This window comes from Lepidochelys olivacea, assembly GCF_965140295.1.
Source record: "Lepidochelys olivacea isolate rLepOli2 genome assembly, chromosome: 5".
Taxonomy (NCBI): Eukaryota; Metazoa; Chordata; order Testudines; family Cheloniidae; genus Lepidochelys; species Lepidochelys olivacea.
This window is the reverse complement of record NC_140415.1, coordinates 44,525,430-44,597,518: the sequence shown is the minus strand read 5'-3', so window position 1 is coordinate 44,597,518 and position 72,089 is coordinate 44,525,430. Positions and strand designations below refer to the sequence as shown.

General features: G+C 41.5%; 1 protein-coding gene across 1 annotated transcript; it reads right to left on the bottom strand.

The window, feature by feature from the left end:
* Window positions 1-13,153: 13,153 nt before the first annotated feature.
* SLC30A5 (solute carrier family 30 member 5) lies at window positions 13,154-40,514 on the bottom strand. The gene is made up of 16 exons (XM_084629230.1): window positions 40,236-40,514; window positions 39,901-40,023; window positions 37,833-37,899; window positions 36,208-36,293; window positions 34,853-34,940; window positions 33,889-33,976; window positions 31,037-31,113; window positions 29,816-29,986; window positions 28,814-29,102; window positions 28,212-28,420; window positions 25,481-25,638; window positions 24,536-24,665; window positions 20,708-20,939; window positions 17,635-17,861; window positions 15,933-16,061; window positions 13,154-13,582 (listed from the first exon to the last, which is right to left on the bottom strand). Exons 1-16 carry the CDS (start codon window positions 40,307-40,309, stop codon window positions 13,412-13,414), a joined length of 2,319 nt encoding a protein of 772 aa, XP_084485356.1. The 5' UTR covers window positions 40,310-40,514; the 3' UTR covers window positions 13,154-13,411.
* Between the last annotated feature and the right edge of the window lie 31,575 nt (window positions 40,515-72,089).

Sequence of the window (72,089 nt, the reverse complement as noted above, 5' to 3'; positions counted from 1 at the left end):
AATACAATCCTGTCCTGATAATGCCTATCACCTCCAGAGAAAGGGAAGTACCTAGAAGATGTAAAAGGAAACTTAGTTTGATAGCATCCTGTCTGGCAAGAACTCACTTATCAATAGCTGGTATGTGAAATCCTCATTTCTGTGTTGTTCTATCACTGTAGTCCCCTTTTCCCTATTGTTTGTCTGTATAATCTGTCTGGTTCTGTGATCATTTCTGTCTGCTGTATAATTAATTTTGCTGGGTGTAAACTAATTAAGGTGGTGGGATATAATTGGTTGGCTAATCATGTTACAATATGTTAGGATGGGTTAGTTAAATTTCAGTAAAATGATTGGTTAAGGTATAGCTAAGCAGAACTCAAGTTTTACTATATAGTCTGCAGTCAATCAGGAAGTAAGAGGGGAATGGGAACAGGGAAATTGGAATCATGTTTTGCTAAGGGGAAAATGGGAACAGGGACACAGGTAAGGCTCTGTGGTATCAGAGCTGGGAAGGGGACACTAAGGAAGGAAATTGGAATCATGCTTGCTGGAAGTTCACCCCAATAAACATTGAATTGCTTTGGACTTTGGGTATTGCTGCTCTCTGTTCATGTGAGAAGGACCAGGGAAGTAAGTGGGTGAAGGGAAAAGCCCCTAACAAGTGCTTCCACCAGCTTAAGGGGGGCAGTGGTGGGAGGGGGCTGAGAGCCTGGCTACCACGAGGCTTTCAGCTCCCTGCCGGGAGCTGGGATGCCTCCCTGGGCTCTTGGCTCACTGTTCCCCACCAGGAGCCTGGGCAGCAACCCGGCTCAGAGCAGGGAGCTGGGAGCCTGGGCAGCAGCCCAGTGAGGAGCCAGGGGCAGCAGTCCTTGCAGTGTGCCAAGGAGTAACGTCACAGATCACTGCAGTGCTGGGGGAGTCTGGCTGTGGAGTGGGAACATGGTGGGTGGCCTAAAGGAAACTGCAGTTGGGAAATGGAGGGTGGGTTGGGTGGAGAAGGAAGTGTGGGAAAACTAGAGCAGCTCTGGAGCTTTGATGTAAATAGAGGGAGTCAGTTGGATCAGGAGCTTTGGAGTAAGAGTGAAGCAACAGCGATGAAGGAGAGATGAGCCCGATGAGAGAGAGAGAGAAGATGCCATGGGCTGCAGATAGCTGAGTCAGGATTGGTAAAGGTGCTGGAAGGCTGACTGAGCAGCAGCCCCCAGAAGTAGTCTAAGAAGGGGCAGAGGGCTGGATGGGCTATGGAGTCTGCTTGTTTTGCTTCCACACTACTATGGCCTTTAACCTATGGACAACTCTACCTCCGAGGGAGCCTGTCAATGAGCTGTGGAACTGCCTACCATCAGCAGCATCCCTTGCACTTTCCCCCTATTCCAGTGCAGGGGAAAGCAAACCGATAGCTTGATGATATGCTACCCCAATACATGTAATACTGTAATGCATCACTGTTTTCAGTTTATCTTGCTCTTTAGCAGTTGGACTGTTTGCCACTGTTATATTATGTACATCTGTTGCTGTTTCACCCTTCAGAGTAACAGCCGTGTTAGTCTGTATTCGCAAAAAGAAAAGGAGTACTTGTGGCACCTTAGAGACTAACCAATTTATTAGAGCATAAGCTTTCGTGAGCTACAGCTCACTTCCTCAGATGCATATCGTGGAAACTGCAGCAGGCTTTATATATACACAGAGAATATGAAACAATACCTCCTCCCACCCCACTGTCCTGCTGGTAATAGCTTATCTAAAGTCACTTTGGATGGGCTATCACCAGCAGGAGAGTGAATTTGTGTGGGGGGGTGGAGGGTGAGAAAACCTGGATTTGTGCTGGAAATGGCCCACCTGATGATCACTTTAGATAAGCTATTACCAGCAGGACAGTGGGGTGGGAGTAGGTATTGTTTCATATTCTCTGTGTATATATAAAGCCTGCTGCAGTTTCCACGATATGCATCTGAGGAAGTGAGCTGTAGCTCACGAAAGCTTATGCTCTAATAAATTGGTTAGTCTCTAAGGTGCCACAAGTACTCCTTTTCTTTTTGTTTCACCCTTGTTTGTTTTGCCCACGTTTCAGCTTTGTAAGGGCAGCTGGACTGTGCCTAAATACGTTTACCTTCAATAAAGCTTTGGAGGATGTGTGTGTCTGGAGTTAAAATAGGTAAACACAACAAATAGAAAATGACAAGTTCACCATATTTATTTCATACAAGTCTAGTGCATGTCACACTCCTGCAGCAACGTGTGATCAGTTTCATGAATCAGCCCAGTGTACTCACCCCACAGGTCAAGAACCCAGCTGCACAAGGTATCTTACTGCCTTTGCTGTAGTGGACCCTAGACAGGCATCAAGAGGTGCACTAGTGGCTGGCTGTAAGCAGTCTCCAAACCATTGGTGTCTTCCATCCATTTTGCCCCAGAATATTCTCTCTTCTCCTCACTGATTGTGAAGCACTCAACATGCCCCAAAATGGAAATATTTTGATCCAGCTATGCTGCTGCATTGTCGCATCTCTGCAGGCTCCTTTACAGGTTGGGCTCTCTGGCCCGACTATATCTGCCATAACACACCAAAGCCAGTGATTCCCCTAATGCACCATCAACCCTCTTCAGGAAGGGAGACTATGATGCGTCATGGGAGATGTAGTCTGACAACAGAGCCTATCATATAGAGGAGAGCGGAAGCATGATATACCCCAACTACTGTTCTTTGGAGACTCTATGGCAGCATTTCTAAATTGAATTTTTTCAGTTTAAAATTTTTCCTCAAATAAGTTGTGGAAAAATTGGCAAATTATCATGATTTTTGTGAAAAAAAATATCCTATTTTCTGATCAGCTCTAATAATTAACTTGAGATTCCCCAACAGCAGGTTAGAGCACAGTGAATACAAAGTCTTACAGAAGTTGCCTCAGAGGTAAGGAGATGGTGAATCTCTGACTTTCACTTACTCCCAAAGGGAAGCTCTCCTGTGGAAGTCCCGCCCAACCACCGACAGGACAAAGTTTGCATCTAGAGCCATCTGCAGGTTTTTGCAGAATAGTATTAAAGAGAGGAAAAATCCTGGAGGGTAATTGATCATCATTGTGGCTCACAGAACTGAGAAGGAACCCACTGCTTGCATTGGCACAGGCTACCACAAAACATGTAAAGATAACATACTTTTACAGAAGAGGGGCATCTCCCCACCCCATTTTGTGTTCTAGGGATATGGACAAGAAGAAATATGTGTTATTGTCTTAATTTCCACATGCTACAACCAATTTTAGAACAAAAAGCAATGTGCATTGTGAGTTGTTATGGATTTCCATGAAAAGCTGTTAGTATTTTCAGAAGAAAGTCTCTATGTCCAGGTCAGTAAGATGGTATCAGACACCTACTAAAACTGCACATTTTTACACTTTACAACAGGACAGGTTTCTTTGAAGCTAGTAAGATTTAAGTGTACATTACAAGCCATAGTAAAGCTCACGATCTAACATAGCATAGTGCTGTAGTATTGACTAATATGAGCAGTAGCAGTCTGAGTTCATCTTCTGCACCACGAGCACGTCGCAAAAGGTAAAACTGAACCTTCTATAAAATTTTTAATCTGCCCATTTATACATCCCATGAGATGAAAATAAAATTCCAGAAGGCAAGATGCAGTGCATGATAAACATTCAAAAAATACAAACGAGATAGCTGCAGTTTCAGAGATTAAACTGATTTAGAACATACAATAAAACACTCTCTACCTGTACACAAATCAAATTACTAGAACAGGAACTTGTGTGAGAGCTGAAAAACTGTCTCACAGTCCAATTCTGCTCGATTGTGCAGTGAAACCTGAACCCTTTGCTTAAAAATATGGTTATAGCCTGAAAAGGGTTTCTATGGAAGTGGCAGAATGTCTCTCTCTGACTCTATCCACATGGACAAACAAAGTGTGGTTTCCAATTGTTGGCCTAAAACAATTGAGGAGCCCTCTTAATGCTTATTAAGATGCAGGGTAATATGTTTGAAAGTATGAAAGGTTGTAGGCTAGAGTAAGCCTAGGCTACACCACCACCACAGAACATGCTTTTAAATGTGCTAGCCTGGGTCTTAGGCCTTATCTAGGCTACAATTTAAGGTGTGATGTTAGCATGTCTAGACAAGACCTTAATATGCATTAAGAGGTCTTTTCAATTGCTGAGAACTTGAAGTATCACACCTTTTTGCCTATCAGGACATGCCATTGGCTTCCTACTCAGGTTGGTCAGTTTACAGCCACCTCAACTACCAATACTGCAACTCAAACTTGACCATGATGTGTGAAGGTGGTCCCAAACATTGTTTGAAAGACTTGTTCAACAGTTTGTCAACACATTATTCTCCTCCTCTGATAATCAGGTTTAAGTTGCCTGATAGCTGTGATCACATAAGTCTACTAGTTCCGTAGTTGGCCAGAGCCCGCCCAGAAAAAAAATGGACAATAAAAAACTCAAAGCAGAAAAAAAATCCCCTTTGCATGTTGAATTTGCAGTAGCATCTGCAAGTTAGTGGTTTTCTTTCTAGCTCACACAACCATCAATAAAATAAACACAATCAGAACATTAGCAATTCTGTTGATGTAGTCAGATGATCATCCTGATCACACTTCCAGGGCTGTATTGGTTCTGTAGCGCTTACAGAAGTAAAAACTTATTTAAGTTGCAAACAACTGAATCCACACATGTAAGATTTGTTGAGTAAGGAAGATGCCATTTTTACAGACGGTTTTTCTGGCCACAGCTACATTTAAAAAAAAAAAAAAATCAGGCCAGTTGCTGTAGAAATTATTCTAATTCAGCACTATTGGAAGAGAAGAGAATGGCATGGAACTTCCTTGTTTAACACAGACATACTGGAAATTAATACAGAAGGCAAGAAAAATTCTTATCACAAAATAAGTTGGTTTGCTGAATGATATTTTAAATATTATTGTTCAGTTTGATATGATACAGTAGTTACTATGTCATTGTATGCTAAATTCCACAAACACTAGTTCACGTCTTTCATAATTAAGATCAAAATATAAGAATTCAGGTACCTTCTCCAAACTGTATAAACAGGACAAGCTTTCTGGTGGCACCTTAAAGACTAAGGGTATGTCTACACTACGGAATAAGGTCGAATTTATAGATGTCGGTTTTTTAGAAATCGGTTTTATATATTCGAGTGTGTGTGTCCCCACAGAAAATGCTCTAAGTGCATTAAGTGCATTAACTCGGCGGAGCGCTTCCACAGTACCGAGGCTAGAGTCGACTTCCGGAGCGTTGCACTGTGGGTAGCTATCCCACAGTTCCCGCAGTCTCCGCTGCCCATTGGAATTCTGGGTTGAGATCCCAATGCCTGATGGGGCTAAAACATTGTCGCGGGTGGTTCTGGGTACATATCGTCAGGCCCCCGTTCCCTCCCTCCCTCCGTGAAAGCAAGGGCAGACAATCGTTTCGCGCCTTTTTTCCTGAGTTACCTGTGCAGACGCCATACCACGGCAAGCATGGAGCCCGCTCAGGTAACCGTCACCCTATGTCTCCTGGGTGCTGGCAGACGCGGTACGGCATTGCTACACAGTAGCAGCAACCCCTTGCCTTGTGGTAGCAGACGGTACAGTACGACTGGTAGCCGTCATCGTCATGTCCGAGGTGCTCCTGGCCACGTCAGCTGGGAGCGCCTGGGCAGACATGGGTGCAGGGACTAAATTTGGAGTGACTTGACCAGGTCATTCTCTTTAGTCCTGCAGTCAGTCCTATTGAACCGTCTTATGGTGAGCGGGCAGGCGATACGGACTGCTAGCAGTCATACTGTACCATCTTCTGCCGAGCAGCCATGAGATGTGGATGGCATGCAGTCCTTCTGCACCGTCTGCTGCCAGCCAAAGATGTAAAAGATAGATGGAGTGGATCAAAACAAGAAATAGACCAGATTTGTTTTGTACTCATTTGCTTACCCCCCTCCCCGTCTAGGGGACTCATTCTTCTAGGTCACACTGCAGTCACTCACAGAGAAGGTGCAGCGAGGTAAATCTAGCCATGTATCAATCAGAGGCCAGGCTAACCTTCTTGTTCCAATAAGAACGATAACTTAGGTGCACCATTTCTTATTGGAACCCTCCGTGAAGTCCTGCCTGAAAAACTCCTTGATGTAGAGACACCCCCTTTGTTGATTTTAGCTCCCTGAAGCCAACCCTGTAAGCCGTGTCCTCAGTCACCCCTCCCTCCGTCAGAGCAACGGCAAACAATCGGGCATCTGAGAGTGCTGTCCAGAGCAGTCACAATGGAGCACTCTGATGGGGCTAAAACATTGTCGCGGTTGGTTCTGGGTACGTATCGTCAGGCCCCCGTTCCCTCCCTCCCTCCGTGAAAGCAAGGGCAGACAATCATTTCGCGCCTTTTTTCGTGAGTTACCTGTGCAGACGCCATACCACGGCAAGCATGGAGCCCGCTCAGGTAACCGTCACCCTATGTCTCCTGGGTGCTGGCAGACGCGGTACGGCTTTGCTACACAGAAGCAGCAACCCATTGCCTTCTGGCAGCAGACGGTGCAATACGACTGGTAGTCGTCCTCGTCGTGTCCGAGGTGCTCCTGGCCACGTCGGCTGGGAGCGCCTGGGCAGACATGGGCGCAGGGACTAAATTTGGAGTGACTTGACCAGGTCATTCTCTTTAGTCCTGCAGTCAGTCCTATTGAACCGTCTTATGGTGAGCGGGCAGGCGATACGGACTGCTAGCAGTCATACTGTACCATCTTCTGCCAGGCAGGCAAGAGATGAGGATGGCTAGCAGTCGTCCTGTACCATCTTCTGCTGAGCAGCCATGAGATGTGGATGGCATGCAGTCCTTCTGCACCGTCTGCTGCCGGCCAAAGATGTAAAAGATAGATGGAGTGGGTCAAAACAAGAAATAGACCAGATTTGTTTTGTACTCATTTGCCTCCTCCCCTGTCTAGGGGACTCATTCCTCTTGGTCACACTGCAGTCACTCACAGAGAAGGTGCAGCGAGGTAAATCTAGCCATGTATCAATCAGAGGCCAGGCTAACCTCCTTGTTCCAATAAGAACGATAACTTAGGTGCACCATTTCTTATTGGAACCCTCCGTGAAGTCCTGCCTGAAATACTCCTTGATGTAAAGACACCCCCTTTGTTGATTTTAGCTCCCTGAAGCCAACCCTGTAAGCCGTGTCGTCAGTCGCCCCTCCCTCCGTCAGAGCAACGGCAGACAATCGTTCCGCGCCTTTTTTCTGTGCGGACGCCATACCAAGGCAAGCATGGAGGCCGCTCAGCTCACTTCGGCAATTAGGAGCACATTAACCACCACACGCATTATCCAGCAGTATATGCAGCACCAGAACCTGGCAAAGCGATACCGGGCGAGGAGGCGACGTCAGCGCGGTCCCGTGAGTGATCAGGACATGGACACAGATTTCTCTGAAAGCATGGGCCCTGCCAATGCATGCATCATGGTGCTAATGGGGCAGGTTCATGCTGTGGAACGCCGATTCTGGGCTCGGGAAACAAGCACAGACTGGTGGGACCGCATAGTGTTGCAGGTCTGGGACGATTCCCAGTGGCTGCGAAACTTTCGCATGCGTAAGGGCACTTTCATGGAACTTTGTGACTTGCTTTCCCCTGCCCTGAGGCGCATGAATACCAAGATGAGAGCAGCCCTCACAGTTGAGAAGCGAGTGGCGATAGCCCTGTGGAAGCTTGCAAAGCCAGACAGCTACCGGTCAGTTGGGAATCAATTTGGAGTGGGCAAATCTACTGTGGGGGCTGCTGTGATGCAAGTAGCCCACGCAATCAAAGATCTGCTGATATCAAGGGTAGTGACCCTGGGAAATGTGCAGGTCATAGTGGATGGCTTTGCTGCAATGGGATTCCCTAACTGTGGTGGGGCCATAGACGGAACCCATATCCCTATCTTGGCACCGGAGCACCAAGCCGCCGAGTACATAAACCACAAGGGGTACTTTTCGACAGTGCTGCAAGCTCTGGTGGATCACAAGGGACGTTTCACCAACATCAACGTGGGATGGCCGGGAAAGGTGCATGATGCTCGCATCTTCAGGAACTCTGGTCTGTTTCAAAAGCTGCAGGAAGGGACTTTATTCCCAGACCAGAAAATAACTGTTGGGGATGTTGAAATGCCTATATGTATCCTTGGGGACGTAGCCTACCCCTTAATGCCATGGCTCATGAAGCCGTACACAGGCAGCCTGGACAGTAGTCAGGAGCTGTTCAACTACAGGCTGAGCAAGTGCAGAATGGTGGTAGAATGTGCATTTGGACGTTTAAAGGCGCGCTGGCGCAGTTTACTGACTCGCTTAGACCTCAGCGAAACCAATATTCCCACTGTTATTACTGCTTGCTGTGTGCTCCACAATATCTGTGAGAGTAAGGGGGAGACGTTTATGGCGGGGTGGGAGGTTGAGGCAAATCGCCTGGCTGCTGGTTACGCGCAGCCAGACACCAGGGCGGTTAGAAGAGCACAGGAGGGCGCGGTACGCATCAGAGCAGCTTTGAAAACCAGTTTCATGACTGGCCAGGCTACGGTGTGAAAGTTCTGTTTGTTTCTCCTTGATGAAACCCCCCGCCCCTTGGTTCACTCTACTTCCTTGTAAGCTAACCACCCGCTCCTCCTCCCTTCAATCACCGCTTGCAGAGGCAATAAAGTCATTGTTGCTTCACATTCATGCATTCTTTATTCATTCATCACACAAATAGGGGGATGACTACCAAGGTAGCCTAGGAGGGGTGGTGGAGGAGGGAAGGAAAATGCCACACAGCACTTTAAGCATAGCACTTTAAAAGTTTACAACTTTAAAATTTATTGAATGACAGCCTTCTTTTTTTTGGGCAATCCTCTGTGGTGGAGTGGCTGGTTGGCCGGAGGCCCCCCCACCGCGTTCTTGGGCGTCTGGGTGTGGAGGCTATGGAACTTGGGGAGGAGGGCGGTTGGTTACAGAGGGGCTGCAGTGGCAGTCTGTGCTCCAGCTGCCTTTGCTGCAGCTCAACCATACACTAGAGTATACTGGTTTGGTCCTGCAGCAGCCTCAGCATTGAATCCTGCCTCCTCTCATCACGCTGCCGCCACATTTGAGCTTCAGCCCTGTCTTCAGCCCGCCACTTACTCTCTTCAGCCCGCCACCTCTCCTCCCGGTCATTTTGTGCTTTCCTGCACTCTGACATTATTTGCCTCCACGCATTCGTCTGTGCTCTGTCAGTGTGGGAGGACAGCATGAGCTCGGAGAACATTTCATCGCGAGTGCGTTTTTTTTTTTTTTCTTTCTAAGCTTCACTAGCCTCTGGGAAGGAGAAGATCCTGTGATCATTGAAACACATGCAGCTGGTGGAGAAAAAAAAAGGGACAGCGGTATTTAAAAAGACACATTTTATAAAACAGTCGCTACACTCTTTCAGGGTAAACCTTGCTGTTAACATTACATACATAGCACATGTGCTTTCGTTACAAGGTCGCATTTTGCCTCCTCCCACCGCGTGACTACCCCCTCAACCTTCCCCCCTCCCTGTGGCTAACAGCGGGGAACATTTCTGTTTAGCCACAGGCAAACAGCCCAGCAGGAATGGGCTCCTCTGAGTGTCCCCTGAAGAAAAGCACTCTATTTCAACCAGGTGACCATGAATTATATCTCACTCTCCTGAGGATAACACAGAGAGATAAAGAACGGATGTTGTTTGAATGCCAGCAAACATACACTGCAATGCTTTGTTCTACAATGATTCCCGAGTATGTGTTACTGGCCTGGAGTGGTAAAGTGTCCTACCATGAAAGACGCAATAAGGCTGCCCTCCCCAGAAACCTTTTGCAAAGGCTTTAGGACTACATCTAGGAGAACCGCAAATGCCAGGGCAAAGTAATCCTTTCACATGCTTGCTTTTAAACCATGTATAGTATTTTAAAAAGGTACACTCACCAGAGGTCCCTTCTCCGCCTGCTGGGTCCAGGAGGCAGCCTTGGGTGTGTTCGGGGGGTACTCGCTCCAGGTCTAGGGTGAGAAACAGTTCCTGGCTGTCGGGAAAACCGGTTTCTCCGCTTGCTTGCTGTGAGCTATCTACAACCTCCTCCTCCTCCTCATCTTCTTCGTCCCCAAAACCTGCTTCCGTATTGCCTCCATCTCCATTGAAGGAGTCAAACAACACGGCTGGGGTAGTGGTGGCTGAACCCCCTAAAATGGCATGCAGCTCATCATAGAAGCGGCATGTTTGGGGCTCTGACCCAGAGCGGCTGTTCGCCTCTCTGGTTTTCTGGTAGGCTTGCCTCAGCTCCTTCAGTTTCACGCGGCACTGCTTCGGGTCCCTGTTATGGCCTCTGTCCTTCATGCCCTGGGAGATTTTGACAAAGGTTTTGGCATTTCGAAAACTGGAACGGAGTTCTGATAGCACGGATTCCTCTCCCCAAACAGCGATCAGATCCCGTACCTCCCGTTCAGTCCATGCTGGAGCTCTTTTGCGATTCTGGGACTCCATCATGGTCACCTGTGCTGATGAGCTCTGCATGGTCACCTGCAGCTTGCCACGCTGGCCAAACAGGAAATGAGATTCAAAAGTTCGCGGTTCTTTTCCTGTCTACCTGGCCAGTGCATCTGAGTTGAGAGTGCTGTCCAGAGTGGTCATAATGGAGCATTCTGGGATAGCTCCCGGAGGCCAATACCATCGAATTGTGTCCACAGTACCCCAAATTCGAGCCGGCAACGTCGATTTAAGCGCTAATCCACTTGTCAGGGGTGGAGTAAGGAAATCGATTTTAAGAGCCCTTTAAGTCGAAATAAAGGGCTTCATTGCGTGGACCGGTGCAGGTTTACATCGATTTAACGCTGCTAAATTCGACCTAAAGTCCTAGTGTAGACCAGGGCTAACAGATTTAATTGGGCATAAGATTTCGTGAGTAAAACGTCACTTCTTCAGATGCATGGAGTGAAAATTACAGATGCAGGCATTATATGATGACACATGAAGGGAAGGGAGTTACCTCACAAGTGGAAAACCAGTGTTGGCAGGGCCAATTCCATCAGGGTGGATGTAGTCCACTCCAATAATAGATGAGGCGGTGTCAATTCCAGGAGAGGCAAAGCTGCTTTTGTAATGAGCCAGCCACTCCCAGTCCCTATTCAAGCCCAAATTAATGGTGTTAAATTTGCAAATGAATTTTAGTTCTGTTGTTTCTTTGAAATCTTTTTTTGTCCAAGTATAGCTACTTTTAAATCTTCTATAGAATGACCAGGAAGATTGAAGTGTTCTCCTACTGGCTTTTGTATGTTACCATTCCTGATGTCCGATTTGTGTCCTCACTTACAGACAGCCCCCCAAGCTGAAGCAAATACTCACCAGCAACTACACACCACACCACAGACACACTAACCCAGGAACCAATCCCTGTAGCAAACCTCGTTGCCTACTCTGTCCCCATATCTACTCTAGTGATACTATCAGAGGACCCAACCACATCAGCCACGCCATCAGAGGCTCATTCACCTGCATGTCTACCAATGTTATATATGCCATCATGTGCCAGCAATGCCCGTCTGCCATGTACATTGGCCAAACCAGACAGTCCCTACAGAAAAGAATAAATGGACACACATTGGACATCAGGAATGTTTCTGTGGATATAGACTAACATGGGTACCCCCTGATACAGAACAAGCTTTGTGTCACAATAAAAATATTGAGCAAATATGTGGACTAAATGATGAAAGAACTACTCAGTTACATTAAGTTAACCATTGCATTATGTGATTGCTGATTTTGAAGGACACATGTAAGTGTTTTTAATAAAGGAAAAGGAAAAGCATGGCACAGGGAAATAAATTAATAACTTTAAGGAAGTCTGTCTCCAACACACACAGTAAGAAACAGATGCCCTCTTAACTACTGTGGATTATTTTATTACCAGGCTTCTGCTAAGAGAACAGTGAGTAAGGCTTTTCTTCTGTTATGTATATATTGGCTAAAGTAAATATTTTTCACTTAAATTTACACATTTTGCCTTATCTTGCAAAGCCCCCGACTGTTAATATGGATTACAGGGACATTTTCCTTAGTACTGTGCTGCACAATGGTAAATCCGTTATGACAAGAGACATAATATACTACATCTAGTCTATGGGTAAGTTTTTTGAACTAGATGACAGATTTAGGGTAGGCTCCATTACCTAGCCACAATAGAAAGCCATGCTTTTTTGTCTAGACATGTTACGTTTTAAGTTGATGGAAAGATACTGTTCAGCTGCTCCTGAACAACATTGTGAGCTTCTTCACACCTAATCCAAAGAGTCTTCATGATAAACAAGGCACTGAAGAGTTCATTACCAGCTCATTCAGCTGCTCCTCCTCCCGCCTTTTCAATTGACTATGAAATGGCTCTTTGCACAATGCTGAGATATTCCACAATTTTCTATTCAATGCCACAGAACTTACATATATCAATTGCATGAAATTCCATAATTAGTTACCCTGCTAAGGAGAAAGGAATCTAGGCATCTAAAAATGACTGGATTATACCGTTTTAACAGGAAGAGAATGGCTAGAGAAGAGAGCTGGTTAAGATGTTCAGGGATGAAACTTCAAACAATAATATTTCACTTGCAATTATTATAAAAAAGTACAAAATGTTTATTTTACAAAGTGGTTCAAATTGATTTTTCAGCCTCCCCAGTAAACACCACCACAAAATAGTGCAAGGGCAAAACTTGCAATTCTGTTCTTCCCTACATCCACACTGCTAGCATGAGTACTGGTTGTGTGGTTTTTTTTTTTTTTTTTTTTTTTTTCCCACAAAAAAAGTTCTCTTGATATAAATGTAAAATGATAGCATCTATTTGCCTTGGTGTAGTAAAATTATGGTTAGAAATCAGTTTTATACAGAGTGAATAAATATAAAACTGTATATTCCTTTTTTTATCTAATGAACTCTGCAAAAAGCCTTTACTTCATATGCAATTTAAGTTTTATTCTTCATAATAAATATGTAAAAACACACACTCACACTCTTCAAAATCATTTTGAAGGAAATAAAAGTATTTTTGGAGGCAATTTTGTTTCTCTTGCAAAGTGTTTTCCTTTCCCCTTAATTTTGACATGAACATGATTCTTGATTTGACATTTCATACTTTAGGGAAGGTATGGAATATATTTGTGCTCATCCACACACATGTAGCAAGATTTCTGTTTAATAAACATCAAGTACAGTATTTCAGATTTACATTATTTCCACATATACAGCAAATGTTCTAGTCCATCTTATTTCCTTTATAAAAAGCACCCTGATCCAGTCTTAACACATTACGCTTTTTTAAAAAATTCAAATATATACTATATTTGTTTCTGTACATTTATGTGCAAGTTCTCCTGACAAAATAATACAAATATTGAATACTACAGCTTATATTCCAGTGGCGAATGTATCTTCACATCACATGATGTAAGTGCCATCTTTGTAGTATTTCATGGATTCCATTTGTTGTGTCATAGAAATGACTTCATGGAATCCTGTACTGAGGCCAGACATATGTTGAAAATAGGCTTCTTTCTCCACCTGGACAGTTAAATTGTTCACTCCAACATCTTTCAGAACTGCTGTTACCTGAGCATAACAGAAATTCAATATTAAATCTCTGTAATTTGTGATTATACTCAGACACTAGAACGGTAGTTACAAACACGAGCAAAAGGTCACTTCAATTTCTAGATACAACATTTATTATGGCCCTGAGAAGAGCCAGTCAGAAAATTAAAATGACTTAATTTTTAGCTAGAATTTCTGGGGAGAAAAAGTCAAGCACTCAAAAGTTAGGAATCGCACAAGCAACCTTAATGCTTAATTGAGGGGGCTGGATTATGATATATCCTAATATGACTCCATATTTATTCCCTCAGGAATTCTGCATCATTCAGTGCAAGAATGGACATTATGTTTTATCCTCACAGTTCAATGTGTGTCCTCAAGCCTTATTTATTGCACCCTATTCAAATCCTGCTCTGAATAAAGAATTATTAATTTCCTCACAGGTTTTATTATGGTACCCATCGCTATGGTATCCGAGTGTTTCACAAACAAACAAACTATCTTTATAACACCCCTATTTTACAGATGGGGATCTCAGGCACAGAGATTAAGGTAAAAAGTATCCAATAATTTTGGGTGCCCAATTTAAGATGCCTAGGATCGGATTTTTTTTCAGGGTACTTAGCATTGTATAGGACTTTATATGCACCCATTGACTTCCATTGCACCGTGAGTGCTCAGGACTTCTGCAAATCAGACCCCAGGGTCTCAATGCAAGTGGCACCCAGAAAATGAGGAACACACAATTAATAGTGACTATGAAAGTTTGGTTTAAATCAGTGGTTTTCAACCTTTTTTCATTTGTGGACCCCTAACAAAATTTCAAATGGCGGTTTGGACCCCTTTGGAAATCTAAGCCATAGCATGTGGACCTCAAGCCCCAGCCTCAAACCCCAGCTCCTGTTCACTTTCAGTCTTGCTCCCATGTCCTTCCCACACACCATTTTTTTCCTGGCTCCCAGTTTCCTTGCACGGTTTATCCAGTCAAAAGCCCCACACCCAAGATCACTCCCAGTCCTCCTCCCGGCCCTCTAATCTACTTCCATTATCCACACTTGTCCCTCCTGAATTAGGCTGCTCCCTCTTCCATGCTGCCTGGGTGCCAGAAAAGGAAGCATCAAGAACACCCCTGCTCTCAATTCCTAAGCCTAGTGCAACAGCAACTCCTGGCAGCTACGGGCACGAGTTGCAGGGAAAGTACAGGGAAGGGGATGGAGCATGCTCAGGACAGACAGAATCTTTGGAGAATTTACTTGCCAAATTAAGAAGTCTCTACTTAGCATGTATGAACTAGATTTTATTTCCCAAAGGCTTATGAACTGGGTATTTTTTCATAGCAACAATAAGCAGCATATCCCTGATAAAAGACCACCTCTCTACCAAATCTAAAGCCCTTGCTTTAAACCTGGAAGTGCTAAAACTTCAATAAAACAGATGTAAGATGTTTTGTTTTTAAAACAAGGGCAAACCACGGTAAATCATTTTTGCTGAAACTTAATTTTTATTGAAGTTGGAGGAAAACATCTAGCCTGGAAAGTTTCAGCCCTAATCGTTAAAGTTTGGTAAAGTGACTAAAAACAGGGTCTTTATAATGAGAAGTGTCTGACAACCTCAACTATAGGCAGAGCTGGTAGCAATGCCTAGAACATAAAGAGGGCCTGAAAAGGTTCTCTCATTTTTTAAAAAACATTATTAATTCAGGTCTCATCTAACTTGGAACAGTTTACAATGAGAAGAGAACCAGTGAAACTATTTACAAGAGTAAAAAACTGAGTTGTTGAAGTAAGGGATTTTTATTCAGACTGTTTAAAACCTTTGTTAGTACTTATTTAACTGGACTGATTAATGAACATTTTGGAGAGAATGTCGTAAAAAACACATCACTCTTGCCTCTTCATTTAAGGTGAGAGTTCCTAAAATACATCTCTGATCCCCAGGAAGTCCTCCAGCAAAACAAAGGAAAAATAGGCTTAACGCTTCTGATATTTTTAAGATTAAAAACAAGCAGAAACCCCCCCCCCTTTTTTTTTTGAGGAATTCATTTAGGCTTTTGTTATACCATGAAAAAAAATACAAAACTAGTCCCCCCCCCCCCCAAATCCTTTTGCAGGTCACCTTTAAAGCAAGACAAAAGAAACTGGCTGATCTGTTTTCAAATGTCAAAAGCCTCCAAACTTTTTATAGGATAACAGCAGGAGGAGGAGCAGAGCAATACTGACAAGGCCTGTCCTGGAACATCAGCTACTAGCTAGAGAAATCATTAAAACAGCAGCTTCAAACTTAAGCCTATGATTGAAATATTCAGGGTTAATCTACAGGGGGTAAAATATGAAGAGCCAAAAGATTTCTGAAAGTGTTATACAGTTACCTGCTGTATAATTCTCTGTTCCATGACATCTGACATCACCTGTACATGTATAGTACCTGCCACAACACTAGCAGAGTGACACCAAAAATGAGGATCTCTGTAGGATATTAAACCATCTATTTTCTGGATCTGTAAAAAATTGCATTAACAGTAAGAATTACTTTTGCACTATTCTACTTTATGCCTTCCTGCATACTTAAATAGCTACCAATGGCAATTATTTCATGCAGTAGATACTATTATACAGCAAAATAAACTGCCATCATTTAATATTATATATAGAAATTTTGTTATATAGAGAAATCTGTGGAATTGGGATAGTTTCCATCATTGCCAAAAATAGAAGGCAAAATGAAAAATTAGAGGGTAGGGGCTAAAAAGGAGGGACAAAGACACTGGAGTCCCCAACTGGTGGCCAGACTATAGTAGCATCAAAGGAGAGACTGGCTTTGGGCACCCAAGCATTTCTAAGGACCGATCCCCATGATAACCAAGATAAACAGGTACTTCAATATTCTAGTTGGACTTAATATGTAACCTTATTAAGTTATTTATTGTAATATTTCTTTATGAAGTTTCATACTGGTTATTTTTTTTTCTCCCCACTCCTAGCATTTTGATTATTTTCTGGTTTTGTTTCTTGTTTTTATTTATCCCACCTCAAGGTCACTCACACTTCAATTCCCTCTTCTGCATCTCCCTTTCACTAAATCATGTAAGTCCACAATCCTCACCTTCCTCCCTCTTCTTCCTCTCCATGGATCTCCCTCACCCAATTTAATTCCATCCTCTCATTCCCTGGTGGCTAGAATCTATTATCCCCGTTCCCTGGTGATAGGCAGTGTTGAATACCCTTGTTGCTGGAGTCCCCCTTCTACTCTTGTTGCTGGAGTCCTGAAAGTTCCCACACCAGTTTCCCGATTTACAAAGCTCTCCATGTACTTCAGGACTATGCCCATGGGGGTTCTGAGCAGGGCACTCAGAAGAGTCAACACTGGGAGCAACAGTTAGTGGATAAGAGTTAATAATGGGAGTAGAGTGCTGCCACAGACTACAGGCCTTGACTGATTTAGTAGGAGTAGAAAGCAGTCTAGACTGAAGGGGAAGAAAAAAAAATCAGCAATAGAGACTGCAAATGGGAAGAAGAGAACTAGCTTCAGTTTTGCAGCCCCATTTGCTACAAGCCAACCTGTCCCACAGTAGACTGGAAAACTGTCAAAACTGCAACTGCATGCCCAGGAAAGAATACTGCAGTCAAATGAAATCTGGTCATGCTAGGGTTAAAAAAGACCTCTCCAGCTTTTATGAAAGTTATTGGGTTTAATAATTAAAACTAAGTATTAAATAGTTTTCCCTCATTCTGCTGGATAGATTTACAGAGTTACCAAGTTAGTCTAGGGTTATGAACTGCCCATAAAAGCAAAAGCAACATATGGCTGCCACTGTTATTTAAACAGTTGATTCCACAAAATTCATGGATTTTTAAAATTGCAAATGATAAACTAATAAAACCAAAAAAGACTCAAGTATCTCTATAAAACTGATGAACTTAGACAAGAAATTTGGGACGCCCAAGAGTCTTAGACAAAGATAATGGCACAATGAGGAATGACTGCATGTAAAAGTTAATAAATGCAGTTCTCAAACTCACTATAAATCTAGACTGTATATAAACAAACAAAATACAAGTTTAAGTTCCGACCTTTTCTAGCGCAATGTGCAGATCTTTCTCACATTCTGGTGGTAGCCTCAGCAAAAGTACTTGACAGGCATCTTTTATCAGTGGGATAACACTGAGAAAAATTAATGTAGCAATAAAGAGAGAGCACAGGGGATCAGCTATCAGCCATCCAAACTGTTGGATAAATATCGTAGATATGATCACACCAACACTACCCAGGGTGTCTGCCAACACATGTAAAAACACACCTGAAACAAAATAAGACTTTGAATGATTGAGTACCTGCATTTAGTTGCCATCAGCACATGGACTATATAGCATGAGTATTAAAATAAAATTTCTCAGTACAGGGATCAAAATTCTCTCTTGGATCCCTGGTCTTGGACCTATGGTAGAAAACTTTACTGATATGCTAAATAGTTTCTAATGCTGGCAAGTATTAAGTTAGAATAAAAACACAAAATGATAATGTTCTAATTCTGCTGTGATTTACATCTCTCAAACTGCTGCTGCTGCTAGGATTAAAGTTTTATATCATTTGAACTCTAGTACTCTGTTTGCATTTAGAAGGTACAAAACAATCTTTAACACTAATAGTTCGTGAGATTAATCCTGGTACTTCATCTCCCACTAAAGAATATGCAAGTAGTGAGAAGCTGAGCAGACTTTACAAAAAATAAAAAAATTCAGATGGGTAGAATAGTCATCTCAGCTATTTGGTTGCATTCAGCGCCTCAATTAAAATAATATAGCATTGTGATAGTTAAATGCTTGAAACAATACATCTTACGCACTAAAACTTCTTATAGTAGACAATGTGACAAATATTTGGTAGATGTGCTATATATTGTATTTTTTCCATACTATCAGGAAGATTCCAGCAAGTAACCACACTTATAATATACTTGCTGATAGTATATGATACACATACATATACACATATTATATATAGATATAAAATAATGCTGCCAGCTTTGTGTTTTAGGTTAGTCTGGTCTTTAACAGAACTGACGAGAAGTATTATTTTATATTATGAATCAGTGACAAACACGGTTTACAAAAATAAAGTTTTGTAGAAATTGTGTTGCATGCTGGCTCGTAAAGGCAAACTATGAAAACTATGTCAGCCTCAATGTCCCATTGGTCTACTTTGCTCACAACCATCTCTATGACTTTGTTCAGACTACTACCAGTGTTACCAACAAAGAGAATGACTTCCTAGTCCTGGTCCACCCAGTTACTACTCTCTTCCCTCAAATCCTCTCAAAATTCGCTTCTTCCTCACGGATCATAAGTAGCAAGTTAATTATTTTTAAAAATCCAACACTTTAGCTGAACCAGAAGTTCAAGCCTATAGATGCTACCCCAGTGTGACAATCCATACTATTATGGTAACCACTTTTCATACAATTATGATAACACTTGTACAAAGTATGCCTTGTGAGGTGCAATTTGAAAATTTATAATCTGCTGAACAGCATTGTCCTGTTGGTGTGTATAGCAACAGTGTGTATGAAGTTATAAGATTCTATTGTATGATTGTGACTAATATGCTATACTTCTGGGTAATGTCCACAAATCAGTTTTTCAGAGTAAAAGGCACTCTGGCTCCAGCCAGGTGTGAAGAGCAATCATCGGCTTAAGCAGCTGTTCTTCAGCAACAGGAATTGTAAAGAAGAAATTTACAATTCACCTGAGGGACAGCTGGCAGAGCATGTATGCAATAGAACTTCTGACCCCAGGACCCAGGAAGGACTTTTCCAGTAAAAAGGGTCAGGATATAAGAAGGGGGCAAAAAGGCCTCTGACCACCTCTCCTCCCCCATCTCTACTCACTGCAGCAAGAGTGTTTGAAAGACAAAAAATCATCATTGAACTGGGGGGAGAGTGGTCCTAACTGGAAGGCTTTCCAGTTAGCATGGACTGCTGAAAGTTTTGGGTGAGAAACCCTTCTGCTTTCAAATCTTATTTAGCTTGATAAAGTTTAGGATTTAGCTTGGTAAGGTTTCCGTGTTTATCTTTTATTTCTCTTGTAACCAATACTGACTTTTATGCCTTTACCACTTATAATCACTTAATCTCTCTTTAGTTAATAAACTTGTTTAATTCTTTTTGTCTAAACCAGTGTGTTTTAACAGAAGTGCTTGAGGATTGCTACTCAAGTTAACAAAGGCTGGTGCATAATCATTCCCTTTGATAGAATGATGGACTTTTAATGAGCTTACACAGTTTGGGGAGAAGGGGAGGGAGTCCAAAGCAGTGCAAGACACATTTCTGGAGTCCAGTGCTGAGATTGGGGGATTTGCGGGTGTCACCCCTATATATAGTTCATGTGTGGCTGGGAGAGCATTCATATTTTCAGCTGGTTTGATTTTGCATGCTGAAGGCTGCATGTGCAGGGCAGAAGTGGCTGTTCTGATGGCAAATCAGAGTAAAAGGCACCCCAGGCTGGAGAGTTAAGGGGACACAGTGGCTCCCCAGTCCAGACTGTACCCCAGGGGATGTCACACCATAAGTGACAAGTTAATTATTTTTAAAAAACCTAACACTTTAACTGAACCAGAAGTTCAGGCCTACAGATGCTACCCCAGTACAAATAATTAAATAGGTGAATGTGTCTAAAGAGAGTAACTGTTTAAGTGTATTGCTGTTAACCTTGGTTCTTCTACTCCCCATCCCTTTCCTAGTTATTTTAAATCAACCAGCTGTCATATACTATCTAAAATTAGATGCAGGAACTCTGGAGTTCTATTTGGTCTTTAAGATATGTAGTACACTTTGGGTACTGTAAAAATATTATGGATCAAATAATAATGAAAAGAAATCAACATTGAAGAGCCTCTAGGACCCATACCATCACAAATCTGAGAACATTAAGTGTGAGGTAAGAAGCTAGTGGAATATCTCAAATTATGTTTATTCTTTAAAACATTTTAGCTAGAAAAAGCTTTTCCAAAAAGCTCTATCTGTGCTATGTAAAAAGACTGCCAGAAAACAAGTTTTAGAGAGATTAAGAAAAGTGGACAAGGGATACTTTGATGTAAAAGGTTTCTTGAAGGCTAGGTTACTTTTAAAATTAAACAATTTGTACTTACCTCTCATGTTGGCATTCATGCCTCCTCCTGAAAACCCATGAGAGTGTCCATGACTGTGATTGTGTCCGTGGTCACTGTGGGAATGGCCATGACTGTGTCCATGTCCATGACCATGGTGTGAATGGTTGTGATCATGTGAGTGACAGCCTCCACGAGAAGCCCCATGAGAGTGGGCATGGCTAAAGGCACAGATACCAACAAGGTTTACTATCAGCCCTCCAACTGAGACTGGCTATGAGAGGGAGAAAAGAGAAAAAACAAAACAAAAAAAAACAACCTTTAAATCCAATTTGATTTCTTCCTAAACACTCAGATTAACAGAAAAAATATACTGTTCTAGCAAACAAGTTAACAGCATCTAACATACTTCCGTAGCACATCCAATTTGCTGCATTTAACAATGACAATAGCAGGAGGATTCCCTTGCCGCTGAATGCTCACAAGTGAAACTTCTCTTCATAGGAAGGATTTCTCTTTTCCTCTTAAAAATCTAGTATCAGCAGGTACAGACATAAACAACTTTGCTTTAAGTGAGACTGAGTTTGTCTACTTCTCCCACAAGAAACAAAGCTCTGAGGATAGAGCGAAAGTTCTCTCTTAACTCCCCAGAATCACTTATTGAGTAGAACATACAGGAACAGTTAAAAAGGACCTGCACGCTTCATCTTAAATTGTAAATGTTTTGGGGTAGGGACCATGTCGCCTTCTGGGTTTGAGCAGTACATTGTGGGTGCTACCACAATACAAATAACTCTCCACCACTCTTGCATGAAGAGACTGGAAAACTAACAGAAAAATGCTAGCTAGGAAGGAGACAGAAAGAACCCTCACCTACTAGCAGAGGGTACAGGAATAGGAAGCTTTCCTTTGGAGAATGTGGCCACAGAACTCATCCTGAAAGCTGTATGAGAGATAGGCCTTAACTCCAGATGATTGTCTCTTTTAAATTACACTATTAAAATTTAGTATTTAAGTGTCTATATAAGCACTAAGAAAAGGAGTACTTGTGGCACCTTAGAGACTAACAAATTTGAGCATAAGCTTTCATAAGCTACAGCTCACTTCATCGGATGCATTCAGTAGCTCACGAAAGCTTATGCTCAAATACATTGGTTAGTCTCTAAGGTGCCACAAGTACTCCTTTGCGAATACAGACTAACACGGCTGCTACTCTGAAACCTGTCATTATATAAGCACTGAAGTTCAATGCCTTCAATGGGAGGAAAGAGGTAACTTCACACTTGTTCAAAAAACAAAATAAAAGTAAAATTTATTTTTGTTCAGGAAGTGAAGGCTTAAACTGAGGGGAAAAAAAAGCAAAAATTGTGAAAAGACTGGATCTACAGTTTTGATTCCATGATCCAGCTGTACCCATACATACATCAATGACGGTTTTAAGACTACTTGCAGTAATCAGAACCAGTGTTCCCTCGATTTTTTTATGTCCATATGCAGAATGAATTTTGTTATATGCCCCAATATGGGGCAGAAGGTTGGGGGGGAGGGGCGGAGAGACTCTGGCTAGGGGTGCAGGCTCTGGGGTGGGGCTGGGGATGAGGGGTTTGGGAGGGGGCTCAGGGCTGGAGCAGAGGGTTGGCGGGGAGGGCTCTGGCTGGTGGTGCAGGCTTGGGGGTGGGGCCAGGAATGAGGAGCTTGGGGGTGCAGGCTTCCACACTGCTACAGTGGGGAGAGAGAGGACTCCCCCCCAGCCCTCTCTCGCCGCAGCAGCTCGGGGGAGGGATGCCTCTCCCTGTCGCAGCAGGTCCATGCTGGGGACAGTGGGGAGGGGTGCCTCTCCCCGCTGTAGCCCTGAGTCCCTGTGTGGGGCTTAATAGGCAGCTGTGTGGCCACGCAGCTTAAAGGGAACTTAGATCAGCACCTGTTTGAACAGTAAGCTAATATGAAATCTGATCTATGGCTCCTTCACATCTTTGCTGAAGCCTTGAGATTTGTTCCATCCAATTTGAGCCTTGCTTTTCTTATAGGAAAGGCACAAGGTCGAAAGATTGAAGTAATCAGTGCTACTCTTTCTGCCCAAAAGATTGTTACTGAACATACTGCACTTTTCTCTCCAGGAACTGAACTAATACTTCTTTAATCACCCCAGATCTTACTGGACTGGGGATCAAGAGGCTGGAATCTGAAATTGCGAGTTAATTCAATTTCAGTGAAGGGTAGTTAAAGTTACTGACACTAAAGGTTTTACTGACTAAAGATTCTAACACACAAATCAGAGAAACAGCCAATTACACTAACGCAATTATATGGTTTGATGTTTTTGCAAGTGACTATGAAATTACTATTTCTCCAGAGTTCAAAACCCTTATCTTGTTTTAAAAAAAATCTGGTATCCAGTAGTATAATATACTGTATGCAGTAGTAAAATAGAGCAAGGATAAGATACGTTATTATAGCAATACAATTACACATGACAGTTACCAAGTATGATATATTTAGATGCTTCTATTGACCAACTCCAATGACCTGCTTTGACTGATTTAAAATGCATGTTAACTACTTACGGCTCCATCATGGTTTTAACTAGAGGCACACCTACCATACTGTATCTTAGCTGACTTTAGAGGTAACTCCTCACTTAAAATCGTCCCAGTTAAAGTTCTTTCATTGTTATGTTGCTGATCAGTTAGAGAACATGCTCGTGTAAAGTTGCGCAATGCTCCCTTATAACATTGTTTGGCAGCCGCCTGCTTTGTCCACTGCCTGCAGAAAGAGCAGCCCATTGGAGCTAGCTGGTGGGGGCTTGGAACCACTGTGGACTGGCATGTTCCCCCCCCCCCCACACACACATCAGCTCCCTGCTCCCCTAAGTTCCCTGTGAGGCAGCCGCCCAGCAGGATATCAATTGCCAGGCAGTTCAGCTGTCCCTCCCCTTACTGCTCTGTGCTGCTCCTGCCCACTGCCTTATAGCTGCTCCCAGGAGCCTCCTGCTTGCTGTGCAGAAGGGGGTGGGAGGAAGAAGGGTGCTAATGTCAGGGTGCCCCCCTGCCCCCTACTCCTAAACCTTACCTCCACAGAGCGTGGGGGGTGACATGACAGGGCTCAGAATGGAGGGAGCTTGCTGGCAGCAGCTGCTGTCTCAACTTGCTGATCTACTTAAAAATGCAATGTACTTAGAGTGGGGTCAGCATACTTAAAAGGGCAATGCGTATCTCTCTCTCACACACACACACCGTGTGTCTCTCTCTCTCTCTGCCATGCTGTCTCCCCTTCTTCCATTCCTCCATATATAAAAAAAATAGCCTTTTGTCTGGCGAAAAAAATTTCCCTGAAATCTAACCCCTATTTACATTAATTCTTATGGGGAAATTGGATTTGCTTAAAGTAGCCTTTTTCAGGAACATAACATTAATCAAGGAGTTACTGTACTCAATAGTTTATTTTGTAGATAAATGGAACTTCCTTCCATGTAATAGGAGGATCAAATAACTAAAGCCAATGACACTATCCCCCTTTCCAACCCACAAATGCCATTCATTATAAAACTAAGATGGTAATATAAGGAATTACTTCTGTAATTTACCTATTTTTGAATAGGTTGAGATATTTTTAAACAGGAGAAGATAACATATTTAGAAGCAGGCAATATAACAAAGTTTTTATCTTTAGACATATTGACTTTTAATTCTGTTAGTCACTATATAATAGAAAGCAAAGAAACATTTTGAAGTCACACTGAAAGCAAATGCTTGACATTATATAATTTGAGTCCTCACTACACAGATAAGTGGATCTTAATTTTAAATTAAGGAATAAATATTCAACAGGAGTAACAAACTGTTTTTAACAGAAGAAAATGACAAAACTTACAGTTAACATATTTGTGTCTATGTCTGGAGGATCTACTAGTCTGGCCACAGACTCCATGAATACAAAGAAAGCTATTACCATTAGAAAAAGGCCATTAATAAATCCAGAGAGAATTTCTACACGGCCATACCTGAAAGTGAACAAGTGTAATGTACATTTTAGAAAGATTGAGCAATAGCTAGATTTAGCATATTTGAAAATATTTTTTGGCTTATTCATGCATTTAATACAGTATTTTCTTTTCAAGTCAGTTTGATTTTTCACTATGTTAGAACAAAGTACCATAACAAATATGTTACACAATTATTTTCAGCTCTGTCCTGTGGTAGCATCACAATGTGGTAGGTGCTTTCTCAACACAGCACAATCTCTACCCCAAAAAGCTTACAATCAAAGACAAAATAAAGATATGGTAGGTAGACAAAAGGGATAAAAGATAGCCATGAGATAATTGGCCTTGTCCTCAAAATACAAAGTGTTAGTGATACAATTAAAAAAAGTTAACTATACTACACACATTACGGCTGATAGTTGTCAAGCTGGCTAGCAGAATTGTGTGGCTAAATTCCCTAATTTCATTGGGAGTTACATGGCTAAATACCCCATTAAATTCTGAATATCTCAACGTGTACACACACAATTCCAAATCCCTTCCTGCAATCATGCTGATATAACGGCTTGTATTTTTCACATGTAATATCTCATTTTCTTTTTGAAAAAGTGACTGATCTAGACTAGCACAGTGGGTTTATAACACTGGCAGACATTTTTGAGGGGCAGGGAGAAAGAGGAGGTATAATAAAGTGTTGAAATATTAAGTGCCATGAAAACATTTCATATTAGGAACATACCCCTAGTCCCCTGTGTTTAACAGGAAAAAATGAGGACCTATAACTAACTAGCAGAATCTCTTCAAAATAATTATGTAAAAGTCAGTGTACATACCCATATGAAAATATGCGGGTTGCTTTCCATCTTGTCATTAGAGCTGCTAAAAGTCCCATAACTAAAGCAGAACAATCAAAAAGCATATGAAATCCGTCTGAGATTAGACCAAGGCTATTGGTCCACACTCCATAGAAGAGTTCCACAAAAGTGAAAGCCTAAAACGAAAGAAAAATTTTGATTTTTTTCTTGTAACACGTTATGAAATTGTGCTTTTATTTTGCATATGCAGTTGGCATGAAGCTCTGCCATAAGAGCACTACTAATTTTAGAAGGTTTAAATATTTCTGCACCAGTTTTACTCTAGTCTACAAAACAATGGATTGTAATATTAAGTTTTGTATTAAAAGTCAATGTAAATGCAGACATTTTAAAATTCCCCCTCTCTTCTGCACAAACAAATGTAATTTCTATAAAGCGAGAGCATCTTATGGGAAACTAGAATTCTTTATTTACAAACACATCAATATAAACAGCAATGAGCAGGGAGTTTCATACACACTGCCATGCCAATGTAACACAACTCTGATCTGATCTCTTGGGCTGAAAGGACAATAATATCGGCAAACCAATCTAGTCTACAGAGTGCCTATCAAAGCAGTCAACATGGGAAACAGTTCTCATTAATTATGATGGTAATTATGTGGACATCTGGAAGCCAGACAGTTTACCGATTCATTTGGTGGGTGCTTTTTTAAGATCACGACTTGTCCATCCTGGAGGATTATGAATATCTGAAAATTGGACAGCTGCTGTTCATAAATTACTTGTATCAAAGCTAGAGCACTCCTTAAGTGGTTAGCGAATACCTCAGACACCTGGTATGACCAACCAGCATATATTGGCTACATTAAACTCCTGCAGAAGAAAGTACTCCTCTTAAAAAGTCTGAACACAAGCCCTCTTACTCAGTAACAAGTGTCCCGAACACTGATTTTGAATTCCTCCCAAGCAAGCATTATTTGTAACAAATCAAAAGGCTGCCTACCCAAAGACTGTCACCTAATGGATGGTTTGTTATCCACTGAGCAGGCTTCAAAAAACCATTGCATTAAGATGTAGTTTAACAGAAGTGTTTTTCAGTCACTACAAATTTTATTTATGGAGGTTGCTTTATAGAAATTATGTCAATTTTCTTTGCTAACTAATGGCTTTATGTAGTTTAGGAATTAGTCTTGAGGAGAGCAAGATGGTACTTACCTCATATATCTCCTTCTGCATGACCCATTGTTATCTTTAAATCTGTGTCTCTATAAAACCAAGCTATCTTCCTAATCCTTCTCCAGTTCCTTCTTTCTCCATTAACTTCCCCATCCTCTACATTCATACCTTTGAAGTCATCTTTGGATATATCTACACTGCAATTAAAAACCTGCAGCTGTCCCATGACAGCAGACACAGGCTTGCAGGGCCTTTAGTTGCTGGGTTGTTTTATTGCAGTGTCCAGTTCCAGGCTTCTCCTGCCTGAGCTTTGGAACCCTCCCTCCTCGCAGGATCCAAGAGCCCATGCTGCAGCCCATGCCCAGAAGTCTACACTGCAATTAAACAGCCCCTCAGCCAGAGTCTGATGAGCCTGAGTCAGCCGTGGCTGTCTAACTGCAGTATCAACATACCCTTTGACAATTTACTCCCCTCACATCCAAACTTTCACAATCCTGGAAAATTACTAGAATCGTATTTGCGAACATTTTTGTGCATTCTTTGATCTCACACCTCAATTATTATAATCTTAGTCCATGCAGCTTCCCCATTTCCCATCTCTATTCCCGTCTATTCCAAAATGACACTCTAAACTGATCTCCCTCTACTGCTGTTGTCATCCCCCTTTGAATGCCTTCAACTAACTTCCCACTTTCTATCTTATCTGCAGGCACTCAAGCTCATTGCTCATATTTCTAGGTCTTATGTGATCTCCCCTGTTTCCTCACTACATTTTTGATTTTGTTCCTACTGCCAATTACTCATTTTGTTTCTCAGTCATCTTTCATCTCCATTATCACACCATCATCCTGTCCCACACATCTGGAATTTTTTCCCAATTCTTGTCCACCAATCACCCTCTCCACTTCTTCAAGTCGATTTCAGAAATCCTTCATACCTTAATCTCTGTCTTTCAACACTCGTTCCTGAATTACTATGGAGTGTCTTATGTGTATTGGATTGTAAGGTCTTCAGGGCAGGAAACAGGAGCCAGTCTTTGTAAATGCATTCAATGCTTTGTCAGGGTATATTTATATTGCAGTAGGGCCCAGAAGAGTCAATGATGAGTGAAGCCACTTTTGCTAGTTGCTATACAAATACATACAAGGTGGCATGACTATTCATATTAACCTGACAAGTACAACTGTAAGTCAAACTATCCTGTCTTTCACAGAAGATCCAGCAAATATGTATCCTATCTCGGTTAAATTAACTATGCCAAAACTAATTAAGTTTTGGAAAAACTTCCCGTCAGAGTGGCTAAGCACTGGAATAAATTGCCTAGGAAGGTGGAGGAATCTCCATCATTGGGGATTTTTAAGAGCAGGTTGGACAAACACCTGTCAGGGATGGTCTAGATAATACTTAGTCCTCCCTTGAGTGCAGGAGACTGGACTGGATGACCTCTCGAGGTGCCTTCAGGTTCTATGATTCTATGTTAAAGCTCATATTAAAAGTTGCCAGTAAATTTTAAAAAGAGTGACCCTTTTTCTACAATGATTTGTCATTAGAGTTAAAAAAGTGCACTTACCAGATTTAGGCACAAGAAGTAGAAAATCTGTCTAGAGTCATACTCCTCAAGGATTTGTTTCAGTGACTCTTTAATAAACCGGGGTAACGACTGAGAACTATGCTGCAAAGCATCACCCATAAAATTATATAGAGGAATGCCTTCAGGAGAATAGCCAACAAGAGTGCCTTTCTGTCCTTTCCTGGAGGGGGAGGACAGAATATTGGCAGCTGCAAAGAGAGGTAGATGTTTTTGTTGTTGTTTCTAACCTTTATGGTGGATTGATAATGCAAGTGTTTTATCAGTGATTAAAACTTCCACAAGCATATCAAGGTGGTGAAAGTCACCAGCTTCATTTTCAAGACTAACACTATATTTTATTGTTATACTAGATTGGATCATCATTTCCACAAGCAGACAGATTTACTGTATCCTTTTTTGTAGACAATGAATTATGAATGTAGCTATAGGTTTACAATACTGTGCTGTTCCCCCTCACCCATGGAACCCACCGAAGCAACTGTGGTGGAATTCTACAGAGAAATAGTTTTGGTGATCTTCCAGTAATATATAATTATTTTTAACTGGTTTATCATTTAAAGGGGAAAAAAAGGAATACGTACATAAAATGAAGAAAATGGCACTCACTACCACTCCTCCAGAGAGAACATGCTCTGTGATTTCATGGTGTGCTGGCTTGTTCATAGCTCGAAGTTGATCCGTTATCGGATGTGTCCAGAAGCTGCCAAAGAGCAGCGCACTAATCAAAATGAGCAGCGATCCATAACGGGCACACTTTGATGCTTCCATCTTGACAGAACATATGGACTCCACATAAAAATCCAAGATCACGACGAAAAAGATAACAGTTATGAAAGGCATGATGAGAGAGGACCAGGATTCTACTTTACTCTGTGATAAAAATGAACAAATTCTGAGTAATATTGATCACAAGTTGGTAGATGTGTCACCTATATATAGTACCAGTTTATGTATCTAGTATTTAGTCTATTGCATGTTTGCTATACATTAGACACTTTAAATAAACAGGTATTCACAGATTCATAGATTTTAAGGCCATCGTGATTATCTAGTCTGACCTCCTATATAACACAGATCACAGAACTAATTACTGCTTCAAGCCCAATAGCTGTGGTTGAACTAGAACAAATCCTCTAGAAAAAACATCTAGTTAGGAAATTAATGAAGTTGATTTGCTATAAAAATGTTTTCTATTGATTTAATTATCCCTACATAGAAAGATAGTGGTGTAAAAGCCTCAAATTTAGAACATGTATTCCCCAAGAGAAACAGTATCTTCATCATCACTGTCTCTGTAAGGTTAGTAGAGAAACCAAACTACTGCACACAGTTCAACATATCCTCTTCTTAGGAGTCTTTAGAGAGCAACACCCCCCCTCCCCCCCCAACAAATCACACAGACGAATGTATCAAACACTGTGCATATAGAAACCAATCTATTTTTCCAAGTAAAAATCTCAAGAAAAGTAGTTTCAATAATGTAAAATAAAATTCTTGTAAAGGAAAGGTATATGTTGCAGTTTACAAATGCAGTTGTTAGAATATCAGTCACTTTTGCTGATGAACACTTGCTATGCTGTTACCTCAGTTGTCAGAGATAGGACGATGACCCATGGGCACAACAGAAGGACGGAAACAAGATGAGACAAAGCTTGAAGACGCTTGGCTCCACCTACATCTACAGAGAGCTTTCGGGAAGCCATATGAAAACCAACCTTGCAACACAATGCCAGTACCAGCAACAGCACTCCACCCTGGAACACAGATAGATCCTATTAGCAGTACTTAAGAGTCAACTACCTCACTCCAATATAAGTAGTATTTACATGACAGAATATTCTTTTCCTTATTTCCTTTTTACTGATTAACGTAAGACACAGACAAGGTATTCCCCCTTTTCCCCAAAGATAAGCTTTATTTGCTAACAGTAACGTTCTATGACTTAGTTTGCAACTCCCAGTATTTCTAACTGGAACTCCATCTTCAATTTCTCTCTGGCCATTCTCCCTTCTTCCACCCACAAAGTAGCACATTGGAAATGTTTGGAAATAAAATGGAATCATCTTATATCACCCACACTCTTTGTATTTATTTATCTTCATTCAAGCCCTGTGTCATTTCTCCCCAACCTTTTCTTTAGAAATTGTTCCCTAATCTTTACAAAATATATTTATGTATACAAAATTAGCTTCTCGTATTTCTTGGATCTAATCTACCCTGTGCTGGGCTAACAAATTTCACTTAACTCATCTGTCTGATTTATTTTTAAATAAGACCATGTTTTCTAGCGGTGTCATAAATTCAGTATTTTCTTTTTGGCTTCTCATTTGCAGGGCAGCAGTTCCAGCAACAAGACTAACTAGCTGGACAGTTCCAATCAAATACAGCAATAAGCCTCATACAGCATGATTGTAATACTTTACTCAATAAAAAGCCCCACTAATTAAAATAGGACTACAGAGAAAACTGGGGTACCACCCAACTCAAGCAAGGATATCAGAATCTGGCTCTTAGGCTCCAAGTAGCATGGGAAAGAGATAGATACACAAGACAATGACTGATAACACTATGGAACAGAGGACTTGTCTATTAAGGATCATGCATATCTAAGTCACAATTGAAATAAAACTTCAAGTAAAAAAGGAACAAATTTAATAGATACGTTCAGATTATGTATTAAAGCAAAATGCTGTTAAGTAAATAGTTGATAGGACATTTTGAATTAATGCAGTTCTCTTCACAGAATTTTTATGAATACATCATTCAATAATTCAGCATCTAGATTACAGAAGAAAGCAATTTACCTTGTGATCAGCAACTCCTAGGAAAGCAATGATTGTATGAAGAACATGGGTAAGAGCACTGTCATGATGTCCCTCAGCTAAACAAATTAAGTTAAGGAAGATTCTCCAAATGAACCCTCTTCCAGCTGCCTAATCACATCTCAACAGACTTAATAGGACCTCATTCTCATAAGGATCACAAGTGATTTACTGAGGTTATTTAAAAAAAAATGAAAACACAGCTACAGGCATACCAGAGGAACAGAAACTGTAAATACCATAGATCAGTAGAGGAAACAATATACATTTAAAGAAAGTAATATCTGAATCAATTTAAGCTTTGAAGTATTGATAATTCTAAAGTTTTAAACTACAGAAGTCCGTAAGTCTGTTGCTTCCGTAGGGAAAATATTAAAAATGGTGTTACCCGATGACAGAACTTGAAATATTTCACATAAGCTAGTCTTAATACTAATGTTAAATCTGGCGATTATTTGGACTAAGGAGGATGAACTGGATACCAGAAATAAACTTAGATGAATTTTCACTGGAAGCATTACAGTATTTCTTTATCAATGAAATGTCTTAAGTATGAAACAGTCTTTAATAACTTTTGAAGAGTTTTCGAACAAAAATTTAAACTTGAGAAAATTTATGAAATTGACAAATAAAAAGAGGTGCAATCAAGATAAAATATTTTAAAAAAATATTCCTTTTGAATAGGCAAAATTTATGTTTTAACTTAGAAGCACGTGAAACTGGTCTAACAGAAAACGAAGGAAGACAATTGGTAAGCTTGGGTGTGGATGAGAGACCGTGCAGAATAAATATGAAAATAAAGAATTAGAGTTATCTTAAGTTTGGTAAAGAAAGACCATTACCAGCAAGTAGAAGGAAGTGCGTGAAAATAATGAGTTATAAGGCTAGAAGGAATGGAGCAGGGGATGTTGAGATAAGGAAAAGTTTCTTAAAAGAAGGTTGTAAATAAGACAAAAAGAATTTGTCTTAAAAGGAGCCAACATGGACCCTCCCAACCCACATCCCAGTGGTATCTTAAAAGCAAAGCCTATGTGAACCTAGGTGTAATGTAAAAGCTGTTGGTCAGCAGGAAGGAGGGGAAGAAATAAGGAGGAAAGAGGTTATAACTCTTATCTGGATGAAAATTGAAAATCAGTGCGAACTGTCTCAGATTAGTTGTTAGCTAAAGTGGTAATTGGCTATTAGATCATTTGTTTGTTGAAGGGTATAAAGAGTTATGAATCTGAGGGTTCTTTGTCTAACTGTGCTGGAGCACATCAGGATGAGACAGTTTCCCTTAGGTCTGGCCTAATTTGTAAGTACTGTATACTGATCACATGCTTATGAATACTGTATTGGGTGTAGTAACTGCTTATTTTTAGACTGTTAGGCATGTTTAGAGCAATTGCATAAAATACTATTCAGCCTTTGGACTTAAAGGAATTTATGGTCAAATTAGTGTCTAGTTGTCTCCACATTAATATTAATACTTTACAATATAGTTAATAATTCCAACAGACCAGCTACATGAAGTTCAATGCAGATAAGACTGAAGTGATGAAGATTTGGGGCAAGTCAACTAGAAGGAATGGTGGCAGTGATATTTATCCACTGTGTTACTATTTTCCAGGAATCTTGTCTGTTACCTTTATCACCCAACAATGAATGCAATCTGCTCCAAACTGGGTTATATTTGAAGACTCTGAGGAAAGCTTAGTTAGTGAAGGACATCCCACCAAGAGGTGTTTCACACAGGAAGCATATATCAACTTCCAACTGTAATTCAGAGCGCTGATCTTAACCTATCAAGCTCTTTACAGTTGGTTTCTTGAGCATTTTATAGGCCATCACTCTTCAAATTTTATCTTGGGAGTTGAGATCACCCGAGACATTCAAGCAAACTCATTTTCTTCTCCCACGTCTGAAAGGGCCCAAGATAGTTGATCTTCTGAGCATGCTGCAAGACCCAAGTAGATACTCAGGTCAAAATTTTTAACAGAGGATGTCTAAAATTAGGCATTCCTACATATAGACACCAAAGCAGTGTGATTTTCTGATGGTATGTTTACACTGCACAGTTAGCCTGGGCTGTTACCTTGGTTTTAACTTCCGTATTATCCACATAGAAAAACCTTTGACTCAGATTTGGAGGTGCTTTAAGCATGGTCTATCTTACCTAGCTGAGTGTGTAGGTTAGAACCCAGGCTCCTCTTTAACTTGGGCTGAAACCTGCCAACTTGGCAGCGAGGAAGCATGCTAAATCACTCGAGTACCAATAGACCTCTAATGCCCTTCCCACAATTCCTCCCAAAGGACAGACAAGCTCTCCTGCATCTAACAGAATGACTGAAAAAGAATCTTTGAGCACCTCAGCACAAGAAATCATGGGATGTACCGCAGACACACATGCGATTGCAGAAACAGTATGGATACAGCTTTGCAGTGGGGAGATTCACACCAGGCTAGGCTAACCCAGGAGCCAATCCACGCAGGTTAACTGCACCGTATAGACATACTATGAGGTGCTGAGCATCCACAACTTCACGGACATAGGCCTCAAACTTTCTCTGAGAGGGAAAACTGAACCGAGAGGCTTCTATAGTTGAATGGGCCTTGCAATTAAATTGGGATTTTTCTGTCATTATGTCATTTAGATTGTAATTATTTATAGCAAATTTATAGCTGATGCTGTTATCTCTAAAGTAACTAATGACTGTGCATTTGACTGGATTAGTTGCTCAGAATGACTATTTCCTTTTCTTTTCAGTCAGAAGTACAATGCTCTGGAGAGGAAAATGCAGTTGAAACAAGGCTAACTTACACTTTTACTCCAAACACATCGTAAGAAAGGATACGATGTTCTGCAATTTTAGCCATGAGATCATCATTATCAAAAAGCAATAAGCAGATCACAGCAATGATGAAAAATGCAGCACCTCTTGTCTGGAAAGACAACAAAAGGGAATCAATATAAAATGGTTTATTTGGATGACAAACATTAAAAGTTGCAAAAAAAATGCAAAGGGTGTGTGCGTGTAAGTGTAAACACGAGAAAAACAAAGTCAAAACAAAATCCTTAAAGCAAAAATTACATTTAGTGAAACAGATAGAGAGATCTTGGTTATATATATAAAAAAACAGCCCACCTATATTCAGCTTTTATGAGACTCGTTAGGTGATTTTGGGCAAGTCACTGCAGTTCTGGGCCTCATTCCTCCCCCCCCCCCCCAAAATCTGTAAAATAGGGATAATCATATTTGCTTCATTTGTAAAGCACATTGAGATCTATAGATGAAACGTATTATAAGAATTATTTGTCTTGATAATATGGCTATGGTCACTGTATGTGACCTTGGGAACATTAGGTAATCTCTCTGTACTTCAGTTGAAACATCCATAAGATGGGGATAATATTTCCTTGTCTCTCTGCTCACAGAGCTATGAAGCTTAATTTACTAGTATTGTAAATCACTTTGAAGTCCTTGGTTGGAAAGTGCTATAGAAGTGCAAAATACTATATTTTAAGTTTCTTCTGCATACAAATGATAAACTTGCATCTCTTCATCATCATGAATCTCAAACACCTTTTCATGTTGTTACTCCTTGTATATGCACCCGTTGCATATTTATTTCATTAAAAAGGAAGTACAGATTGTAGTTTCTCCTACATTTAAAATTAAAATATACATAATTTACCTACCCCTTTTATGAATTTGAGTCTGAAACAATTAGATTTACCTCTACTGTATTCCTGAATACCTGTTACATTTAGAACTTTATAATGTATAACTTTATTTTCTGCAAAAAATATTTAAATACCTTTGTTGGTCCTCCTCCTGAACTCGTGAACAATACACTAAGCAGTGACACAACAACTATATCACTGTGCTCAAACAGCAACAATGTCCTACAAAACAAAAGACACCCCAATTTTTATCAGGTCCATTTCAATATTATGCACTAGCTTGATATACCTGGTTTCAACTAAAATTAAATGGAAGAGAGGTCAAGGATTTATTCTATGGCTTCAACAGGAACGTTGTACAATTCAAAAGGATGGTAGGGAACCTGAAGTCTCAACAGCTGGATCCCTGAACTATAGACTCTACCATGACGACAAATCACATAAAAACACCTATTTTCTAGCTCAAACAATAGATCATGTACAGTAATTGAGTAGCAGAAACTACCTAAACACTTTTTAAACAGTAACATGCTTTATTAGAGCACCAAGAATCAAACTGCTCAAGATGGAATTAATATTCATATTACAATAATGTCTGATAAATCTTAAGTTCCCTGTTCTCTGGCTGGGAAAAGGACCTTTTCTTTTCCTGTTAACTTCTGATTACTGAGGAGTTGATTTCCACTACTCTCCCTTCTCATACAATCTCCTCAATGCTGACAACGTATAGTTCTCACTTTTGGATCCTCATCCCCCATTCATAACTCCAGTGACTTCATCTACTGCTGGTAGCTTTCCCAAGCAGCAGAAGTCTGAAAGTGACAGTTTGTCAGTTTTACAGATGTCCATAGTTTTCTTAATAGCAGCAGTAAAAGTGACTACAAGACATCATTTTTACCGCTTCTGCTTGGGAAGACTTCTAGCATTCACAAAGGCACTGGAACTTTCAGCTGACCTGAGAACAGGGCAGTAAATTGATTCACATTTGGACATCTTAAGAGCTAAAAACCAATTTTTAAGGCAAACAAAGCTTAACCTTTGCAAAATTTGATAGCTTTAAGCCCTATCTCCATACACTATTCAGAGAGAGGCTTTCCCGAAGCTCTTCACCTCTGAAAGTCCCACTTTGTCATCTTTTTTCTGATCCTTTCTGAATCAGTCAAGATTGCCACTTAATGAACTAAAGGGACCACAACTGAATAATGCAAGGAACTTTTTCTATACACAGACCTAGGAGTATTACCATCACCACATTACGCTCAGCCCCTGCACGCTAAAAGAGTGAACTAGGATGTCCTGCAGCAAACCAGGAACTGAATAATGGCTGCTCATCTGAGGATTTATTTTTATAAACAAACAGAAGTACATTTCTCTCAAACACATTTCATTTAAAAAGAAATTAAGTGTACAGAATTGATATTTCAAATAACTATAAAACAAATTAAGCTAGCATACTTTATTTGTATAAACTTTCAGGCATGTACATTACCTGAGAGGTCCACAAAGAGTGAGGCCAAAAAACCACAAAAGTGAAATGATACAGCCAACAACAGCATGTTTAACTATTTTGATCCACTATAAAAGAAAAACATTTTATTAACATTTTCTGCCTGCTTTCCAAACAAACATCTTGCATTCAATTCACATACCAACCACTACATTAAAGGAACATTAAAATGTATGGTGTTGAGCATCTTCAGAAATTAAAACAGTCTGACTTGTCTTGACTACTTCACAATGCCCCATTATGTTTACTTTTCGAAAGACATTTTATGGCTGAAATTCTTTACTTTTATCATTTTCTATCACAGCAGCAAGTTCTTTCGATGTAGTTTTAGTACCCTTTTAAAAAAAATCCATGGGTTACAGTAGTTAGGCTGAAGTCAAATTTACTTAGTGGTCAAAAAAATGCCGACATTCAGTGTATTACACAATAAAATACATCTGACAAACCTGTACAGTGCTAGATAAAGTTGTTCAACGTTACAAAACTAAGGCCTTGACCCTACAAATATTTACATATATACTTAGTTTTATCCCAAGGAATAGTTCTATTGAAGTCAACTGGGACTACTTACGTGCTTCCAATTAAGCATGCACCTAAGATTTGAATGATTAAGATTTTAAAAGTCTTAATCAGGAGATGCAGCTCATTTTTATTAAAATAAAACTACTTAGGATGTATTTTAGTGAGACAAGGTGGGTGAGAAGGTTGGTCCAATAAAAGATATTACCTCACCCACCAGTTCTCTCTAATATCCTGGGACCAACAGGGCTACAACAACACTGCAAACAATAGATGTATTTTCTAGTTTTAAACCAGACAAACAACTAGATAAAGTTGGATGCGATTTTTATTTTTTAAATAATCCACTCAAGTTATTCATACGCCAAAAATCCAATATTTGAGTTAAGACCAAATTAAAACCTTTAGCAGACAGAAAGATAGATTTTTCCTGATGTATGACAAAGCCAAAAAATTTGGTCCCCCTCTCACTTTCTTTTAAATTCTGTCATGAGCTTTCTCAAACCAAATTTACCTTTAGGACATTTCCTGATACAATGGTTCAGATCCTCTATACTAAATACATTCCAAATTACTATGTAGTGGCACAATCAATTATTTTATTTATTTCATATAAAGATGAATGTGGGGAGAGGGAAGGGGTGACGACAAAAGTTCTTCCTCTCCATATTTCAAGCTCCATTCCGACAACTGCTTGGATTCCTCTGCATTGTGGGATCAGCACAAAGGGGCTGAAAAGCTGATGGCCCAGACCCTCCCGCACCATACAATCCTCTGGGCCACCCTCCTCCTCCTGGTCCCTGGTACAGGAGGCATTCCGCAGGGTGCAGCTCAGGACTGATCTTTTCATATTTACAGCTATTTGCATGTTAGTTGGTAAAGCACAGGGTGCTCATGCAGGGTGTAATTTTCCATGGGACTAGCGCTCCTAAGTCACTTAGGTCATTTTGAAAATCCCAGCCACGTTTTCCAGATGAAACCAGAAACATCCCTTTCACTTTCAGTAAGCAACTAAATATTTTATTAGAGTCATTATTCATATTGTCCCAGAGTATCTAAAAGTGAATGTTAAGTATAAGTCAACTCACCTGGCGCTTGGTCACAGTTTTTCCAGAAGAAAATGGCTTTTGAAACAAAACCATAAAAAATGCAGACCTGTTAGGGGAAATATTCTCCATCAGCGTACTAGTTCAAGTGCACTTTCAGACAAAGGTCAAATATAGCTATTTTATTATTCAGACTAGTTCTAGGAAATTGTTTCAACCCTTGTACAAGTAATTATTCTACAGCTCCACTTGTGTTTTAAATGAATGCTACCTAGTTTTTGCCAGAGGGAAAAAACAATAGTGACTCAATCTGGTTCTGTTCCCTGTAGCCAGGGGTGAAAGTAAGGCGGTACGGGCCGGTATGGCGTACCAGTAAAAAGTAGCCACCAGTACCGGCCTGTACCACTGACTTTAAAGCACTGCTGCGGCAGCGCTTTAACGTCGCTGCCCCTTTTGCCCCCCCGCCTACCAATTGGGGGTGGGGGCAAAAGTAGCAGCTGCCCTGAGGCCACGATTTAAAAGGGCCCGGGACTCCGGCAGCAGTGGCTGGAGCCCCAGGCAGTGCGGGTCAGGCAGCGCAGACAGGCTGGCTGGGGAAATTGACCCCAGCCCCACCCCTTCCCAGGGGCCCAGAGCCGGCCCTGTATTGGTAAGAGCTCAGTTTTACTTTCACCCCTGCCCATAGCCCATTTCAGCTATTCAAGTAGCCATAAGGTTCAGTAAACTTTTTGTAGCAGATGAATTTTAGTCCTGCCTACTTTGCCACCCACACAAGTCTGGCAGAGGACAGCCAAATGGTTGTTAATTCAGACTTAGTATGGATCAAAATAAGTGAATGTGTAGAAAAGAAGAGAGTTTTGAAGGGGAGCATGATTATATACTACTACTGTTACATTTTCATTTCTAAGGTGTCCCTATCTTGCATAAAAACTAAATAAAACCACTCACCCACACACCTCTACTAGAACTGGCCTGAAACATTATACCCAATATCCTACCTTCCCAACAATCATAAAAAATAAACTAAAAGAAAAAAAGATTATGTTGATCAGGAATAGTCAAGTGAAAAACCCAAAAGTGGAAATAAAATGGGAATAAAGCTAACTGATTATTAGTCAATATTGTCAAGTTAGAGTACAGCTTTCACAACTCATTATGAGCCAAGCTTAGATTAGTGTTGGTCCAGCTACCAGCAAAGATATTAATGATGACAACAGATGCAGGAAGTAAGATTCTAGAGTGGAGGGCAGCTTAGCTTCCTTCCAAAGAAAAGGATAGCACAAGGAGAGACCACACTGATTTTACTTGTAATTTTTACTTAAATGAAAAATTCTAGATACAGATTTATTCTCTTTACTCAGTATTTGTCATTACATCATCTGTTTAAAAGTAACAACTACGAGCACTTTAATGAATGAATTAAAAAAATCCCCTTCTTCCCTATAGTTTCTCAAACTACAGTAAGTATGCTTAAAATATTAGGATTTAGAGAGTATTGATTCCAATGAGGTATTCTTCATCTTAAGTACAGGGACTATTACTAGAACTGGCAATGATCATTTTAAATACATCTACCATTATATTTCTATTATCAATTAAATGGTTAGCTTTGTAGCATCATACAGCTGTCCATCACAACACAAATCCTTTCATCACCCACGACAAGAGTATGCTTAGATTACCCTTTATCTAAGAAGAAAGTCAAAAGCACGACAGCTACGCTCTAGACATCTCTACATCAGTACCTATAGATTCCACACTGAAAATGAAAACCTAAAAAGGGGTGAAGGAAAAGCAGGCCCAGTAGCTGGATAGGACAACACAGCATCTCAGCTTTTTTTCCTACACAACTATCTGTCAGGAGCTGTTATGCGGTGTCTAAATGTACATTCCACCAGAAACAAGGAAGGTTTTGCCCCTTTAACAACCTGTCATGCAGCACACAAAAGGCACAAACTCCCTTGACTTCTTGTGAAAAACTTTTTCTTTCAGAATGAATCTTTTCCAAACCCAATGGGAAGAAACCCAGGCATTCATTGCCAAAAAAACGATTCTCAAAAGGAAGACGCTGCAGCAGTGTTATAAAAGGCTGACACAGCAGCACACTTACCCCAGCTGTACTATAAAGATAAACTGGACAAGGTGGACCACTTTCAGCAGATCATAGGATTCAAAAAGCCCCAGAGCCTTTAGAAACTTGGTGAAACACAGCAGCACAATGTATCTAGTCAGCCTGCAAAAGAACAAATGATCACAGGCGTGTCCTAAGCGCGGGGGGGCAACACGGACCGAGACCCACTCGGGGACGCAGGCTGGCTCAGAGGCCCCCAGCCCGCCCTGGCACTGGGTGAAATACAGCCTGACCGGGCAGCGCAGAGGCTCCCCTGCTGGCCGTTCCCAGTCCCCCCACCCCCGACCCTTCCCCGCGCTGGGAGCGGCAGTTACCGGGCGCTGGGCACATCCACGGGCCCCAGCCCCCCGCCTCCGGCCAGGGCCTCGCCGCTGTAGGTCGGCTCCATGCCGGGTCTCAGGAGCCGCGGAGGCCGCCTCCCCCGCCGCGGGGCCTCCTCATCCTCCGCGTGCTGCGAGCTTGGGCCGGGCGCGCTGACACGCCGAGCTCCGGAGGGAGGCAAGGCCCGTAGGCCGCGGCCGGCAGCGGGACTTGCGGAAGCTGAGCCGGGCCAGCCACGTCCTCAGCGGCCGGAACCCCTCACTACAGCGCGGCGCGCGGGGGAGCGCCCGCGCCCTCCCCCTCCCCGGCCCAATGGACCCGCCCGGCTAGGGACAGGGCCCAGCTCGCGGCAGCGCCACCTGACGGCCTGGAGCGGAGGCTGAGCGCACCAGCGACCCTCCCTCTGAGGAGCGAGGGGGAAGAGCAGGGAACGGGTCACTGGCACTGCCCGATGCGGGGCGGGCAGTGAGCCGGGCCTCCCCTGACCTGCCTTCCCCTCTCCCTCCCGCTCGCCCCTGTCCCACTGACCCCCCTTGCCCCGCCCCTGCCCCTTCCTGCTCCTCCTCCTCCCCCCCCCCCACTGCCCCCTTTGCCCCTGTCCCACCTTTAGAAGTCTAACACCTAACTGGAACAACACTAACATACAGGTGAGCTGGTCTAGTTTCCAGCTATGAATTTGTCAGTGCTCAGCGGATGCCTTGGCAAGAGCTGGCACCTGGTCTACCACTGTCACAGGTCTCTTCTGCCCTGCACCCTTCTCACCCGTGCAGCCTGAGCCTTCCCCTGCCCCGTGCCCCTCTCCATGCAGCCTCGGCCTCCACTTGCCCCTGTGTCCCCTCTTCCCCGTGCAGCCTGGGCCTCCTGCTGCCCTTGTACCTTCTCTGCCCTGTGAGACTGAACCTCCCCTGCCCTGTGTCCCCTCCTCTCCATGCAGCCTGGACTTCCTCCATGCACTCTAAGGCCTGGGCTTCCCACTTTCCCAACAGCAGCCTGCCTTATGCCCCCCCCCCCCCCCGAGGAACAGCCTAGCCTCTCCCTCCCCCTATCTGCCCCCCACGTCAGCCTGGCCTCCCCCTCCCATCTGCCCGCCAGTGGCAACCCAGGCTGTCCATCTCCCCATGGGGATCTCCCTATCAGTCAGTCCTCTTTCAGCTTTTCCTAGCAGCCTCTATCTCTCCTCCATTTCCCTGTGGGTCTGGCCTTCCTGGCATGGCTGTCACAGAGGATGCATGTGTAATTCGCAGCAGTTTGGTGCTCAGACCAAGGCACTACCAGGCTCAAGTTGAGCACCAAGGGCTCTTTCCTACACACGTGGGCCAGGTGTGCTCACAGGGCTTATTTACATTGTGCAACATTACCACCATCAGACACAGTTGTGGAGGTTTGAGTGAGCTGACACAATGCTGACCATGTCAGTGTAGGCCAGGGCAAAGAGTGCGCAACATGGTATCAACTAGTCCTAGTTAAAACCTGGTCCCAGGGAACTCAGACATGTTGGGGGAGGGATGTGTATGTGGGACAAAGCTGCACTGAACAGGTGGTGGGCTGGCCGATGTACGATTATGTCTTGGCCTTACACATGCTATGGAGCACTTGCTTGAGCAAGGGTTGACTACTCTTCTGATTATGTTTGGATTTAGGACCTGATTCAGTGAGGTGATTAATTCTAATGCCAGTTCAAATGACTTTGTAATTTGACATTACATTACATCACAAATCAAAGAAATCAGCATATAGTTTTCTCATGTAGGGATGATACTTTAACGTCTGAGCGTTCAAAATCATAGTCCACAACCATTAAATTTTTCTGTCTTTATAAATAAGGTTACAGTTTTCAAAAATTAATAGAAAGGAAAAGCTGTGGGGTCAAAAACTCCATTAATCTTTTTTCAATTAAGATGGAAAAAAATATCTAATTACACAGAGACTTATATTTGGATAACCTGGTAGCACAGAAAAATCTTGTGTTACATTAGGCCCTTTTACCTTTTCAGATGGGTGTTTGTTCTTTACTTTCATTTACTGCTTATTATATAGATCTATTTCCGTTGATTTTTGTCTGTGCAGGCGCTTATTTCTCAAGGCTGCCCATTGATGCTCCGTATCAGACATGCTGTTAGACTCCCAATCCAGAGACTTGAAATAACTGCCAGGAATGTGGCAACATCCACTTGTTTGTGGGAAAAGGAGGTGTACTGGTACATTTTACCAAACTTTTAATTAGTGCCACCTTCAGTTTGGCACCCATTGCCATATTTTGCAAAGATCACTTTCCCTTACAGCCTACTGCCTGCATGCTGATGTACAGTGGTCCTGTGTCCGACTGTCTTAGACTAGTATGAGAGCTTTGCTTGCACTGACTGATTCTTTCTCTTTCAGCCAGTAAGCACAGGACTAGCCAGAATAGTGATTTTTCTCAGTGTCCTGATTGATGTCACCCTGCTTCTTGTGAGCTTCTCAACTACTGTAAATGAGCAGCCTTTCCAATGGTTTTGATACCATTCTTCATGTTTATTTATACCATGCTACCACTAACTATGCCCACTGCAGCCTATGCACATGGGATAGGACTGTAAGTTGATCAATGGTACAGTGCAGCAAGAGCAACCCTCCTGTAGTGCAGCTTTGTGCATGTCTTTTCCTTTGCATTTTTGTGGGGCACTTTTATTTTATTTAAAAGGAATGATCTGGCCCTGTATTTGTCTCTGTCCTCTTGTCTCCCAGAATGAATAGAAATTGACACGAATCACATAAATAAGGCACTGGAGATAGCACTTCAGATAAATTGATTCTAGTCATTTTCCATTGCTGCAGCCACTTCACCTCATCTAATGCTACTCAGAAACAATCAACCTGCATGCGGAACAGGCTGGAAGGAAAAAAATCACTTGAGATATTGGGGCTAGTGTGTCTCTTTTGTGTTTTTTAAAAGGATATAACAACACTGAAGGGGAAGCTTCCAAGAAGCACTTATAAAGCATCTATGCATGTTTAATCAGAAGGCAGTTGACCTGATAAACTTGTAGATAAGTGAAACTAATGCATTTATTATGCATCAGATTATAAATTCTCCTTTCCTACAAGATTATTTCAAGTAAATGTATTGCGAATTAGGATACCTCATAATTGGGCTTTGCAGAATTTGATATTTAAAAATAATTTTGACCTATAATATTGATATTTATTTTAAAGCACTTTTAAATATTTGTATCTTAAAATTTTTACAGTTGCACAAAATTATGGTGTTTATGCATTTTTTATTTTTATTAATTTAAATTTTCACAATGGCAGGAAAATTTTGGAGGGGAAGGTCAGTCAATTATTTAATGACAGCAGACACAGATTCAAAAAGTTAAAGCTTTATAACTGTTAAAACACAAACTGTCGACATCACATGTCAAAATTTAAAAAAGAAATAGCTTTAAATCAACAAATCATACCTGTTATTACTGTTCATTTACTCGTAGTCCATCTGTAATAAGCCTAATTCAAAAGTCTAAATCACTGGATTTTGACTCTAATAAGTTCTCAGGCAGCATTTTTCTTTCATTGCCTATCTGTAAATTTTGATGATTATTGATAGAAATATTTTTATTGGTTTGTGTGCATCCAGTGACATCAACATTTAGTGATAAAAATCAAAACCTTCCAAGCCTACTAATAATATAAACATCTCATTTTCATGAGGCTTCCCAAAGGGGTGGTGAAATATAGTCTGTTGCCAGCATTACAATACAAATGATATCAGGCAGGACACTAGGGTTGCTAAGTGTCCAGTTTTCTACTGGAAATTCTGATCTAAAAGGGGATCTGGCAGCGTCCAGTCAGATGTGCTGATCGGACACCAAAAGTCCGGTTACCGCAGTGCTGGGGTAGGCACCAGGTCATTAACCTGTCCCAGCCCCGGAGCGGAGGAGCCCAGCTGGGGGACAGTGGAGATGATCCAGCAAGCAAGGGGGGACTCTTGCAGGGAGAGATGGGGTCTTGGGTGTCCGGTTACCAGCAACTGGAAAAGTGGCAACCCTACAGGACACCCAGTCTAAAATAGCAGACAACATTGAATTGTCACATTTACAATCATAATGGCGAATACTTATGCAAATCTTAGGGCAGTAAAAGGAGTAGACTGTAAGCGCTTCATTGTTTTTGTGTATAGTGCTTAGACCCTGATTGGGGCTTCCTAAGTGCTACTGCAATGTTAATTAACCACAACAATAATTAATAATGCGTTTTTGCAGCACCATATTATCTTGTTTGGATCATGACAAATTGTACCACAGTGCCAGCTCTTAGAGAAATTGCAGCTTACAGGTCAAAAACATCAGCCCTTGTCTCTTAACCCTTCAAGCTTTAGAAAATCCGAGATTTTCAACATCGGAACTTGCTTGGTGTTAAAAAGAAACATCAAAGTTTCCAGCTGTACTGTTTTCTGATATGTGACTTTTTCATTCAGTGAATTGCACTTTTAAAACTTTTTATTGTTCCTGGCGCTTTATACACAGCACCATTCACCAGAGGATTTAAGTCACAAGCTGCTGTTGTCGCAAAACTAAGAGTGAAACTGTATTTTAAAAACGGTAAAAATATGCAGCATTTAGGACAAAAAAATTTTTACAGAATTTTTTTATGCTTTCACTACTTCTTAATTAGATCTTCTGTTCTTGCTTTTGAGTATAAACTTATTTGTCTTTAAACTTGAACATGATACATACAGCTTTCCTTATCAAGTTTTAAAGCATTTTGTGATGTGGTCTAAATTACAAGTCCCCCCAGTGCTCAGCTGGCTTTAGATTTTTTCATGTATTAAACAAGACTAGAATTTCGTGCACCCTATGAGACTGGAGGGATTTTCTGTCTGTTTCTGTGGTGTATCTGTTGCCTGTCTCTCACGCACACATCTCCATCAAACAGCCAGCCAGCCCCCAGATTTGCATTCAGCCTCCAGTCAACTGTCTCCACCCACACTGCTCAGATTCCTGGCATGTGACTTGTGATATGAGTAGTGGTATTTATTTTTTCAACTATCTTGTTACTTAAAGGAGTTTTATTGTTATTTACATTTATCCTGAATGAAGCACAGCTGTTATTCCCACCAGCTTTACCAAGTTTTTACTCCCAGCGTAACAATAAGATCTTCTCACAGGGAGTACTTCATCCACTAATGAAAAGTAGCTACATCTTGCATAAGAAACAAAGTATTTATTAGTTTCAGAGTAACAGCCGTGTTAGTCTGTATTTGCAAAAAGAAAAGGAGTACTTGTGGCACCTTAGAGACTAACCAATTTATTTGAGCATGAGCTTTCGTGAGCTACAGCTCACTTCATCGGATGCATACCGTGGAAACTGCAGCAGACTTTATATACACACAGAGAATATGAAACAATACCTCCTCCCACCCCACTCTCCTGCTGGTAATAGCTTATCTAAAGTGATCATCAAGTTGGGCCATTTCCAGCACAAATCCAGGTTTTCTCACCCTCCACCCCCCCACACAAATTCACTCGCCTGCTGGTGATAGCCCATCCAAAGTGACAACTCTCCACACAATGTGCATGACAATCAAGTTGGGCCATTTCCTGCACAAATCCAGGTTCTCTCACCCCCTCAACCCCCTCCCAAAAACCACACACACAAACTCACTATCCTGCTGGTAATAGCTCATCCAAAGTGACCACTCTCCCTACAATGTGCATGATAATCAAGGTGGGCCATTTCCAGCACAAATCCAGGTTTTCTCACCCCCCCACCCCCATACACACACAAACTCACTCTCCTGCTGGTAATAGCTCATCCAAACTGACCACTCTCCAAGTTTAAATCCAAGTTAAACCAGAACATCTGGGGGGGGGGGTAGGAAAAAACAAGGGGAAATAGGCTACCCTGCATAATGACTTAGCCACTCCCAGTCTCTATTTAAGCCTAAATTAATAGTATCCAATTTGCAAATGAATTCCAATTGAGCAGTTTCTCGCTGGAGTCTGGATTTGAAGTTTTTTTGTTTTAAGATAGCGACCTTCATGTCTGTGATTGCGTGACCAGAGAGATTGAAGTGTTCTCCGACTGGTTTATGAATGTTATAATTCTTGACATCTGATTTGTGTCCATTTATTCTCACGAAAGCTCATGCTCAAATAAATTGGTTAGTCTCTAAGGTGCCACAAGTACTCCTTTTCTTTTTGTAAAGTATTTATTAGTTTACAGCAATGGTGGTTCTCAACCTATTTACCATTGTGGGCCGCATCCAATACTACATCTATGGCCCTGAGGATGTCACATGGGCTGCAGCTCTGTGCTGATTGGGCTGCAAGTGGCCCACGGGCTGCAGGTTGAGAGCCACTGGTTTACAGCAACACTACAGAAGACTTTAGGACAAGAAGTGAAGATTACAATAACCAAATGAAACTTCAGGGGGAATTCAGTGAGTAGGATGTAATTATCCAAACTGGATTTGGGCTAACGCCTTGCATTAACAACGCTAACTCTTGCAAAAAGTGCTGTGGAATTTTTAATTTTTAACGATCACAAGAGGTGAGGATCTTGGTTTTAGCTCATCCATATGGCATCTCCAGCCGCGTGGGACCTTCTAACACCATTATGAGGCATTGGGTCAGTACTTACTCTGGGAAAAGCATCCAAGTATAAATTTCAGATCAATTGATAAATGAACTGGGAGAGGGGCAATAGTATGGACATTGATTAAGTATCTCTCAGGACCCTTCAACAGGTGCGGTGTGTGGAAAGGTCAGAAAAAGAGAGATTCCAGTCTGCATTTGTTTATCTTACCCACCCTTAATTCTATTCCTATGAGTACCACCTACTGAATCACACTCAGCAGAGTCCAGTTGTTTCTTGAAGGTCTTCTACCCAAGCATCAACCCAGCACAATACTGTTTAGCTTATGAGGCATGATGAAGGTATCAGAGTACATAGCAGTATGGCTGCTGGAAAATGAAAGCATTATAGAAGTGCTTATGCTTTACAGAAATAATAGCAATAGAACCCGATCATCTTGTTGCATTCATAAACAGGGACGTTATTAAAAGGTTTATTTACTTATGCAAGGTGGAGTTGACATGTCATGAGTCCTATGTCCAGAAGGGGGAGATGTTAACAAACAGCACAAAGTTTAGGTGGAGAATTATAAATTAGACAGTTGGAAGACAGCAGCTGGAGAGTTGAAAAAGTTGGTGAATGTCTGGGAGTTGAAGAGAGACATACAGTGGCTGTGGAAAGGTGGGGGAAATGGGAAAAAGGAAGAACAAACATCCTGTTTCAAGAAAGTGAAAATGGGGAAAGGAAATTGGAAGGAAGTAGATAGGTACTGGGCATATTTTAAAAGGACCAAAAAACAGGAGAAAAATCCATACCAGCAATAAAGACAGAAATATTGAAATAAAAGCTTTTAAAACAGTGAAACAACAACATTATAAAGACAATGGAATACAGGAATTCTTTCACAACATTGCATAAGGATTATAATAGATGGGTATGTATTCCACGTATAAGTTGTTCAGTCAATGCAATCATTAAGTATTTTGTTCAGAAAATACCTTTATAGCTTTGTGTTTATTGACTAAAGGCAATTTGGACATCTGTTCCACAAAAACTTGTTGGGATTAACTAAATAACCAGAGTGGCAGAGGATGTCTGTGTCTCTCTTCCCTCTGATTCAGAATAAGGGGACACAGAGTTTGCTGTGACTTCACTTCTTATTCTTCTTCCCATTCTAATGCAACCTCCCACACTTGCCTTTTTCAGGTATGAAAGCACACTAAGCCACTGCAGAGAAGCATGCAAAGGACTACATTCCAGGGACCTTGGCTCAGTTCTTATTGCCTGCATCCAGTAATGAGATCTACAGCAAGTGGTGGAGAATTCCAAGATTGGCATCTGTTCTAGGGGGCAGGAGGGGAAGGGGGGGCTGTTTTCAAAAAAGGATTATAATGACTTTGTTTACTGTGCATCTGATTCACCTCTCACACTGTTTTAAATCAGGGGTAACTCTGTTGAAGCTGTTGGAGTTATACTGCTATAAGTGAGAGAAAAATCAGTCCCTATATATTTAATTTGTTTAGATAAAGGAACCCATTTAATAAGAAAGCTTTACTGTTACTTTAAAATCTGACATTTTCTGGTTTATAAAGCTCCAGTATTGACTCAGAAACAATAGCAGATTGAGAAGGCAAAAGATTTGATGCAAAATCAGGAAAGCTCCTGAAAATCAGTCACTTGAGAGGATTTTGCGATTTCCTGTAATGTGACATAACCCATTTATTGTGGTTTTACTGGGAAATTATCAGTTGAGGTCAATGTAGCAGAAAATAAAACAGTAGAGAAAACATGCTCAGACTTGCTGAGATGGTGTGTGAGCTCTGTTCCTTATCAAATCAGTAGCAGACTATAGTGCCAGATCAAATTTACCTAAAGCAAATCCTGCAGCATCTATCATCCCACATTTTAACATGTGTGTTATTTCCTGTCAGTTTAATTTCATATTATCAGAAAACTTTTGTTTAACAATAAACCAATCTTGGTACTTGATTTTATAAATACAGGAATATACCACTGATTTTCCTTTCTATCCTGCCTGCTCATATACAGCGTGATATCAGCAGTACTAAGCAACTACAACAGTCTTTGGCCCAAATCCTGCCTTCCTTGCCTGAGTTCTGATACTGAGTGGGCCTAGCGGAAGGCACAGAGAAGATCCTCACCTACTCTGCAGCCTGGACCTGCTGCCTGCCGGAAGGGGGGGCAGATTACCTCTCTGCCCCTCCACCTACCTTTTGAGGATCCTGCTGCTCTATCTGGTACAAAGGAGCCAACAGACTCCTGGGGTTGCATGAACCCTTGCAGTGCAGCCTCCACAGGGAAGGCAGAGGGATGAGGAGGGGCTCAGATACAGCACCCCCCTCCAAAACTGGTATCTGTGAGTGGGGATTTGGTGGTCCCTAGAGGCTCTGATGCTCTCCCTTGTAATTGTAGTGTCCTGCAAAAGTGGGTTCCCTTAATTTCAAAATCTCCAGGCTGACAGCTCTGGTTTGGAGCTGCCAGATGGCTTTGCTGGCAAAGGACAGCAGTATTTTCCTGGTTCATAGGCATTTGGAGAGAGCCTGAACCCTATGCAGAGCCATCAGAAGAGGTACTGCCTCTCTGTTAATTCACTCCTTAGCAACCTCCATGGATGTATAGGACAGTGGGGGTGGAGTTACAGACTCAGAGGGGTGGGACTGGACAGCTTTGAATCAGCTTTGCTGCTGCGGAAACCTGCCCTCTCAGGATGGAAACTTGCAGACATGCAGGGCCCTGGCCACCAGCCTGCACACCTGATCAGCAACTGCTTCTGAATTTGGCTACTGATGTTAATGTGAGATGTAGGAGCTCAGCATCTCTCACGATCAAGTGCTCAGTTTATTAAGAAAACATTAATAATTGTCTTTAGCCAAGGCAGGGACTCATGAGCTTGTGCCAATAAAACACAGAGCAATTAAGTGACTTTCCAGAGGTCACATGGAAATCTATGGCTGAGTTTGCAATTGAATCCAAACCCGAGTCTCAGTCCAGTGCCTTAGCCATGAGACCAACTTTTCACTATGTACCAGTTTTTGATTTGATGTATAAACTGAAATAAATAATTGAAATCACCTCAAGTATTTCTGTAACTTTGCACTGTAAACTAACTAGGCGCTGAGACCAAAACTTCTACTCCTTTTCTGTCTGAGTACACCTGAACCATTAGAAATGTTTTACTTCTTCCCTTAGAATTGACAAGATACATGTTTGATAATACCCCTTTTTGCTGACAGAGCTGAGTTCTGCTCTAGGAAACCTGTGAAGCAAGATCAGTGTCAGCAGAGACAAATGACACTAACTCTGAGTATTAAGGCTGTAGCTTTGATCTGGTTGTATCTTACATCATCTCTCCATTGTGATATTTATAATTTCAAAATAATGAGGAGCCACATGCTGTCTAGAAACTGAGCCTCATGAACCTGTCTGCACTAACTTTTTACTTCAAATTTCCCACGCTTCCAGTATCACTGGCTGTAGCAATGGTGGGGAAATTAGAGTAGGAAAGCCACTGGCATTGTACACAGCAACTTCTCTAGACTCTGAGCTGCGTTCGATGACTTGGTAGTTAAAATGCCAGGGGTCAGTCTACACTAGTTCTCCCACAGTTACTACCCCGGGTTGCACTGCACTGGTGGGAAATTTGAAGAAAACTAACAGGGTAGACATAGTCACACGGAGTCTATTGTCAGGACACAGATATAAATGAAAGCTGTAGAAAAGAGATAGAAAGCAGAGCTCAGACAACAATCTATTTATGATATTCCTGTTCATATTTTATTTCCAATTATTTTAATATTAAGCCATAAAATGAAGTCAGAATCCATGTTACACATTATTCTCCCCTTCCGCAGACCTCAAGAGGATCAATGCTGCTTTATCATGATACAGAGAGAATAGACGACCATTATCCATCATATGCACTCTCTCTCTGTGTATATATATGAATGAGCTTGGGTCCAGATCCTCAAAGGTATGTAAGTGCCTAGTTTCCACTGATTTCAGTGGAAGTTAGGCCACCTAAATGCCTTTGAGGATCTCAACCTTGATTCCCAGTGGAAGCAGGACATATACTGAGGTCACACTTCTTGTCCCTGGCAGAACATGTTATTGGCCTTCGGAAATATCTTCATGAAAGCACTTAAGGTGAGAAGAAGGAGAAGCAAGGAGAGAAATATTGAGGCATTGAGAATAAGGGAACATTTTAATATCAAAGAAATAAATAATTATTAATAATACTTTGGATGTCGAGAATGACTTTGAGATCCTCAAAGTCTTTCCAAGCATTAATTAATCAACCAATTAATTAAGCCCACAAGCCTGTGAGGAATGCAAGAGATATAGGGATCACTTTACCTGCCACTGAAATGCAGCCCCCTCTGTGGTAGAATATGGTAGCTGTTTAATAGTAAATATCAGCACTTCACAACAGAGTAGGATGTGAGCTGCATACAACTGAAACTGCCAGGCAGATTATAAGGACCAGAACTGGATCCTGAGAAGGACATCCCAGCTCTTCTAAAAAGTGCCATGGGATCAAAGTGGTCAGGACATGGGTTACATCTCATTTAAAAATTATACCTCCAGCAACCGTGTGCTCCCTAATACCATTTTGGGACTTTGGTTTGGTTCTGACTCAGAAGGGAAAGTGATTCATAAGAACACACCAGCACCACTTCCTCCAGTTCCTTGGAGGTCTCCCATCTCATTGCTGAGGCCAACCATACTGAGCTTGTGAGATTTAATGGGATCAAAGTAGGGTTGAAACGGAAAGATTGCTTAGGAAAACAGGGAGAATTGCTTAGGAAGAAATGGGAATAAGGAAATATAGGGGTTGTTAGGAGAAGGAATTATAGGGAACTGAGGCTGTGGTTGAAGAAGGAAGTAATGGAAATGAAATCTGAGGGAAGAGATGCTGAAACATGGAAGGAAACAAGAGAGGAGAAGAAATGTTAAGGAAGACATGGATATATTGTGCTAAACTCCATCTCCTCTACCTCTCTTCCCTTCAAAGCCCGATGTCCATCTCTGATCTCATTTTATCCTACTCCTAACTGGCTCTATATGCTCCCATTTTGTCAATGGTACTGTGTTAGAGAGGTAGCATTTTCATGCTTAGGCCTTCAGAATCTAAGCCACAGACAGTGGCTGGGATTGAGTTTTCATTACATTTTGGCTTGACAGGCTCTATTTTCCCCTCAGTTCAAATCATTTGTCCTTTTGCCACCAAATATCCATCCAGACAGGTGACAGCCTCCCACTATTACATGAATGCTGCAGCAGTATCCTACAGCCAACAAGCCAGACCTTTATAAAGCATAGCTTCTCACTCAAATTTGCTAATAGGATGAGTGTGGGAATGACCAGAAGCAATTCCTTTGTTATATGACAAAAAAAGCCCTAGCAAAACTTCCTTGAATTTATGTGTGTAGGTGCGTGTGTGTGTGTGTGTAAAGTGCCAGTGTCCATTTTGCATAACTATCTAAGGTTTTGTATTTGTTACATACTGTAAAAACTAGACAGGACATAGCCAGCAAGATGATGCTCCAGATAATTGTACAAATGTGTTAAATCATATGTTCCTGTGAAACAGTTTGTTTCTTTATGCTAGTGGTCAGGAAATTTATCATAACGACTCTAAATTGTCTCAGCGTGCTATGATACTAAACATGGTGAGCGTCTCGCCTTGAAGCGGCTTTTCTTGCTTGCAGGAGGTGAATTTAAAAATAAAGGAATTAGTCAAGGATATTAGAGCAGTCTAAAAATCACTGAGCTCAGAAGCAGCACATACACTACTAGGTAGATAGTTACTTTTTACAGAACTCATGTGCAATGAGACAATTACAGTCTAGGTGCCAGAGACGTTTGTTTTTAAGAGCGCTAACAGTGAAAGGCAAATTTCACCACTGGCATAAGCATGTTCAACTCCTTTGAAGTTTGATAGAATTTACCTGTTTATGCCAGGGCTGAATTTGTCCCAATATGTTAAGAAAGATGGGAATGGGAGAGAAGGGGGTTGACAGAATTTAGAAAATGCCTGCAAGCTGCAAAGAAACTATTTTAAAACACCATAATTGAGGTTTAAACTAAATCTACACCCCAAATTAAAAAAACAACGACAGTAAGAGGACCAAAAATGCTACGATGGCTAAACAACAGAGTAAAAGAGGCAGTTAGAGACAAAAAGGCATCGTTTAAAAATTGGAACTTGAATCTTACTGAGGAAAATAGAAAGGTACATAAACTCTGGCAAGTCAAATATACAAGTATAATTAGGCAGGCCAAAAAAAATAAATAAAAAAAAATTGAAGAACAAGTAGCAAAAGACACAAAAACTAACAGCCCATTTTTTAAAGTACATCTTAAGCAGGAAGCCTGCCAAATATTCAGTGGGGCCACTGGATGATCAAGGTGCTAAAGAAGCACTCAAGGAAGACAAGGGAATTGTGGAGAAGCCAAATGAATTCTTTGCATCAGTCTTCACTGCAGAGGATGTGAGGGAGATTCCCACATCTAAGCCATTTTTTTTTTACAAAAATTACAAATCTGAGGAACTGTTCTAGACTGAGGTGTCAATACAATACATTTTGGAACAAATTGATACATTTAACAATAATAAGTTACCAGGATCAAATGCTATTCACCAAAGAGTTCTGTAGAAACTCAAATATGAAATTGCAGAACTATTAACTGTGCTATGTAACCTATCACTTAAATTAGCCTCTGTACCAGATGGCTGGAGGATAGTTAATGTAATGCCATTTTTAAAAAAATGCTCCAGAGGTGATCCCGGTAATTACAAGCCAGTAAGCCTAACTTCAGTACTAGGCAAATTGGTTGAAACTATAGTAAAGAAGAGAATTATCAGACAGATAGATGAATGCAATTTGTTGGGGAAGAATCAGCAAGGTTCTTGCAAAGGGAAATAATTTCTCAACAATCTGTTAGAATTCTTTGAGGGTTTTTCAAACATGTGGACAAGGGTGATCCGTTGATATAGTGTAGTTGGACATTCAGAAAGCCTTGGACAAGATCCCATACTAAAGGCTCTTAAGGAAAGTAAGAAGTCATGGGATAAGAGGGAAGGTCCTCTTATGGGTCAGTAACTGTTTAAAAGATAGGAAACAAAGGGTAGGAATAAATGGTCAGTTTTCTCAGTTGAGAGAGGTAAATACCTGGGTCCCCCAGGGGTCTGTACTGGAACCAGTGCTGTTCAACATATTCATAAATGATCTGGAAAGAGGGGTAAAGAGTGAGATGGCAAGGTCTGCAGATTCTACAAAATTACTCAAAATAGTTAAGTTCAAAGCTGACTGCAAAGAGTTACAAAGGGATCTCACTAAACTAGGTGACTGGGCAACAAAATGACAGATGAAATTCAATGTTGATAAGCGCAAAGTAATGCACATTGGAAAACATAGTCCCATCTATATACATACAAAATAATGGGGTCTAAATTAGCTGTTACCATTCAAGAAATATCATGGAATCACTGTGGATAGTTCTCTGAAAACATCTTCTCAATGTGCAGCAGCAGTCAAAAAAGATAACAGATTGGTAGGAACCATTAGGAAAGGGATAAATAAAACAGAAAAAAGCACATCTACACCTGGATACTGAATGCAGTTCTGGTCGTCCCATCTCAAAAAAGATCTGTTAGAATAGGAAAAAGTACAGGGAAGGGCAACAAAACTGATCTGGGGTCTGGAACAGCTTCCGTATAAGGAGAGATTAAAAAGACTGGGACTGTTCAGCTTAGAGAAGAGATGAATAAAGGGCAATATGATAGAGGTCTATAAAATCATGAATAATGTGGAGAAAATGCATAATACAAGAACCAGGGATAACCCAATCAAATTAATAGGCAGGAAGTTTAAAACAAACCTAAGGGAGTACTTATTCATCCAACACACAGCCAACTTGTGAAACACTTTGACAGGGGATTTTGTGAAGACCAAATGCATAAAAGAATTAAAAAAATAATTAGATAAGTTCATGGAGGACAGGTCCATCAATGGCTGTTAGCCAAGATAGTCCACGACACAACCCCATGCTTTTATGTTCTTAAATGCATTGAGAATAAAACTAGCTTTTCCAAACCTCAGATAATCAATTTGTTCCCTGACTCCTGAGGCAGTTATAAGCAATCACTCTGATATCAGAGTATTTTTTATGGAGAGATGTGTTGTGTCTCATAGATTCATAGATTCCCAGGCCAAAAGGGACCTTTGTTGATCATTTAGTCTGACCTGCTGTATAACATAGGCAACAGGGCTTCTCCAATATAATACCTAGAGTAGATCTTTTAGAAAAAAACATCCAATCTTGATTTAGAAATTGTCAGCGATGGAGAATCCACTACAACCCTTGGTAAATTGTTTCAATGGTTAATTACTCTCACCGTTAAAAATTACACCTTATTTCCAGCCTGAATTTGTCTAGCTTCCACTTCCAGCCATTGGATCATGTTATACTTTTGTCTGCTATATTGAAGAGCCCATTTGTTCCCCATGTAGATACTTATAGGCTGTAATCAAGTCAATCTTTAATCTTCTCTGCATTAAGCTAAATAGATTGAACGTTTTGTATCTACCACTCTAAGACATATTTCCTAATCCTTTAATCATTTTTTTGACCCTTCTCTGAACCCCTTCCAGCTTATCAAGATCCTTCTTGGATTGTGGGTACTAGAACTAGACACAGTCTTCCAACAGCAGTTTTACCAGTACTAAATATAGAGGTAGAATAACCTCTCTACTCCTACTTGAGATTCCCCTGTTTATGCATCCCAGGATTGCATTAGCTCTTTTGGCCACAGCATTACACATTTTGAGACTTATCCGTTAGCCAGCTTTTATCCATTTTGTCTCAGTAGTTCTGGTTGAGCCTGTCATGAGGCTTATTTTCTCACATCTCTAACTTTTGGATACAAACCTGAAACCACTTGACATCCACAATGCCACATCTTAACATAACATAGTTTGATTCTTATGTCCACTAAGTCTGCTTTCTGCCATCCCCTGTGCAAAGCAGTCAGAAGCTTGGCATACCCAACTCCTTGAGCATTCTTCTGGTGTAGGGGAATCTTTGGGTGGTCTAGTCCTACATCTCCCCCTGTCTACATGGGAGTGGGGGGCATAGCCGAGACATTCCTGTGCTCCACTGATCCCTGGATGTAGGAAGAGCCCCTGGGAGCTAGGACAGCTGGGCACAAAGTAACCTGTAGAGTAATAGATGAGATGGGCAAAGTGAGACAGTGAAACATTCAAAGTCAGTGTAATTGGTTGTACTGCAGAGATGGGGAACATTTCAACTAGGAAGACAATTACAGTGCCCTAGGAAAGCTCCATGATGAAGGGTGTGCTCTGGTGCAGGGAGGAGCATGGAGAGCCAGGTGTGCTTATAATAAAGGGTAGTACTCTGGGCCTCATGCTGCCATTCTTACACTCAATTGCACCTTACTAGGTGAATAGCCCCCTTGAAATTGAGAAGGCCTTGTTCTTCTCATTCCCACTCCAAAAGCTTTAATGGCATATTGCTACCCCATTGCACATTGCCCTAGTATTTGCTACTGCATCCTACACACAGATAAGCCCTTTAGCTGGATGTTTCTGCTAAAAGGATCAGAAGTGAAATATTGTCATAGCTGGGCTTCAGAGTTAAAACCCCAGGGCTATATTTGAAGCAGTTCAGACCTCTGTTACAGCTATTATTTGAAGCTGTCTGAAGAATCAGGAAGACAGCAGTGCACAGGTTTGCAGAGAATTCCTGTTAGGAAGGTTAGCTCTGCCACAACATTGAATAGAAACCATATATTTTTTAAATGAAAGCTTAGACTCTGGAGCATAATTATGTGGCAAGTGATAGATTCTGCAGCCAAGGAAACACGGAACACATGGGGTCTTGGATACTGGTGTTTGGCAACCACTGTTCTAAAATGTAGGGTCAGAGTCTCTGTTCTGATCTGACCCCTTTATCATAGACAGCACAAACAGGATGGGTTCTGGCTGTAAAAAACTAGCCAGAACCCAAAAACAAAGCCAGCAGAACCACCTCCTAATGCTTACTGTCCCATCTCCCTCTAGGCATAGGGATATAGGTGGGTGGGTTTTGGGAATGGAGAGAGGGAGTCATAGCTGATCTCAGCTCTGCTAATCCCCCACTATCCACGATTCCAAGATATAACTCAGAGCAGTCCCACAGCTGCTTTACATCATGCTGGCACTAGGCCAATATAGAATCAGGAAACTATATAAGCAGCTCAATGCACGTCATCCTCTCCTCCGTGTGCTGAGCAGAGGTCAGAGATGTTCTAAAGATGAAGTAGGTTTTGCTTTCTAAAAAACATCACCCCAGACTTGGTATCATTCTACTGACAGGCTTCATCCTTCAGGGACTCTCCTATAAAACACAGTTCACTGAAGGGCATCATCACATTTACGTGTGTTGACACTGTTATATAGCATCATTTTTTATTTACACTATTCAGAGTTTTATTGTGTTACAGAGTCTAAGGTTTCAGGGCATAGGGAAGGGGTAGGAGTTAGAAAAACAAGGAGTATCACAGTGCAAGTCACGTTTCTTTACTGTAAACACAAAAATTCTTTGCTAATAACACAATATGGTAAAAGCAAACTTTGATAAAACCAGAACTCAGGGATGGCTGATCCACTGCAGATAAAATAAAAGCTATGCTGAATCTTCAAACCATACTCAAACCAGACAAAACCCAGAGCTTTCTTGGCTGTACTGCGGGGATCAAGTACATTGCAACCATGAAGGCAATTATATCTTCCTATTTTTTTGAGCTGTGAAAAAGATTTGGTTAGCATGTCTTTTTCATTTTTGTATCCCTGTGCACTTCCTCATTTCAGACATTACCAAAGTGGAACAAAAGTTCCATGAGAAAGACTGTTATTGTGGTATTTCCAGCATAGCTGAAACACGGAAGTGATGGAAAACTCCTAAGCAAATCTGATCATGTGAGGGTCTCAGTCTCATTTCCAAATGAGGTCTGGATAAGTTCAACAATGTTTTAAATCTTTTCCCAGGTTAATGGAAGCTCCATGAATACAAACACTGAATCTTCTGTACTAGACTATTGAGTTAATAGGATTATTGAATGTATCTACATTACATGTGTTTCTAAATGGCGGTGATTAAAATCCTACGGTCTTATTTACATGAAGGCCCCTTTATATCACTCTAGCAGTATAAACACGTTCTTAAAGTGGGAGTAGATCACATTTATATAAGGGCTAAACATTATTACAAACAGATCAGTGTGGTAAATGTAATATTTCTGTTTTACAAATGATAATCAAAATATAAATTTTTAATTTCCTAGTGAAGTCAATGGAAGTTTTGGGTGTGCAAAGAATGCAGGATCAGGCTCTTCTTTTGTGGTATTTATATTGTAAATTCAGGTTCAGATGGTACCTAAGGACCAAATTCTGATTACATGGAAGTCAATGGTAGTTTTCTCATTTACTTCGGTGCAACAAGGACTTGGCTCTCAATCTCAATATGCACTGTGTCTTTAATAGTTTTGTTTCTTGCATATCTTTAAATTACCAGAGATCATAAGATAGGCATGGGGAGAGGGAAAACATAATAGGGACGGTTTAATTTATTTCTGGGTCTACCAAACATTTGTGTTGATAGTATTTTTATGTTCTTAGTTTTCATTATAAAATAAACAATAACACTGATGGGAGATTTCCTAATTTCCTGTTAATAGAGTTTAAATTGAAATGCATTTTTCAATGGGAATGCTGCCCATTTAAATTATAGATGGCAATTTTGTCGCTTTTTTTTTTTTAGTTCTTCTCTTCTGGCTGGAGATCCTTGAATCATGAGGCATTTATAGCTTCTGTAACAATATATAGCAACGATAGGGCTGCCATTTTTGCATCATATTGTATATATGTATAAAGATGTTAACAGCACATTGCGATTATAACAAAATAACTCTGCAGCAGTGCAGAGTAGGCAGTGCAACACACTTCATGGAGAGCTGTGTCTACAGTGCAAAACGCAACTCTGAAAGGGAAATCCTAGCCCCACTGAAGTCAATGGCAAAACGCCTATTGACTTCAACAGGGGCAGGAACTCTCCCAGTAGGAAAAAACAAGGAGAAGGAACTGATTTGAAAGGAGAAAACCTGATGACCAATGTCCAGAAGAAAGAAAACAGGAAAAGTACATGACAGCTTAATGAGGCTTTAGTTTAACAACACATTTTATTCTGTTCAGGTTTGATGTAGTGTGGCAGTGATTTTTCAAGTCTGAATTTATTTGCTCATATTGGTCAGTGTCATAATTTTATTGATTTTTTAAAAACAGTAGAATCATTAAAGGCTGGGCAGGATTGAACCTGGGATCTCTGGAGCTTAGTGCATGAGCCTCTATTGCATGAGCTAAAAAACAACTGGCTATTAGTTAAGGTTGTAGAGCAAACTCATTTTATCTCTCTCTTTAACTGGTCTCAGTGCCACTAGATGGGACAGAACACCACACCCACCAGGTGTGTGGGTTACACTATGAAGCTTGCTGCAACTTAATAAATGTTCAGCACCCTATAGGTGACTGAAAATGGGATAAGCTGGGTATTCCTTTATTGGTTCATTTTTGGTATAAAGGATCCCTCTGATTACCGATGCATTATAATTATTGATAATGTGTCCTAATTGTTCATATGAAGGTTGATATATAGTAAATTACCAAACTTGTTAGGGTGCCATTAATCAACAAATCATTGACAAGGTAAATACTAATGTCTCCTCTTGTGCCTTTGGATATGAAGGAAAAACGATGAATGTTACAGAACTGTTATAGGGGGAATAAACAAGCATTACTGATTTCCTGGGGAGTTTGTATATTTTATTTGTGATGGGGCCACATTTTCTTTAATATCTTTGCCCATCAAATTTAATAGGCACGTATCAGAGAACGTTTTGCTGGCTGCATACCAATTGCCAAAGCAATTCACAAGATGCACATTCAAGATTTTATGGAAAGGAAAAGAAAAATTGTTTGGGGCAGTTTGGGTGGATCCTGGGTTTGGATTGTAAATGGAATCCTAAGCTTGCTTGGAGAGCAGACTTAAAGGCTCAATCTTCCCTCCTAGGACAGTAGTAGCAGCTATGCCGCACATTTGACTGTTGAGAATGGAAGATGTGTTAACCCTTCATAACCTCAAGACAAAAACTGGGGTAAGAGAAACCTATTTTATCATTTGACATAGGGATATGGTTATCATTTATAATACAACATACTTGTAATTTGGCATTCTAATACAGTATTCACTGAAGTGTTGGCTGTTTTAGTGATTTTCTTAGTTACATTTTCAAGTTCGGTTCAATCTTCCTTTCCTATAGGGGTATTTAGCCTTTTGCTAGAGTTAGAGACTTTTAAATAAATGTTCTCTTTCTATATATTTTCTCCCACTTTGTGAGACTATTTTGTTTGAGCTAATAGAAGCAGTAGACCAAAAAGGGGTAGGGGGCAGGAGAGAAAAATGAAGCTGATGATCACATTTGAAGCATGCTACTCAATATTATAGAGTGATGCAGTGAAATGTGCTTAGCCCTGGTAAATTTAAACACTGACTCAGGGACAAAGCCTTAGCTGCAATATATTGGTTCAGCTCCACGTACTTCAAATTTACACGACTAGAAAATTTTACCCTAAAATCTGCTCATCCCTGGTGAACTTCAAGCAATCACCTGGGCAGCATAGCCCAAATCCTTTTGTCTCTATTACCTTACCCTGATACCAGAGCCACTCATATTCTGTGTCCACTGGCTCACAACAACACACAGTGCAATACGGTAGAGGCTCAAAGGCCCTTAGGCACAAAAGTTAGGGGCACTAAAGCTCTTTATCCTACTGCCACTCATGTACGTGCTCTAACTTTAAAGGTGACGGACTAGTCCCATTGATATTAATGATTATGCAAGGGCTTACAGGTAAGGAAATGAATAAATGTTTGGAAGACTATGGCCTAAAAACCTTACAGTATTGGCCCTGAAATGAGAAGGAAAAGGCATCACAAGCTGTATTTTATTCTTTTGACAGATGTATTTTCGTTTTAATTATTTATAACATTTCAGAGGTTATTAGTACACATGCTAGGAGCTGCATAAAGGCAGAGTAAAATATTCCTGCCCCAAAAGACCTGCAGTCTAACTGGGCAGGTAATCGTAAAATAATATTTTATCACCCCTGTTTTACAGCTGGGGAACTGTAGCACAGTGGCTACTTACTGCTAGGCACACTCTCATGACCAGGTGTGATGTTACCGCTCTCTTACTGGGCTAGCGGCCCCTGACAATGGTACCTCCTGCACGGTGGCAGTTTCTCTGCCTGGTAACTCCACCCTCTGGTAGGTCATCAACTTTAGTCCACCTCTTCTGGGGTCATAATTGTACCAATTAAAAATCCAAAAATGCCTTAACAGAAACAAAAGAATCTTTCTGCCCTCTCTGGGGCTCTTTCCTAGCCAGTCTTCAGCTCAGCCTGCTGCCCCCTTGCAGGACTTGACAGCCCTGACAATGGGTATGTATGCCCCCTTCCATGGGGCTGGTAGGGGAACCAGTCTCATTCCCCAGCCCAGGGCCCTGTATCAAAGAGCTAGGTTTGCTCCTTTATCCTTGGCTGTGATTTTCCCTGGGCCACTTCCTACATCTCTTCTCAAATTCTCTGGGTCTCCCAGTCACTTCCCTGGTTTGTCAGAATCTCCCTCAGTCCTCTCAGACTAGAGAGCTTTCCCCCCTCACTCTCTTCCATGCAGCTTCCTTTCTTGCTCTGAGCTTTCTCCCCTGTGGGCTCAGGGCTCTGCAGGAGCCTTCTTGCTCCCTCCAGTCTCTATAGACACCTCTGCAGTCTCTTTATACAGAAATCACCTGACCCCTCACAGGTGGGGCTCCCCCTGTAATCAGGATTGGCTTAGGCTCAGGCGCTCCAGCCCACAGGGCAAGCTACCCTGTTACAGGAACCAAGGCACAGAGAAATGAAATGACAAGGCCATTGTCAGTTACAGGACTAAATGGTGATGCAGTACAGCTGTACCATAGTGATGCAGTACAGCAGTTCTTGTGTTCTAACTGAGCCCAGCTCAGTCCAGTGCTTTAACCACAAAACCATCCTTCCTTCTGGCTTCAGTTAAGTTCAGTGGAGTTACTCTAATTCACACCAGCGCAAATGAGAGCAGACTCAGGCCCTTTGTAGCTGGCCCCACTCTGTATTACAGGCGGCTTCAACACTGGGGATCCAAATTGCCCTAATCTTTAGGAAAAGTCAGATTCAGAACCAGACCTGGCTATGAATTTTGGCCTGTCGTCCTGTCTTTAATGTGCCCCAAGAAAACAGGCATTTTGAAGTCATGATGGGGGCTTGCTATGTCATTCGATAATAAATTGCTACATATTTCTTCTCTCTATGCTGCCTAGCAGATGGAAACAAACAGCTATCTGTGGCTATTGCAGTGGCAGTGAAGTTGAAAGTCAGCATTGATTGTCGTCTACCAGCAAGATTTTAAAAGGGGTCTTATTAATGAGTTAGGGTTCCCCATCAGCTGGAAAAATTTCATTGCTACCACATTTGGTACATATCTGGGGGGTCATCACCAGGGTGATGTAGATGCCAGAAGTGGTACAGTTTTTCTGTATCACGTAAACATTACCGAGCACCTAATCTGAGTTTTTTTTAAAAATCACAAAAAGGGCCATAACTTGAAGAAAATAGGCTAATTGTGACCAAAATTGGCAGATCGGTTCTAAATATAATTGATAATACAACTATGTACTCAAAATAGGACTGTTTTAGAAAGTTTTGGAAATATTTAGCTTCAGAAGATATATTTTATGCATTTTCCCATACTTTTTTGCCTTTATTTAAAGCAACAGTCAATAGCCACATGACAGTAAGAACTTGTTTGTACCATGTAACACATGAAAATATTTGTTGTTATTTGTAGAATGGACTGATTTGAGAAAAGGTTTTCTGTCTACTATTTTTACAAAATTATGCAGATTAAAAGATCCCCTGCCCCCTAATTATAAAATTATAAAATGGCAGACTTTCTGAGCCAATCACTCCACCAGCTCATGGTCATTTATGTTACCCAAGGAAAAAGCTGTTCAGATACATAATCTTCCCAGAACAGAAATGTAACGGATTTCTCCCAACTACCCATGGATCACATAGTGGCAAAGAGAGACAATAACAAGTCCCTAGAGCTTGAGACATTTGCAAACATGATTTCACTAGATTTCTAGGGTGCTCATGTGAATTGTGCTAGATGGAGTCATATAAATGTAGCAGAAGCCAGACTTCTGGAAGAGGAGAAGCCAGATATATATCAGACCCTAGATGATAGTCAGGGAGCAGTGCATCAGAATGCCAGGCCCTTCAGTGGTGTATGGCATGATATGGTCATCAAGCAATCTCTCATCAAGGACTGTGGGAAGCATCAGCACCTTTGCACAAAAGATAAGGCTCTGACCAAGTATTACCTGACTGCACACATTAAGGCAGCTATAACAGCTATGACAAAACAAATGTGTGGAATGCTGCTTTCAGTAACACTCTCCGCAAAGAAGCTACTGCCAAGTGTATAGCTGCAGAAGGTATGATAAAAGTTGTGACTGAAAGAATAACAAAACATTTTAGCCTCAAACCTGGAACAAGCCCAGACAACAGACAGCCACGTGTACACATTGCAACATCTGTTGTGGCCCCACCTGAAGCTGTAGAAAGTTTGTGCATGATAAGAATGACACACAGAAGTTTGTAACCAGTAAGCTACAAAGGGGTGAAATACAATTTTCCCCCTGGAATTTCAGTTTGTGGGAAATTTAGAATTGTTTTTGGCTTCATTCTGTCCCCAAATGGAAGAAAATCTGAAATTGTGAAACTCCTCCAGAACAAAAAATCTAGTTCCCGCACAGCTCTAGAATTAAGCTTCATATAATCCTTGGGTAGTAAATATTATCTCCATTTTACAGATGGAGAAATTGAGGCATGGAGAGGTTAAGCTGTACTTTTTTAGTATCCACTAACTTTGGTCCTGAATTTCAGAGGGGCTCAGCACCCACAATTCCTATTGATATCAGAAGGAGCTGTGGGTTTTCAAGGCCTCTTAAAATCAGGCTTTATGTGTCTCAGGCTGTGTACCAAAAAATTGAGGCATTGAAAATTTGTGGAAAACTTTGAAATTTTAGACCAAAATTGCTTGTGCACATCACCCAGGAAATCTATGAAGGACTTCAGAGTAGAACTCAGGCCTCCTAATGTCCAATGCCTGGGCTGTAACCACAAGACTGCATGTTCCATGACCCTCACTGAACTTCCATCTGCACTGATCATGTTCCTCCATTCTCACAGACCATAAATTCCAGATAGGACACCCATGCAGCCCCTTTAGATTAGGAGAAGGTTTTTGGAGTGGGATGCCACTAAGAGTTCTAGACTCATCACTTCTACTGTCTGGTGTTAATAATGCTGTGTTCTTCACAGAACTTCTTACTGAGCATGGCCTCCTACCCCTGCCTTAGGAGAAAGGCAAATACCCCTTAGTTAGATAACTGAGAGGTTGCACAAGATCACCTCTGGTTGTGCAAGCCTCTAGAGAAGTGTCTTTTGCATCTCCCTTTAGCGGTTGGTCCACAGAGGATGACAGTTTACTACTTCTAACAGTTAATTTAGCTCAAGTGGTAGAAGACACAAAGGGCCTTGGTTCATACCCTGGTGCTGACCCTTGCAGGGGGTCGCAATAAGTTCCATATGATGGAATTTCTGTCCTCTTTTTCAAAAAGTGAGGAAATTACATAAAACAATAAAAAGCTATGTTAAAAGAATGTTAAAGTTGCAAAGTCAAGCACTCGAAAGCTAAGATTTACAGTGACTGAAGGTAATGGGAAGAAAGAGGATGTTCTCTCATGGCTAAGAGACTAGACTGGGACTCAGGAGAGTAGGGTTTTATTCCTAGCACACACACTTCTTATTTAATGGGTAAGATTGTAGCAAAATGCATTTTACAAGGGCGGCAAATGAAGGTTGCAAAGGCAATCTTAATTCTGGCATTTTCTATTTTTTCAATGCTTGACATCACAATCTTAATATTCTCTTAACTCTTGTTTTAAATATAATATTATATATTGTTTAAAAAAGTATATGGGCCAGATTATGTTCCCCTGTTGCATTGTGGCCCTGTTTTAACCCAAGTTAATTGAATGCCAATTAACTCAAGTTAAGTAACATGATTGTAAATGTTAGTCTGGACCTCCACTAAAATTTGTTGCAGAACACAAACATTTGTTGTTTACTCTCAGCGGTTTGCTGGCTGCCAAAGTCTACGAAATTCCACCTGATGTGGCCAGCATGACGAAAGCTGTGATAGAAAGGCTTCAGCATCATCAAAGAAACAAAAGGTTTTTTTAAAAAGGCTAGTTTCCCTGATAGTTTTTTCCTACCTGGTTATATGATTACCAATATGATGGAAGAAGGTAATGTGGCTAAGTAGCTCTGAACCCATTCACTCAGTCACTCATACATTTATATGCACAACCTGGAATGGCTGTAACAATTAGATCACCCGGCACCTCGCAGTCTTGCCTATTTTGTAATGCTATTTTCACCTGTTTAATATTCTGATAGAGAAATCACCAATATGCACAAATTATAAACAGATCAATATACCATAAAAGATGACCATTAGGAAGATAAGACCTCCCTCGCTTGTTGGCAATTATTTTATGATATTTCTGATTAATGATTTCATTTTAGCCATTACAGTGTTCAGCAGTCTTCATTTGTTAGTGTTGATTATGGGACTTCATGCCTTGCCTGAATCTGAATAATTTCGACCAACAAATGTGAATTAAAATCAATAGAAATGTCATTAGCATCCCAGAACCATGAAAGATAATGCAACCATTTCTCATGCATTCAGTTTATTAAAATCTGCTAAAGTGTGAAGTATGTATGACAAGTAATGATATTTTAATCTTTCACCAAGGTAACAATTTAAAGCTGATTGATTCCATTCAGTAATTATAAAATCAAAATGATGGAAGATTGTAATCAAGACGGATTCTGTCTCACACTTTGTGACGCCTCCATGCAAGACAAAATTCTCATTTGCATCATTTCTTTTATCAGAAAAGAAATCAAACTCCTATTTGCTCCTGTTTAAACCTCCTGAATGGCTAGATAATAGCCTTTTTTGACTCCAATGAGAAAAGAAAAGCAGCCTGTCCCCATTGACTGAAAGATTGTGTCCCCATGTGTGCTAGAGTTTCTTAAAAACAGCTCATCTCTATTTTCACTAAGTACAGGGTTCCACATGTCCTCCTATGGAAAAGGTTGGCAGGGCCATCACTTCATTTTCCTTCTTAAGTGCTAGATTGTACCTAGACCTAATGAATCCTTGCCTTGGAGTAAGGGATCCCCACACTGTGTGGCTGGGTTAGGGCTACCTACATTGCAGCTCTGGGTGCAGGGGTGAGCTCAAGGGCTGTGGTGCTCCTCTAGTGCTTCCCCACCCCTACAGCAAGGGGTGGGGAATGGGTGGAACCAGGACTCTGCTCCACCCCTTTCATGTGCCAGCCAATGGAACTAGCCAGGAGAAAGACGAGGGAGTAAGTTGCTCCCTGAGAAGGGATAAAGTAATGTACTCCTCTCCAGAACAAAAGTTGTTTGTTTTCTTAATCACTGTGTAAGGTCTCCTCCAAAAAGGTGTAAGTTTGTGATTTTTCCCAAGATGCTTTTTCCATTTGCGTTGCCACACCTTCTCTCTTTCCTGGATGGGCATGTCATTTTCCTTTTTTCCTGGGGTCTTGTGTCTGGCATGCTCACTGCTGGCTCATCGGTTCTTCTGTCTTCTGGAATGCTGTCCTCAGGTCACTAATATAAGACTCTGCCACATCACCCACCTGTGTAGGCGCAGGGGGCCTTGCCAGTACTTTCTGCCTGAACATCAAGGCACAGAGAAGCATGAGTTTGCAGAGTCCAAAAATAATCTCATAAGGAAAATAATGGATAGTTGAGGGCTGGCTGGTATTACAGCCAAACATGAAAAAAGGTGACTTTATTTCTGAGTCTCATTAGTCTTCACTGACTAAGATTCTAAGCATAGACCCAATAGTGCAGTGTACTCTCTCCATTCCCACACACAGGGTGGGCAACACTGGTCCTCGCCTTGGTTATCTGGAGAGGCTGTCAAACTTTGAGTAAAAACTGTGATTCAAATTCCTTCCCCTGATCACAGCAGATGCAGCTTGGTGGGCTGAACAGCAAAGCTACAAGTTTCATCAATACATCCGTTAACTGTCTCAGTCCTTTTATCCTTCAGTGGTTGCGACACCACATATTTGGAGATGGCGTCATATACTAGCAGCAAACACCGATTTCCCACTGGTGTTTCTGATAGTGGGCCTTTTAAGTCAATCTGTGTGAACTCCTAGGGCTTACTAGGTTGGGGAATTTCTCCAAAAGGAATTCTGCCTCTCCTTGATAGTGCTTTCCTTTCTTAATGGGTAAGACATTATGGGCTGGGTACTTTTCTATCTGCAGTTATACTCAGCCAAAAAAATCAGTTAGCTACCTGGCTCAGTATCTTTTCATACCTCAGGTAGCCAGGTGCTTCGTTACCATGAAGACACTACAATACCATTCTCTGTAAACTTTCTGGTGAGACAATCCTGTTACTTTCATACACCAGGAAGTTGGCAGCCGGATCAATGCATAATCATTCCTGAACCGTATTGAACCTCCCCAGGCCGGTTCTCCTTCGGTAGATCTTCTCCGAGTCCTTAGACTGTTTTTGACAGACATCCTCACAAGACCAGGCTGGTCTAGGCTCACTGCCCTCTCCTGTTTAAGAGCATTTGCCACCACATTTTGATTTCCAGGTTACGGTGCACTGTGAATGTATATTCAGTTAGTTTGTGAATTCCTCTCCACAGGTGTCCTTCTGGGTTGCGCTCTGTAGAATTTGCAGAGGCTTACAAATTGCTGTACCTCTTCCAGGTCTGTAGGAACCTTCTTTGCCTTTTTAACATTCAGTTTCTGGGGTTGGCACTCCAAACCATTCTTATTGACTATATGTCCTATGAAGATGATGTGACTTCTAGCAAACTGAAATTTGTTTCCTGCAAGTTTAAACCCTGACTCCTTTAAAAGCTTTAGAATCCTTTTCACTCCTTCCTGACATTCGTCCCATGTTGTGTGGAAACAAATGAAGTACATGAAGATATCTTCAATTCTCAGAACTAGGGTTAGATCAGTTACTGCCCTCTGAAACATCCCTGGTACATTTATGAGTCTGAAAGGCATTCTGCAGAACTGAAACAGCCCATAAGATGTCACAATGGCATTTTTTTCTTGATCTTCAGCGCCACTTTAATCTGATGGTGTCCAGATCCCAAATAAAAATTATAAACATATTTTGCTCCTGATGTTTTATCCAGGGTGTCTGCTTTATGGAGGAGTGGGTAGCCAGCCTGAGCTGTCTGTGAATTAACTCTCTTATAATTGATGCATATCATCAAGTCTAAACTGGGCTTTTTCACAACTATAGTTGTGGTTGCCTCAAGGTGCTGCAAACGCATCAATCAGACCATCCTCCAGCATACGATTTATCTTCTCTTTCACTGCGAGCTGATACACCAGGGGAATCCAACTTGGGGGCTGTCACATAGGAACACTCCTTGGCTTAACCACAATCTCATGTTGCACCTGATCATATCTCCCAAGCTGTTCATTATTCCTGGAGAACACATTAGGATATTATACAAGCAGCTGTTCTGATTGCTTCTTTTCATTGCCTTCTACAGTGGCTTCTGTCAAGTCAACCCCTAACTCTTTTATTAATTGGGCTGCTTCACAGCTCCTGTTCTCTGCCCCATGAGAGGCTTTGAGACACCAGCTACACTGGACACTGTCCCCTAGTCTAATTTTTCACTAGCTGCACTTCCTGGTCAGAGGTACTAGTTGCTGTTACCCAGAACACCCCCTTTGGTCCAGGTGGAAATAGAGTTCTGCTAAACTGCATATAGATAGCTCCAAACACCCCTACAGGTTCATCGCTGCAGTGTTTTATCCTTAGTGGTATTATTGCTTGAGGACCTGGCTTCACCACCACTTTCTTTTGAGCCACCACAGGGAGCAGGTTTTCTCTGTTACCCTGTAGGCACGATAGAGGCACCTCTAAGGCCCAAGAGTTGCTCCCCAGTGTCCATACTTCCTCCTACCCACATTCAGCAGGGGTATATGAATACTGTGCAGGGACAAGTGTGTTCCCTTAACAACCCAGAAGTTTTTGTGAAGCCCTTGGCTGAAATCCATGTCCAAAACAACAGCATTAGAAATACTGGTCGCCACAACAAAAGTTCCATTTAGTACACAGAGACCCCCGAGTTCAGAGGAAGCTGGATTTCTCTTGTTGTCTGCAATGGCTGATGATATATAGTCACCAGCTGAACTCCTGCAGTACAAATTTTCTTCCTTTTCATTCCCATGGGTCAGACTTATTTCAGATTGTGAGTCCACAGCATTGTGGTTTTCCAGCCATCAGTATCTCCAGACATATAGTAACAGGTATCTGGGCAGCTCTTCAATTGCCAACTTTGTAATATTTAAAAACTGGACACTCCAGCAGGAGTGCTGGAACCTCCCCTGCCCCGCCTCTTCTCCCCCCAGGCTCCCCCCGCCCTGCCCCTTTGCCCCAAGGCCCCACCCCTGCAACCCCTCTTCTTCCCCCAAGACTCCACCTCCCATTCACTCCTCTTCCCTCCCATCCCCCGTCGCTTGCTGCTTTTCCCTCTTCCCCATCCCACTCCCCTCTGCCTGGGTCAGGAGGGACTCGCCTGCGGAGCCAGGACTGGGAGTTGCAGCTGCCCAACTCATTCAAGACAGCATTCAAATCCACTCATTCAAAGACAGCAACAGCTCAAAGTTTGTCAAGTATTCACAGGTTCTAGACTCATCAGCATGACCAGTACATTTCTTCTTAGGCAAAAGTGCTTTTGCCATCTTGAAGCTGCTGCCACCAGATGTAATACTTGCTTATATAATCACAGAAATTTGTTATGATACTGCAAGTACCATCCCAGCACACACAGGCAGGATTGAACTTCCTTCTAACCCCCCAGGTCAGATCAACAACACAAAAACATACCAGACAACAGCTTAGCACTACCCTAAAGATATAGCACAAGTGGAGGTGCTGTCTACACTAATGATTGCAATATTTATGGTATGGTGAATACTTAGAGGAGTAGAGTGGTCTAGTTGATAGCATACGGGACTGGTGGCCAGGGAATCTGAGATGTTTTACAGGCTCTATGACTGATGTGTTTCATGACCTTGGGCAAGTTACTTAACCTCTCTATACCTCTGTTTCCACATATGGAAAATAAGAGCTAATGATACTTAGGAGACGTAAGTGAATATTACAATTTCCCACAAGTATTAGTTTGAATTTAAAACTTGGACCACATTTATTTTCTGTGAACATGTCCCCTCTCTTACACTGGTGTAACTCCAGACTCTCGGTGGAATTACTCTTCATTTATATTGGAGTCAATGAGAGGAGAATTAGGCACATTACCTCTGAAATCCCTTGCTAGATCCCTGTACAGTAGTCAATGAAAAGCTCAATCTTGCCAGGTGCTGAGCACCCTCCCCATCCATTGAAGTCACCTGGGAGTTGAGGGTGCTCAACATCCTTTAGGTTTGAGCCCTACATGAACCAAAGAAGGATCTGCACTCTTCACAGCTAGGACAATTATTTTGGTTGAACATGATGAGACAAATTAAACCCTGCCACCAGGAGTATACCATGCACTAGCATGAACCAGTGATTAGGTTGGTACTCAGGTCACCTGGGTGTGACACTGTACCTCAGAATAGCACATTGGAATCCCCATATCCACCACTGTCATATAATTATGATATGTTTTGTACAAAGGATGCCATGTACGATATCATATGAAAGGTCATGATCTGCTGAAACCCATTGTTCTGTCCAAATATGTATATTGTTAGTGTGCATGAAGTTATGAGATTTTGCTGTATGGTTGTTATTGAAATGTGTTGTAAGTTTGGGAGTCATCCACTGTTCGTTCTCCAGTGACAACATCAGAGACGATCTACACCCAGGTGAGTGTTAAATGACCATTAATCAGCAGGGGAGTTGTAAATAAGGATTTATGGTTCTGTAAGAGAAGCATCACACAATGAGGATTCCTCCACCCTGTGACTCAGCAAGGCCCACCAGGCATGCTATGGATTAAGAATATAAAATAAGGGACAGTGGCATCACGAGGGCACCTTTCTTCTCCCCCACCTATACTGGAAGCGACAAGAATCCTGGAAAGACAAAGAATTGAACTAAGGAGACTAGTCCCAGGCTTAAAGGGAAATTATTAAGGATATTAATATTGCATATTAAGGACTGTAACCTACCTACAGCATCCAGTGGGGTGAAAAAAACTGCTTGATCCAAACATTTTGTAATCTAATAAGGTTCAGGATTTAGACTGTGTGCTTACCTTTTTTTTCCTTTGGTAGCTATCTCTGATCTTTTATAGCTGCCATTTATAATCACTTAAAATCTATTTTTCTGTAGTTAATAAAACTGTTTTATACATAGGTGCCGACCCCCTGGAGCACCCACAGAAAAAAATTAGTGAGTTCTTAGCACCCATTGGCAGCTCTGGCCCAGCCCGGGTTGGGGTCCCGCCACTGCGGCTGGGGCTTGGCCCACTCTGACCCAGCCGGGGCTGGGGTCTGGCCGGCCAGCACAGCACGGCCAAAGCTGGGGTCCCGCTGGCTGGCCTGGAGTGGCTGGGGCTGGGGTCCCTCCTGCCAGGCTGGGGTTCTTCTGGCCAGTGTGGGGCCACTGGGATTAATGGTTAAGGTTAGTTAACCATTAAGCCTAATGCTTACCGGTTAACCTAGCTCTGATCTTGGTTAAGGTTTCTAGGTGTTACTGTTATATATGTAATCCTTCTGCCAACCGTGTCAGCAGCAACAAGGGTCTTAGGGCAGCACTTTAGTCTGGCTTGTGTAGTCACAACCACCTCCATGAGAGGCGTAGCTACCAGTGCTGGGAGCATGGCTGCACTGTTTACTCTGGCACTTTACAGCACGGAACCTTGCTACGCTCAGGGGGGTGTTTTTTCACACCCCTGAGCAAGAAAGTTGCAGCGCCATAAATTGCCAGTGTAGGCAAGCCCTATATTCAGTTTACCTTAATTTACTTTGGCTATG

Coding starts and splice junctions, on each gene's coding strand:
- SLC30A5 (XM_084629230.1), bottom strand. CDS start 40,309: ATGGAGCCGACCTACAGCGGCGAGGCCCTGGCCGGAGGCGGGGGGCTG. Junction 37,900..39,900: donor ATCTTTATAGTACAGCTGGG/GTAAGTGTGCTG, acceptor TTCCCCTAACAG/GTCTGCATTTTTTATGGTTT. Junction 34,941..36,207: donor ACTCTTTGTGGACCTCTCAG/GTAATGTACATG, acceptor TTTGTTTTGTAG/GACATTGTTGCTGTTTGAGC.